The 72,089-nt window shown below is 36.4% G+C and overlaps 1 protein-coding gene across 2 annotated transcripts; it reads left to right on the top strand.

The window, feature by feature from the left end:
• The first annotated feature begins 21,720 nt into the window (after positions 1-21,720).
• Positions 21,721-51,081, top strand: rnf144ab (ring finger protein 144ab). 2 transcript variants are annotated; one of them, XM_056445359.1, is made up of 9 exons: positions 21,721-22,017; positions 25,325-25,469; positions 41,410-41,568; positions 41,970-42,074; positions 42,201-42,261; positions 44,038-44,248; positions 45,516-45,663; positions 47,418-47,507; positions 49,726-51,081. In XM_056445359.1, the coding sequence occupies exons 2-9, from the start codon at positions 25,422-25,424 to the stop codon at positions 49,855-49,857; spliced, it is 954 nt and encodes a 317-aa protein (XP_056301334.1). In that variant the 5' UTR covers positions 21,721-22,017; positions 25,325-25,421; the 3' UTR covers positions 49,858-51,081. The 2 variants fall into 2 exon arrangements, with proteins under 2 accessions (XP_056301334.1, XP_056301335.1); XM_056445360.1 differs by lacking the exon at positions 25,325-25,469 and having other exon boundaries at positions 21,722-22,017.
• The last annotated feature ends 21,008 nt before the right edge of the window (positions 51,082-72,089 follow it).

The following is a 72,089-nucleotide window of genomic DNA, read 5'->3' as shown; positions in this document are numbered from 1 at the left end:
ATTATTATCGGTGCTTAAAAAAAGTTGTGCGGCTTAAGATTTTGTGCAAACAAAATATGATTTCTCAGGATTCCTAAACATTATAATTAAAATAATGAATGATTACAATAAATGGCAAATTAAAAAGAAAAATCGATTATTTAAAACAGCATTTAAAAAAATGTACTGTGGTGAAAATAAGTGGTTTCTTCAAAAATTATTCTATATTTTAGTGAATATGTTTTATGAACGTGAAACACAGTTCCATATAAATGCTATTTTAAAACACATTCTAATATATTCACATGTCTGTGGTCATGTTCCCAGAAATCTTACCTATCTGAACCGTACTGTGTGCTGAACTTTATAACCCTGTTGTTTACATCAATTCCTCAAGTGTATCTACAGCAGAAGCACGTAAAGTAAAGCTTGCTGAAGGCATGAAAGTGTAGAACATGAATATTTAATCATGAAATGTCTAACGACATGGGTTCACATTACTGTACACATGTTTTTGCAACATATATAATTTAACAACAGGCCCTAAAATTAACACCAGTCAAGCACCAAATGCAAGTGAAACTCAGCATTGGTGAGTATGAAAAAGTTCAACTGATTTACTGGTATTTTTAAATTATTATAATTTGTTATTTATTCAATAATTTCTATCTACCATAAATATTATGTAATCTCATGGGCAGTACTGTGATCTTTTCACATTAGCATCTTGTAATAAATGTGTTTGCAGCCATTTCTGCACTGCAAGAGGTTCATGACCTGTGTTTTAAAAATGCAAAAATGTGCCAAACATCTTCCCCAATTTAGTTTATGGTTTTATGATATATGGATCAGTAAGAGTCTGTAATCGTTTATTTATTTTATGGTTTTAATGGCTCCTAAAACTATGGTGTGTGTTTTTTTTTTAATCGAACACTTTATTAGGTACACCTGTCCAACTGCTTGTTAACGCAAATGTCTAATTAGCCAATCGCATGGCAGCAACTCAATGCATTTAGGAATGTAGACATGGTCAAAGCCATCTGCTGCAGTTCAAACCGAACATCAGAATGGGGAAGTAAAGTGATTTAAGTAACTTTGAACGTGGTATAATTGTTGGTGCCAGACGGGCTGGTCTGAATATTTCAGAAACTGCTGATCTACTGGGATTTTCATGCACAACCATCTCTAGGGTTTACAGAGAATGGTCTGAAAAAATATCCAGTGAGTGGCAGTTCTGTGGGCGCAAATGCCTTGTTGATACCAAAGGTCAGAGGAGAATGGCCAGACTGGCTCGAGCTGACTGAAAGGCAACAGTAACTCAAATAACCACTCGTTACAACCGAGGTATGCAGAAGGCATCTCTAGATGCACAACACGTCGAACCTTGAGGTGGATGGGCTATAGCAGCAGAAGACCACACCAGGTGCCACTCCTGTCAGCTAAGAACAGGAAACTGAGGCTACAGTTCACACAGGCTCACCTAAATTGGACAATAGAAGATTGGAAAAACGTTGCCTGGTCTGATGAGTCTCGATTTCTGCTGCAACATTCAGATGGTAGAGTCAGAATTTGGCATCAACAACATGAAAACATGGATCCATCCTGCTTTGTATCATCAGTTCAGGCTGCTGGTGGTTGTGCAATGATGTGGGGGGATATTTTCTTGGTACACTTTGGGCCCATTAGTACCAATTGGGCATCATGTCAACACCACAGCCTACCTAAGTATTGTTGCTGACCATGTCCATCGCTTTATGACCACAGTGTACCCATTTTCTGATGGCTATTCCAGCAGGATAACGCACCATGTCATAAAGCACGAATCATCTTACACTGGTTTCTTGAACATGACAACAAGTTCACTGTACTCAAATGACCTCCACCAGACCTTAATCCAATAGTGCACCTTTGGGATGTGGTGAAACGGGAGATTCGCTTCATAGATGTACGGCCGACAAATCTGCAGCAACTGCGTGATGCTATCATGTTAATATGGATCAAAATCTCTGAGGAATATTTCCAGTACCTTGTTGAATCTGTGCTACGAAGGCTTAAGACAGTTCTGAAGGCAAAAGAGGGTCCAACCCGGTACTAGCAAGGTGTACCTAATAAAGTGGCCGGTGAGTGTATAGTCACCAGCCATAAATGTGACTATTAAAAGTTGATTTCATTCTCTGTTTGACATTTGTTTTTTCATATACAGTTCTAGTTATGTATCTAATGCACACATAAGGTCTCCTGTATCTAACGAATAGCTGCTGCGTAAATGATTCAGCATGGATGCGAGCTCAATGGAGTTTCATTCACGGGCCACAGGACTCATTTTTACTGAGCTCCACATCCGAGAATCCACGTGGTTTAACAGGGACCACAACTCCTCTTCAAGCACGCAACGTCTGTCTCGCCTGCTGTAGTAATCTTGTGCGACGTCGTGAAACCACTGGCCTGAATGACTGTTGTCACGAAGCGAGAGACTATGGATGTTTTCACTCTGTGTGTGTGTGTGTGTTAGCCTGCTCACCTGAGGGCGTACAGAAGGATTGTGTGGTTCAGTGCTTAATGCCGCTTACCACCGCCATGGGCTTGGACACTGGGATACACACTGACAGGGTCACGCAACGCCCGTGCCCTTGGTCACATCTCTCACATGCAGACCCCCAGTGGATAATGTAGGGTAACTGTCACATATTGTAACCAAAAGCTTGACTCGCTCCTTTCTGACATTATAGGTGCAGGGATTTGTATGAGTGTATGTCTGTGAGGTCAGTTGCGGTTAATGTTAGAATGGACCCGCTTTGGGGCTAAATCACTTTGAAACATTGCGATTATTGGAAGAAGTCTTGCTGAAGAATCTGCAGGTTTTCAGTCTCCTATTCTGCCCCTTGACCACAGCATAACAGTACTTTGGTGCTGGTACTATTTAGTGTTGGTACTAGTATTATTTAGTATGCTTAACTGTTTAAATGAATGAAATTGTCATCATACTGTTTATGTAATCTTATTTGCTTTAGCACACAATATTCCTTCAAAATATTTTCCTCAGAGATGCTGGTTCATATGATATAATAGCATCACATAGATATTGGAGTTTGGTCTGCTTTATGTCTATGATACAAGTCTCCCATTCTCCCACATCCCAGTGGTGGTCTGCTGGACTGAGATCTAATGATTTGAGTTTAGAAAACTCAGTCTCATGTTTAAGAAATCAGATTACTTGAGCATTGTTAAAAGGTGCATTATTCTGCAGGAAGTAGCCATTATAAGATGGCCACACTTTGGTTATAAAGGGATGGACATTGACAATACTCTGGTATAGGCTGTGCATTTAAATGATTCACTCAGGAAAATGAAAATTTTGTTATTATTTACCTTGTGTCTTTCAAACCCCTTAGACCTCTGTTCATCTTCGGAACACCAGATATCCAGAAAAGTTGTCAAAACAATTAGAGCTCCAAGAACACTTTATATCACAAAAAAAAAATTACTTTGATTACATTTGTCTTTTTCCACAAAAGGTCATTGTGTGTGTTTAGCAGTGTTGGGTGAGTTACTTTAAAAAAGTAATAGATTACAAATTGGAAAACTGTAATCTGATTACATTACTAATTACTTCATGTAAAAAGTAATCAGATTACTAATTACTTTACTTTGAAGTTAAAATATACATATAAAATATACCTATAAATATACAAAATAAACTGCAGCTCTTTCAGTAATTTATTTTTCACTGAAAAACATTACAATGGGTTGATCACAGCAGCTTAACATATTCAAAAGGCTTAAAGTGTTCACCCAAAACTAAAAGTTCTCTCATCATTCACTTGTTCCAAACCCGTTTGTCTTTTTTTTTTACAAAAAAAAAGAAAAACTGGGTACCTGTAAACACTGACATTCATAGTATGGAAAACACTGCAGTGTTTGGGTGTTCTGTGTATATCTGAGATAATTAGTCTACCTAAATGTATTTATTTCATACAAAGTATGAAGCGGATCGGTCAGTTCTTGTCACATGACTGTTTTCAACTGGGAGCTCCTGGGAAATGGGAGCGTGCGCAATATACACCCCCAATATGCACGCACGCAAAAGAACGTGAACAGCCCCATAAGTAGCTAAGCTCCTCTTCACATTCAGAAGATACCTTCACTCCCGCTCTGCACAAAAATCTTATTTAGCCTGTTTAGGTCGCCATGTTATTGAGAGCCGTGTCCTACTTGGTGACGAATATTGTCTTAAAAGGCTTTCTATTGAAGTGCTTGAAGACATTGCTGGTCAAGTTAAAAGCAGTCAAAAGTTCTTTAGAGACTGGACATAGATGGCATTTCACAGCAATATTTTCGTTTTTACGAAAGCAGCAATGTCTGTATTACCATTTGAAGAAGCAACCATTCTCGACATCAGCCATTTCAGCTCGTGTTCTCCAGCAATTTAAAAGCGCATGCTCATTAACTGACGTTGCAGCAGAAATAGTGATTTAAAGAAGCATTTTTTCCCCTCTAAAAACTATATTAGTAACGTATCGCAATTACACTGACTTTAGTGCACAAAGGTGTTCTATGAGATTTGTATGATCACAGTTGAAATACTGAAGTCATGTGGAATGTTTTGACTATGTTATTGTTTCCTTTTCTAGGCTTTGAATGTCTGATGATGTCCTTTTTCTGTCTATGGAAGGGCAGAGAGCTTCCCGATATCATCTAAAATACTGTAATTTGTGTTATGAAGGTGAACCAAGGTCTCATGGGATTGAAACAACATGAGGCTGTGTAATTAGTAACAGAATTTTCATTTTTGGGTAATGATGCAGAGTTGGTACTGAGGTGCCCAAAATGTGCCAAGAAAATCCCCACACCATTATACCACCAGCAGCATGAATTGCTGATTAAAGGCAAGATGGATTCCTTGCTTTTATTTTTACGCCATATTCTGATCCCTCTCTCTGAATATTGTTGCAGAAATCCACATTCATCAGTCCAGGCAAAGCTTTTCCAATCCACTTTTATTTTGCTTCAGTGAGGTCTTACAAATTGTAACCTCAGTTTTCTTCTGCTGCTTTAACTCATCTGCTTGTTCGATGTGTTGACCTCTGTTGTAAAGAGGGGTTATTTCAGTTACTGTTGACTTTCTATCAGCTCAATATAGTCTGGTCTCTTTTGACCTCTGGCATCAACAAGGCATTTTCACCCACAGAACTGCTGCTCCCTTGATATTTTCTCTCTTGTTTTGGACCGTTCTCTGCAAACCCTAGAGATGGTTGTGCATCCCAGTAGACCAGCAGTTTCTGAAATACTCAGACCAACCCATATGGCATCAACAACCCCAACACATTCAAAGTCACTTCAAACACCTTCGTTTCCCATTTCAAAGCTCGGTTTGAACTTTAGCAGATGGTCATGATGACCATGCCTACATGTTTAAGAGCATGCTGTCGAGTTACTGTCATGTGATTGGTTTATGTACTGTAAATGATTACTTAGGCTCAGGCTTGTATAGGAAATCCATTTTGTGCCAGGTTAGACATGAATTTGGTAGGGAGTAATTATGAGGATTAAAGTCAAAACAGTCAAAAGACAAAATTATTATTATAAACTATTTTGACTTGAAATTTTCCACATTTTATCTTGTAATTTCCATTGTCATACATCAGAGACAAGATCTAGATTTGTTTTCTCTCTCAGATTGTCAAGAGGTGTAAATCAAGCATAAATGCTGAAACTTTTGAACAGAAGTGTTCATTATTGTTACAAAGGATTTGACTTTTGCATTTAAATCGGTCTTGCAGCCTTCACAGCAGAAGCCTTTGGTTTAACCTTGAGTTTAATTTATGACTCGGAGCCCGAAGCCCTTTACACCGCCACAAATGCTCCTGATAGCGTACAGTATGCCATTTCTTTTTCTCTCCTTTTTTGTCTGTTCCACATTTGTATCATGTTGCTGAGTTGAATGGGCCAAGCCCTGGAGTGACTACTTTGTATAGAGAGAGACAGAGCGAGACAGAGGAGGGAGTTGAAGGTGAGCTCCACTCCCTTCACACACTCCTCAATCTCAGAAACAGGATCTCGCCCAGCCCTATCATGGCTTTGAAGAGATGACTGCTGTTGTAAATGGCAGCAGTGGCCAGGGGCTGTGCGTGAATAATTGAATAGAAGAAACTCCACAATGCCACATTTCCGTTTCTTAAGAGCTCAGTGGGGCTGTCTCAGTTACCGGTTATGTGCAGAGAAAATGGAGCTCCTTTGAGTCGATGCATTGGTTTTTCGTAGCACTGAGGGCTATGGCTGATGTGACAAAGACAGGGAGGCAGCCCCGAGATAAAGTTTGGCCAGCCATTATAGGTGTTTTTTTCCAAGCTTTTAGCCTAAGCCTCGGGCTAGAATGTGTGCAAGTCTTTGTGTGAGACTGATGACATGGATCTCGGAGAGGTGTTTCAGCATTCCTCACTCTCCTTCTCATTACCTGACTCATCCGCTTTCTGCTGCCTCTCACCATGAGCCAGACCGCAGACGCACACACACATACATACACGGCCTGATAACCTTCAAGATTTGTGACACTAGCAGGCACAAAGATATTATGACCAATAGAGAGGCTTTGCTATTTGTCTTTTCTTTCATTATTGTTATAGGAACTCCAGACGTTTGAGATTGAAAATCCTATTTATATCCTGAAATGAACAGAAGGCTCATTCCTGCCTCGGAGTATATATATTATTGAAAGGAAACTGTGAGTTTATCTTTTAAGTAATATTTGTTATTATTTTAAAAAAATGGTATTGTGTAGCAAAAAATTATTAAAACATTAAACAGATTAAAAGTAAACATCTTTATAATATTACAAAGAAATCTATTTTAAACAATTGTTCTGTTTCCTAACTTAGTGCCCCTAAGTTATGGAATGGCCTACCCATCAGTATCAGGTATGCCGTTTCTCTGGAATGTTTTAAGAAACTTCTCAAGACTCACCTTTTTACCATTGCTTTTAACTTAGATTGATTATTTTTGTTAATTTTATCATCCAATTGTATTGAATCATTCATATTTTATTGTTTTATTGTGGTCTTTTATACTGTTTTTATTGTTCTGCTTTGTTTGCCTTGTATGTCTGTTAGCGCTTTAGGTCTGAGAAAAGCGCACTATAAATAAAATGTATTATTATTTATTATTATTCATTATTATTGATCCTGTGGGTCAACCTGAACACCCACCAGTACCCTACTCACACCTGCAGCTTCTCCATGATGGCATCCATCGCTTAGACTGCAGCTCTGCACAAGAAGTGTGGCCAGAGGAGAAATGGTTATGGCCAAATGAGCCTAGTATCTCTCAAGGTTTTTTTATCCTTCACTTTCGTCATTTGGTGAAGTTTGTTTCTCACCACTGTTGTCACTGGCTTGCTTGGTTTGGAACTTGTGGGGCTGCGCATTGATGGATTTGCTCTTCAGTTTTTTAGGGTATATACAGTAATCTGAGAGTGAAATTCAATACCTTATAAGACCTCTTTTAAGACTCTTTCCGTACAATTTAAGAGCTCATTGCCACTTTAGGTTTCAACCGGTAACACTGGTGACATTTTAACTTACAGTATATTTACTAAATACTGATTATAAGAAACATTATTCATACAGTATAATGAATAAAAAGGATAATCCAGCAGGTAGCATCTATAGACAAATGCTACAGAATGCACATCACTCAGGGGAATGGGGAAAAAGTGTAACATCAAGATGACAAATGAAGCCCCACCTTCTAGTACAGGAGCCAATCATCGTATACAAACTGCTATCATTGGATGATGGCAGTTTCTGCAGATTTTGTGTGATTCAAACGTTTAGAATTGAAACTAAAGATTGTTGTCTAATTTTATTGGTGATTCCTAATATGACATTTAATCGTAAACATGGCAAGCAATTTTGGAGAATTTGATGTTTTCCCATTCAAACAGAGTGCCTGAGCATACTGCCCGAGAGGTGTTTCAAAGATGGCAGCGTAAAGGGGCATGACTTAAAGGGACTTTAGAATAGCAAGAATAACAGTGTTGCCTTAATTACTACAGTAAACTAAGCAAAGTGATGTTAAATCAAGCAGGATTTTATTGATTTCATAAACTACACAGCACCACAGAATACATATTAAAGGCAAACTTTATCATACAACTAGACATTGTGTAATCCAAAAATTAAGACTATTTAAAATAGCATTTAAGACTTTTTAATACTTTTTAAGGGCCTTAAATTTCTCTGAATTGGTTTATCAATTTTTAATACTTTTAAGACCCAGCAAACACCCTGTTTTTGGACTTTCAGCTGCAAATATTAAACCACACTGAACTGAACTAAACTGAATTTCAACTCTGAAAACTGGACTGACACACTTTCAATTTACTAGAATATCTGTGTTAAGCTGTTTTTTACACAATCTACATAATAAAAGTGCTATGGAAATAAACATGATTTGAAATGAAATGAATTCATTATCAACTTTCATTATTTTAGTAAGTCACTATTCATCGGTGACTATTGAAAAAAAAATAATTTAAACAAAAATATTAAGTTGCATTCAGTTATTCTTGAGTACTAATCAGCATATTAGCATATCATTAAAATTTTGGAATTTATAAGATTGTTACGTAACACTTAAGTAACGAATAATTTTTTGTTAATGTTTTGGCTATTCATTTACTACATAAAACACTGTTTTATGGGCATGAAATTAATAACTTGATAACTAAAAAAGGCTTCAGTGTTGTTATTGTTGCTAAAAAGATAACGATAAAAAGATAACTAAACAAGATAGCTTGGTGACAAAATTGGAAACTCCAATGCTGTGTTGGTCCGACACATTTGGAGGTATTGCCAGATAACCAAATGTGTCAGACCGACACAGCATTTTCGTTCCCTCTTTCTTGGAATGTGGATTACATTGGTAACTATTTCGTTCCTTCCCTCTGGGAATGGGGGTTACGTTCATAAGCATTTCGTTTTCAGTGAACAAAATTTTTCAAAAATACAAAGAAAAAAAAAACTTATTTCAGTTCTGTGCAAACGTTCTATAAATTAAAATAGAAAAAAAATCTAATAATTGACTGTATATCTAGTAATATATAACATTGACTGTATTTACAGGGCGATATGCTGGCTCAATGGTTAGCACTGTCACCTCACAGCAAGAAAGTCACCAGTTCGAGTCCCGACTGGGTCCGTTGGCATTTCTGTGTGGAGTTTGGATGTTCTCACCTTGTTGGTGTGAGTTTTTTTCTGGCTGCTCCGGTTTTCTCCACAGTCCAAAGACATGGGCTATAGGTGAATTGAATTAACTAATTTGGCCGTAGTGTATGTGTGTGAATGAGTGTGTATGGATGTTACCCTGTACTGGGTTGCAGCTGGAAGGGCATCCGCTACGTAAAATAGATAAGTTGGTGAATTGATAAGTATAGATGAGTTAGTGAGAATAGATGAGTTGGTGAATAAGATAAGTTGGTGGTTCATTAAGCTGTACTGACCCCTGATGAATAATGGGACTAAGCCTGAGGAAAATGAATGAATGAATGACTGTATTTGCATGCAGTCACTGTAAGCAAAAATCACTTCAATGCAATGTATCATAGTTTTACGGAGCATAGTCTTTTGAGTTTTACAAGTCATAGGTCTGTCAGAAATCTGCATGAAACTGACGGATGCATGCAATGAACTTGTCATATGCAGGAAGCTTGAAGTATTTTGACTGGCAGATCTTTCAAAATCCCAGTAACAGAGAAACAGTTGAGCGGTCCTGTGGTCTTTATATAATGCGGCAGAACAGAGACAAAAGCTCAGCTGTATCAACTCGAACAGCAGGATTAAGATCTATATGCCAGATCAGACTGTCGAAAAGGCAGAGTCTAAAACAGACATGAACCCAAAAATGATCAAAATCAGCCTTTGATGCAGTTTGTCTAAGCTTTGTGACTTCAAACTTGTTTTGAGTACCAAGACTAAAATTAAATATATGTTATTTTCGATTCCAAAGGAAAATGTAATTGCATTGATATCTTATCATCGACGAAACCTTATCTTTTAGTTGATGTGTATAGAGAGACTATCAGCAATTACATAAGTTCAGGGAAAGAGCTTTAGGAGACGAAAACTGTTTTGCACATTGATTAGTGCTGTTTTGATTTCTTTCACAAATGATTAAAGGCATTCATGTTCCTGCTACATAATGAATTAATCTGTCTATCCATTCCCTCACTCGCCACACACAGAAAAGCAAGGGAGGCCTAACATGACCTGTCCTAATCCACATCCCCATCTATTCGCAAAGTGGTCCGCAAGCCTGCGATGCGAAGCAAAGCGACAATGGGATCAGTCCGTATTTGCATTATGAGCACACAATGCATGACACAAGCTTGCCCAGAGAGATATTTCTGTTCAGAAAAGATCTGGCTTCAGAAAGATCTGTCTGCAGTGCTCAGCATCACTCCACTGACTCTGTCTCTTGCTTATTAAAAATCCACCCTGTCACTTTATAAACCCGGTTTCAGCTTCTCCTCAGCTGTACACAGAAATGCACACAGACAATAGCAAACACATAGAATGTTTATTTAATTAAAGGTGCCATATACTGCATTGGTTTAATAAGTTAAAATGTTCTCTGATATTTACATAGTATGTTAATGGCTTCAGTAAGTTTAAAAAAAATCATCAGAAAACGTTTCATAAGCTCATTTATTACTCCATAAAATACCCATTGAATCAAAAGGTCCATGATTGACCATATATGGTTTGCGTCGTGAATATTAATGAGCTCTGCTCTGACTTGCCACTCTTACAGCATAGCATGATGTACGCTGAACACGGACAAATATAAACCCAATCGGAGTAACGTTAACCTATTTAGCTCACCAGATCGGTCGTGGATAAAGTCTAAATTATCATTAAACTTGACAAAAGAGAGTGATAGAGATGTATGGCGTTGTATTTTGAAGCTACTGTATAGTCAAAGAAAACATAGCCAGGAATTAATATCAACCTCTTCATGAACAGATGACAGTTAAGCTGAGTGATTTGATATGATTCAGCAGTCTACATGTGTTGTTTGAAACATAGGCATCAAATTTCACAGTTAACATGAAAAATTAACAAAAGATCTAACTAAACATACCTTATGCCTCTTCAGAGTGGAGATGAATAAATGTATAATCTGAAAATCTTGCATTTTGAGGTCAGTTTGAACAGTTCGTCATTGCCCAGTAACACACAGTGAACCATAGATATAAACACTAGATATCACATACAGACTCTGAGCATGCGTCAATAGCACTGCCTCATTTGGACAGTGCTCCCAGGACAAATGTCATTCAACTGCACTAGTCAAGACTAAAATTTTCGTAATTCAAAATAAATTTGCATACTGACCACCGGGAACACTCCAGATCATAGATGTATGTGTATTTGTGTATATATCTCTGAATCTGGATGGCCAGTCCTACACTGTACCACATTCATTTCAAAGGAGCGCTACCCTGTACTTAAATGGCGGCTTTATTGATGCTTTCCTTTCAATAGACAACAATAGCGTAGGCGACATCTATTGTGAATATCTATGCAATAAACAAATTGGCACTTGTGGTTTCATAATAAAAGCCCCACATACGTGAAATGTACGCTTAAAAATAACTAAGGGAGGAAAATTATCATTGTTGTCTCACTCAAAAATGTTGCTGCTTATCAAACACAGCATGAGGCATGCATATTAATGATCTTTTATGATTTTTTATGAGCTTTTTTTATGACCTGAGAGCTTGATGACATGGCTGCTCATCAGGTCTGAATAAACAACTCAAATTAAGCATACATTTACGAATTTTAATTCATTTGGAATTTACGTAAAGACAAGTAAACAATGGTGCGTGAGGCTCACAGTGTGTCCATTTCTATATACTGATCTTTTATTATTCTACTATGCCTTGGTATACCAAGATTTTCATTATAGGGCACCTTTAAAGTGATGTTTTCACCATGCACACCATATCAGTCACTCCAGCCTGTTGAGGTAAAAATAAATAAATAAATAAATAAATACTGCATTGACTTTATGATATCATATAGAAACTGTAGGGAATACTTCAAGTGCTTCAGATTATTAACTATATAAACCATTACAGTAAAACTGAATTAGATATAATTCTCATCATCCTTTAATCTCATAACCACAGAGTTTTTTAATTATTAGTACACACGTTATATAATTGTTCTGCTTCCATTACTGGTATGTCATGATTAATTCTCTGCTTTACATCCCTTAATAAACTACAAAGTAGATGAGAGTTCATTTGTATTCTGTCAGAGGTGCTATTAATATGAGCATGAACACAACACATTATTCCTGGGAGTTTCCTTATTCTTATACTGTACACCCATGATAGATCTCTGCTGCTGGAAAATGTGCATACTTTTCACCGCATAATGAAAACTAATGAGGAGTAATGAATAGTAATCCTTAATAATAAAGAAGTAAAACATTTGTTTTTGATGAACAGATTTGGACCATACCCAAAAAACATGTTGACCCTCTTTACCTCATTCTAAACGTCAAAGTCTGTAAAGCTTTTCACAGAAGGCGCAGAGAACTATGTTTGAACATTTTAATATGCCTGTCAGGATGTCTGGAAATGTGAGTGCTCAAAAATAACCGAAGTAATGACAAAACAAGAGAATGACACCTACTCTGAAATCGCACATACTGCAACGGAGATGTGGAAATGATCTGTACAGGGATTTGGCAAGGCTTTGTGTTTGGATTCAGCTCCACTGTGGATGGCGAGCTGCCTGAACTGAAGTCTGAGACGTATTTATTTATTATTTATTTATTTATTGCTTGCACATGGATGATATTTCGTCTTCCTCTGCGAAGACTGACTTTTCTTTTCTATTCTGATAGAATTAAACACCTGAAGCAAACCTGATAACATTGCCTGTACACATCTTCTGTTTATTAGAGTTAAATTAACTAAAATACTTTAATATGATAACACTTTACAATAAGGTTTCTATAAACACATGCAAACACACTTAGAATGAGCTGTTTTTTATTTGATTGATCAGAAGATGTGATGAGAATGCAGGCCAGTAGCCAGTCTGGTGAAAGGGGTGGGGGTTTTTTTCTCCAAAAGTTGACCTTTTTGCAGTTATTCGCCTCATTTTCTATTTAATTATGAGATTTTTTAAGTACTATTTTGGCTGAATTAGCTTGTCGGATACAAATTTATTATGTCATATATCATTAGAAGAAAATAGAAATCTGTTAAAGTTTTAAATTAAAAGCTGGAGCATATTGTCATTTATTAGGCAAATAACAAACTGGACAGCACATTCAATTTCCTCAGTCAGAATTTGTCCATTTCAATAAAATATTATTAAAACATAATAATTAATTCATTTATTCACTCATTCATTTTCTTTTCGGCTTAGTCGCTTTATTGCCTTTATGTCTTTGGACTTGTGGGGGAAACCGGAGCACCCGGAGGAAACCCACGCCAAAAGAGGGAGAACATGCAAACTCCACACAGAAACGCTAACTGACCCAGCCGGGGCTCGAACCAGTGACCTTCTTGCTGTGAGGAGATTGTGCTACTGACTGCGCCACCGTGCTGCCGAAAAACATAATAATAACAATATTAATAATACTAATGTAGAGCTTCACAATTTTCTAGCCTGTCTTGTAAAAAAAAGTGCATTTGAAAATTCATGGATAACAAAAATAGACAAAATATTATGCAATTCAATTTTAATATGGGCCACTTTTGGTTCTTCAAGTTTATTGGTCATTTTGGTTTCAAGAAAAAGGTCCATGATTTAGAATAAATGTTACTTGTAAAATGTTTTCTCTATTTAAAAACAATACAGTAGCGAAAGAAGACTTCACTTGCTTCAGGTTGTATGTTTTCTAGCAGCTGGATGTTGGACTTTTTGTGTGAAATATTTGTTAGCATTGGACAAAACTGATTAGCTGAAGTCACAGCAAAGCGACACCCAATAGAGAATTCCACTTGGTCTTAAAGCCTTTTTGATGGGTTATTTTTACTATTTATGATGACATAGCAGTCAAAAAAAGACAAATGAGCTCATTTATGGGACAAATTCTGGACCTTTGTCAGTGTAGGGTGGGTTTTCCGAACCGCTCGAACCCCCCGCAGGCTACCGGCATGGAATGTCATGTGGTGTCATGAAAATCGTTGTAAGATGATTGGAGAAACTGCAAATTTTGAACGCTTTCATTTTCTAAAAGTGAGTTTTATTTTATGTGGCATGGTGGCTCAGTGGTTTGCACTGTCACCTCACAGCAAGAAGGTTACTGGTTTGAGTATCGTCTGAGCCAGTTGGCATTTCTGTGTGGAGTTTGAATCTTCTCCTGTTCACGTGGGTTTCCTCTCGGTGCTCCGTTTTCCCCCAGTCTAAAGACAATTAGTAAATTGGGTAATTGGATAAATAAAATTCTCCATAGTGTATGAGTGTGTGTGTGCGTGAATGCGAGAGCGCGAACACAAAAGCAACAGATCACTCCAAAATATCCTCTCATCATTTCTACAAACACAATTTTCCAAAACATTCTCACAAGATATCTCAGTGTGTTGTTTTTCATTTTTTAATATGCTTTCCATCTGTTTCAAAAACTATAGCGATATTCAAAATCTAATATTTTATTCTCTGTAGAAAAAAATTCAGGATTTTTTTTAGTTTAAAACTTTATTACTCCCCTTGGGGCAATTCATTCTGACATGGTGGTGCTTCACATATAACAAGAATGACACACTTAACACAGTGGGTAGCACGTTCGCCTCAGAGCCTCGGCTGGGTAAGTTGATGTTTCTGTGTGGAGTTTGCACATTTTCCCCGTATTTGTGTGGGTTTCCTCCGGGTGCTCCGGTTTCTCCCACAAGTCTAAAGATATGTTGTACAGGTGAATTGGGTAGACAAAATTGTCCATAGTGTATGTGTGTGAATGGGGGTGAGCCAAAAAGAGAATGAATGAATTAATAATAATAATAAATAATAATCTATCGATTAACTACATTTATTATGGAACTGAATTGCTCCAGGCACAAAAATGAATTTATAACGATTTGTGGAACATCTTTTTGTCTTTAAACATTGTCCAAGGGGCATCCACTCAAACTTTTGTTTAAGGGGTGTGTGTTGTCTCCTAGTCAGTTATGTGCCATCCTCAACACCTGCTATTTGTAATAGGATGCAAGACTTCACAGGAGAGCACCTAAAATCTTTGCGCACAAATTAACAATGTCTTGAAGACGATTCTTGATTTTTTAGACACTGAAGATGACCAGCAAACAAAGGAAAAGGACAAAAGTACTGGAAAACGTCTTAAGAATAACTTTCTCTACATTAAAAGAGTTGAGTTTTCTGCAATTAAAAATTGCGTCTTTGATTAGCCTTATTAATACAGGAATACAGGCTTGGAACAAACAAGATGGTGAGTAAATTTCATTTAGGGTGCACAAATACTGTGCCTCAATAGCACATTTGCTTTCAAATCCTAAGCCACTCCCCTTCTAGTCTTGGCCATATACGGACAGGTCCAGATTTGGATGTTTAAAAGGACCTCTGGACATTCGGGAGCCGATGTAGGGCTCTTATACAATCCCTCCGGTCTGCAGGGAGAACAAGGCATTAGCTTTACAGCTGCTAATGGAATCACTTCCACCTGAAGTGATGGACACAGTCCGGTTGGTTTCCGCTGGGAAAAGCACTGCAGCTGGGTTGAGGAAAGAAGCGTTACGGCTTGAAACAAATCCACACACACCGGTCTTCTCATTCCCTCCCCTGGAGTCTGTCACTGGTCCTGTTCGTCTAGTAAATAACAAGGCTGCTCCTGGTTATGTCATTAATTATTCCAGGAAATAAAGACTTGAGGCTCTGGGTATGAAAACCACAGCCAGCTGAGTGAAGTCATCCAACTGCCAGAGCTCGGAAGACGCTCGTATTATGACAACAATGATGAGGTAATGGCACCTAGCTTAATCAAGGTGCACTGGGACAGGAATAAGAAAGGTGATGGGAGGGGGAAACGATTGAGGGATCATCTGGACATTGTCTGACTGACTACAATGCCCCCACTGTCACCCTTGACCTCGGGGGTTCATTAGTTCGGACCAGGTGGAGAAAAAAGGGAGGGGGAGATGTATGGTTATGGAGCAGGACGCTGGGATTGAATGGCCTGCGGTGGTCTGGTGTCAGGCTAGGTGATGGATAACAGATCCAAGCTGCCGGTTTCTGCCCCACTGCAGTCCTATAATCAGGACTTTCCAGATGAAAAGAGACTTCTCGTGTTGAATTGGGCCTAGCGATTCACCCTCGGGTCCTCTGCCTCTTTGCATCAGCTGAAAAGTTTCACAAATACTGTATGTGTGATCAAGAATCAGTTCCCGTCTCCTCTAAAGACCGTAACATTAACAGGTCACATGGCTCTTTCCAGTAATTCAATTAGTGTCAGAGGGGTTCATTGGACTGCGCAGAGACACACAACCCCAGGGGTTAAAGTAGGTGCAGAGAAGACAGCTAGATGGATCAGTGCCTCCGGTTAGCTCAAGCATGAAGATTTAATCAAGATTTTTAAAAAGATGTATTGCCTGCATGTAATGAAATTGTAATGGGCATGGCGGGCCTAACAAAACAAAGAGGTCAGCAGGTATGTGACATGGATGTTCTGCCTCTCTGGCCCTTATCTAACCCTCTTCCATCTTCTTTTGGGAAAATGATTGCACAGTCTAAAGGACGGAGGATATTTCTTGTTCTAGGATGCAGTTAAGTGCTTATGGAAGAGATGAGTTTTCAGCTGTCCTCTGAAAATCATCTGGAATTCAGATGGGGTTGGGAGGATCATTCCACCGGCCAGGAACAGGGTTCTGGACAGTGATTTTATCTATCTTTGTGATGGGACCACAAGGTAAAGCTTATTTACTGACTGCAGTCTTCTGGAGGGTATATAGACTCATTTGAGGTTGGAGGTTGCAAATCCTGTGGTTGTAAGCAAGCATCAATGCTCTCAGTACTTGATGCAAGCTGCAACTGGTAGCCAGTGTAGACAGTCAAGTCATGTCACGTTTATTTGTAAAGCACTTTCTGTAATCGATTGCTTAAATCAAATCAGATTTACAGAATTAAACATGAAAAACTGTCAGAATTCATTTAGAATTACAACAATAGTCTGTACCAGTTTTCTACTACAAATCAGCTCTCAAATATTATTGTTTTTACTTACTAATGTCTGAAAATTGCACATTTTAATGATGTACATGTGAGGAAGAGGTTTTATTGGTAGATAAACCACACTGGTTATTAGAAAGCTAGTCAACAGTAAGTAAATATAAAATACATCTTGAGCTACAACAAGAAATATTGATTGAATTGTCAACAATGAGCTTCCATTGCAACAATCATAATATTAAAGATGTAGAGAGGTTTTTAACCACTATTTATAACTGAAATAAAAGGATGACACCAGCTGGGTTTGATAAAAGAATGAGTTCAAAGTGTAAAATAATGATTTTTACACTACGCTTAACCACAGATTATTTTATAAAAGATTATTTTATAAACATTGATTTTAACCATGGGTAAAGACATGATTCTCAGCTGTAATTTGAAAGCAGGGTAAACACTGCATTATAAACAGGGTTATGAAATCCTGATTATGAAACTGAGCAGTGAGCCCAGCAAGCGTTTTTTTTTTTTTTTTTTTTTTTAAAGATGTCTAATAGATGTCTAAACATAAACATAAATTTAGGCTGTCAGTGAAAATAATAAGAATAGGCCAAAACTAGACTAGTCATCAAATAAACTGAAGTGAATGACGACACATATGAAGTCTGTCTAATCTGTATTTGATGATTAGTCTAGTTTTGGGCTATTCTGAGATGTCTGTTTTAAATTAAAATTAAAATTTAGCCTTGAAATTAAAATTAAAATTTAGCCTTGAAAACCCAAATTTAGTCTTGTTTGTCTATTAAACACAAATTTGTTTGCTGGTAAGTTTACATTACATCACAAAACTCATGTTGAGATTCTTTCTTCTGTGGAACACAAAAGAACATATTTTGCAAAATGTTGGAAACCGGAAATCATTTACTTACATATAGTTGTTTTTCCTACCATGGATCTAGATGGTTAGAGTTTTCAACATTCTTCAGTATACCTCATTTTGTGTTCAATAGAAGAAAAAAAACTTATAAGGTTCGGAACAACTTAAGGGTGAGTAAATGGTGATAACTTTTTAATTTATCATATCTTTTCTAATTAATAAATTAATAATTATTTTGTGTGTGAACAATCCTTTCTATGCAAAATTGACAATTGCAGTAACTGGATTTCAACTGCTAAATATTGCTAAACAACCCTAATCCTGGACTGCCTCAGATCCCAGTGATAAGCTTTCAAGGCAAGCTTTGCTATTTTAGGGAGTGGATTTCTGAAATACAGAGCCTGTGCTTTTAACAGTTTGATCACATGCAGTTTAACATTTCTCTTAGAAGATACCACCCAAATGCAGAAATGAAAAGGCTGACATATAAAAGTGTCCTTCTGTAGCAGAAAGATTAAAAAGAGGAAGATAATTTATCTCAAACCCGTACTGGAGCCAAAGTGGAATTATGCAGCTAAGTAGCATGTGTTCTCTCAACATAAAACATGGCAGCTTTCAGTGCTGCATCCCTTTGTACTGAAGCAAACCCACTTATTTGCAACACATAAACACAGAAACCCACCGCAGGAAGCAGGTCAATATGTGACTGTTTTCCTTAGTCAGACAGATTGCAGTATGTGAATGAGCAGCACAAAACTATCACCTTCAACAAGGCACACCATCCATTTGGCATTCTGAACTGCAATTATTCTCTTCCTGGTGCAAGGAAGTTGCCATAGTGACTTGGCCCTGGGCTACATAGAGTGCAAAGGTAAACACCAAACCACAAGGCAATATCTAACCTGCTGTGCTCCTCAGCATTTTTCACCAAGAAAGCTGCATGCCTGATAATTCTCTCTCCTAACAGCCCATTTCCTCCACTGCTGTCTGCTAAAATGTCCACTGCTGTCTTGTCAATATTACTGGGAATTTACCCCGTAAATGTACCAACAAAATTACCCTATATACTGACCACCTTCATTACCACTGAATCTGAATTAATTACATTATTTTACATGTTGTTTGGCTGATCTGATCTGAACAACATCTGATCTTGTCTGTGTGATAGAAACAAAGCCATACTTTCCGATCAAGAATCTGTCACTGCATTATTAGCATATTCATTTGATAAGATTACAGGTGTTGTGTACTGTATTCAGCTTTGAACGCTTCAAATTAAGCATGAGCATCATTTCCAAACAAAGATTTGTGTGTTGATTATTATGCAGATTTCCAAACCAACCAATAGGCTTATATTTAACATGTTGCAACATGTCCTGGCATGTTCGGTGGGGTAGACAAGTGCACTTTTTTCATGGCAGAATGAACTAAATATTTTGTAACGTTGCCACATGCGAGTTTGAAAGTGTCACACTGACACCTAGTGGCTATCAGTGGCGCTGACAATACAATTACAAGAATGGTGGCTGTTCATACTAGGGGGCCGCAAGGGAGTGCTAGGTATCCATGGGCATTTTTGGATAAAAGCAGTGTGTTTATTTGTTAATAATTAAATAAATAAAAATAACCCTACAAAATAATTACATTTATATAATGCGAAATAAGATTTTTGAAAATTTTAAGATAATAAATAAACATTAAACAAAATAAACAAACAAATAAAACTGGATAAAAAATAATCTCAAAATGATAATCCAATATTATTAAATGAGATTCAAATAAATAAATTACCAAAACTTTGATTGAAAGAAACAACACAGTTTTATTAAATAAAACAAATTAAGGTAGTTAGATTAAAATCATTCAAATGTTATTACAAGTATTCATAATATATATAAACAATATATTAATAATGATATAACAAGATATTAATAATCAACACAGATCTATAATAAGTACAACATAAAATAATGTAACTTAATAGAAACAATATATTTACCAAACAATATTTACCAAATACCATTAAAATGTTTTACAGAATAAAAAAAAATCATAAATGGCATATATATATATATATATATATATATATATATATATATATATATATATATATATATATATATATATATATATATATATATATATTCTTTTTTTTTTTTTTAGTAGGTCTAACTGTATATAGTCTTTTACATTTTTGAATTAGGGGCCTGGGCATCTAAAAGCTTAAAAATATCTATATTTGTTGATCATTTCAGGTTTAATCTGTATGCAATAAGCTTCAATGCCTCTAAATAGTACAAACATGCTTTAAATGTGTAAACATGTTAAATAATTTTTTAATATCACCTTCATATATATACGGTTGCAATCAGAATTATTAAACCCCCTTTGATTTTTTTTTTCTTTTTTAAATATTTCCCAAATTATGTTTAACAGAGCAAGGAAATGTTCACAGTATGTCTGATCATATTTTTTCTTCTAGAGAAAGTCTTATTTGTTTTTTTTTCCGACTAGAATAAAAGGTCAATTTTAAGGTTAATATTATTAGCCCCTTTAAGCTATATTTTTTTTCAATAGTCGACAGAACAAACCATCATTATAGAATAACTTGCCTAATTACCCTAACCTGCCTAGTTAACCAAATTAACCAATTTAAGCCTTTAAATGTAACTTTAAGCTGTATAGAAGTGTCTTGAAAAATATCTAGTCAAGTATTATTTACTGTCATCATGACAAAGATAAAATAAATCAGTTATTAGAAATTAATTATTAAAACTATTATGTTTAGAAATGTGTTAAAATCTCTCTGTTAAATAGAAATTTGGGGGGGGGGAATAAACAAGGCGGCTAATAATTCAGGGAGTTTAATAATTCTGATTGCAACTATACTTTTACCTTTCCCTCTCATCCCCTATTTTTCACTTTTTATTTATCATCTTACATTTACATAGTACATCTTGTATTATCTCTTGCTCTACCTCAGAACTGTTTACTTCACCTCACCCTACCCCCCTCTCATCCCCTATTTTGCACTATTGTTTATTATCTACAGTTATTTCTACTGTAACTTGTTGTTTTGTTTGATTTGTATTGAAAGAATATATATTTGCATGTTTGCACTGACTAGTGAGATGCACTTAATCTCATTGCACATGTATATAATGTACATTGTGTATGTGTACAGTGACAATAAAAGGCATTCTATTCTATTTTATTCTAACGGTGACAATAACAACAACAAAAAAAGAGATCAATTATGTCCAAAGTCCGTTTTCTTTGCCAGCACCATACGATGAATGAACAAAGCATTAATTCATCCATTTACTCACTTAGTTTACAAATTAATTTTATTGTACATACCAATTAATTCACTTTTGTTATAATAATTAACTTCTGATTTATTCTAATGCAATTAACATTATTTCAATTGTAGTGTATCTTTTTATTAACTATAACTTCACATTTTCCAGTACTATAAATTTTTTGGTATGGTAATGCACAGGTCAAATTAGGACATCTATTCTATGTGCTTCCTTTCAGACTCCTTGAACGCCAGCTGATGGCGCTGTACACTGGTCTGCCCATGGGTCGAAGTGTATTTGCCATGTACTCACAGCAGTGTTGGCATGTGGTCAGCAGGGGGCGCCGGTGAGCACTGAATCTGACCTCCCAGTAATAATAACAGAACATCGGTCGCGTCTTAGCAGCAACCGCGCGCGTATCCAAGCGCAGTCAAATGGCGCCTCTCCAAGCAGTCCGAGCGACCAGTCCGACCAGCTGATGTTAATTAGAGCATAAACCGCTTCTGTAACATATTCACCTCTTTATGTGATGTGATTCTGTGCGCTATGATTTCACGATTGATCTGCTGCAAATGCGGACGTACAGGAGGACATTGCGCTCAGTTGTGCATGGAGCTGATGTTATTCCAGTAACGGATTGACTGATACATACATTCATCCTGAGGTAAGAGATTATTAGAGCGTCATATTTTAGTGACGTTTCTTGTTTAAACCAATCCGACGTGGCAGCAGTGATTTGTTTTGGTTAACGTTACGGATATGCTTGTATTAGTAAATGTACCAGACGTTGTCATTTTGTTACACGCAATATGCTGTAGATATGTTATTATGGGTACACGTTTGGGTAATTTCTACATGTACATCTACAAGAGAAGCTGAATTTATTCACATACTCCAAGGAAACTCCCAAATACGTTATTATACGTGTCATTTTATGATGCTGACTACACAACAACAGGTTTCCCTATAGGGCTTTCCCACCAGTGCCTGTAATGTAAGTTACTGTAAAAAGAACACGTTAGATGTTAAAACTATTGTAAACGGATGGGTTATTTAGCTTAAAAAGTGCTTTTAGTGAACCAACATGTTGTTTACTGACTCCAAGGACACTCTGAAAACAGACGAAATCATGCGCCCTTTCCCAGGATATGGCTCAGTCAAAACATGAACTTTCTTGGTGTTTGTGGGAGTTCTTAATAGTTTGTTGTATAATGCCTGATGGTCTATGGTTAATTCCTGTGGAGAATATGCTTTCTAAATTGTTTGTTCTGAATGTTTGACGAATTGTTTGATAAATGTATGGCCGTCCGTCCATCCATCCATCTGTTTTTCTGTTAAATCTGTAGTTGGGTCCTTTAATAATAGAATTTGTTAGTAAAATATTCATGTGTATTTGCTATTTTAGCATTTGCATGCATTTATTTGATTAATATTTTAATTACATTTTTATTTGTAATTTTTTTTCTTTCATTTTCATTTTAGTACAATATTTCTATTTATCCATTTGTATCATATTCATTCTGATGACAAAGGCTATATTGCAGTAATCTCAGAAAAAGTTTGGTCCTAAGGGCATTTTGGCTCCTCGTTAAAACGTCAATGGTCTTTTGGGGAGTTTTTGAAAATGTTACTGTTATTGTCAAGTTCAAAAGCATGATTTTGTGAAAACATATATCATGCATATGCATATCATGCATTCAGTCTATTCCAGGGTGTCCACAGGGTCTTAAAAAGTCTTAAAACGTCTTAAATTCACTGAAATAATGTGTTGTAGGTCTTAAATCACTTTTAACAGCTCTTATTTTCTTAATCTAAAGTTTAATAATATAAATCTCAGCTTAATTTTCCTACATCCATGTAAAGCAACCCAGTTGGATTAATCACTAACATTCCATCTAAATTAAAGTTTTTACAGAAGTTTATTTATTAACTCTGTTTACCAATATGGTTTAATTATCTTAACATTTGTTTTAATTGTTATTTAAATGTTTTAACTGGTGTAGGTCTGTAAGTCTGAAATTTCTTTCATAAAGGGTCTAAAAGTCTTTGACTTAATGAAACCTGTAGAAACCCTGTATTCACATTCGCAAGTTCTCAACAACTAAAATCATAATTAGTGAACTTTTGCTGTGCTTTTAGTGTTTTTTTTTAAGTGGCATGCACCAACTGCTAGCCTGACATGCATAATACAATGCTTTTAGTTGTTTTAGCAGATCTATGTAAATGCAAAGCTTGATGACAGTGTTGTCATGTACAGTATGTACAAACCTTTGCTAAAACTAAAAGAAAGGAATGCGTTAGTGTCTATTAGGCATGAGCCAATATAAGATTCTGACAGTATAATAATCTTATTTAAAAAATATCACGGTTTCACGATATTATGATTACTGCTCTAAGATAAATTCTTTTTAAATGTCTGGGTAAAAAACAAAAAAAAAAATTCCCATTTGAACACAATATATTTTAATTTGGGAAACATTTTAAATATTTTGTAACGGTGAACAACTGTCAGGCTAAATAATTCAAAATAATCATTGATTTCTGCTGTCTTCATTAATTTCAAAAACACAGATTTCTTTGGATATCTTTTCTGATGAAGATACTGTTGTCCTAAAAAACTTAAAAACTTTAAAAATCTTGCATATACAGTAGGAATGGAATAACAGAATAACAGAAAATGTTGACCTTGATAGATATATATTTATATATTTATATTTATTTACTTATATATATATATATTTATTTATTTATTTATTTATTTATATATATATATATATATATATATATATATATATATATATATATATATATATATATATATATATATATATATATATATAAATATTTATTTATTTATATAAATAAATAAATAAATATTTATTTATTTATTTATTTTTATTTTTCTCCAATCCGCGGTATACCTTGAAAACGGTTATCGTCCCATGCTTAGTGTCTAGTTAACAAGAAAATAATCCTGCTTCTAATCATAAGAGTATTTCAAATATAGACCATATAGACTCCTGCAAAGCCTCTCAGCTTAGTATGATTCGACTAGCAGCCACAGCTCTGGCATTTGATCTGTGGCCAATCTGAGGTGACCCAGATCATGCTTGATTAAAGCATTTAACTCTAGAGCCAGTGTAGCCTGACCTTTTGATTGTGAGCCAGTTAGGAGTTACATCTCGGCAGCAAAAGATGGATAAAGTTGAAACTCTTAATTAATGTAAATGTTGTAACATAAATAACAGACTAAAAAAATTAACGGCTCTTTCACATGATTTATAAAACTGACCATTTAGAAAACCATTACTGAAATGGAAAAAAATGACGATTTCTATGAAGATTGATGCTTTTAAAGGAACAGTCCACCTTTTACATGTCCCCTACAGCTGAACAGTTTTAAAATCGTTGAATACATAACACCCAATGCAATTACAGAAGAGTCTGGCTTTAAATATCAAAATTATCAAAACTCTTTGGTAATTTTTGAGCGAGATGCTAATGGCCTAATCTGATTCAACTATATATGCTAAGCTGAGCTAACAGTGAACCTTGCAGTCCCGGAGATTGGCTGAATGTATTCAAAGATGGTAAAAGTCAAGGGCACTTGTAAAATGAGGCTATTTTCCAAAAGGACGAGGGTTCTTTTAACCTAAAGACATGCAGATAAAAAGAGAGGAAGTTGACTTAAGCAAGTGTGACATTTAAAGAAATGCGCTAAGAATGAAAAGGGGCATCAGTGTCCTCTGTAGTACAGCTGGTCAGTGCTGAATGTCCCTTTCATGAAATGCACAGGGACTTCCCATGTCCGGAACAAACTGTGCCTGCCAGCTTTTAGTCTTCCTGCTCTATATGCGCGCAGGCACATTAAATATTACGTCAAGGTTTTGTTGATGTCTCGGCACAGATAGGTGAATTGTTACTGAAGCCAGAATAAATTAGCCTACTAACTAGCCTTTATGAATTTTCAGAGACGTGATCAGGGCGCTTTTTAGCATCTTCAGTCTGCTGACAAGACACTGAGGAGTGACTCACTGCATCCTGATCAACACATTGTGAGGTGTATTGATGTGTAGTGGAGCATATTATCAACCTTCATTTCAGGCCCAGATTGATGTAAGCATCACTTCAAGTCTAGTTTCTCATACTTTATGCATGAAAACTGAATGTATGATTAATTTAATCCACAGACTGGCTTCTTGTCAACATATATCAAGTCAGCTTTTTAACATCTTAGTACATTTTCAGTGGATTACTGAATCACGAAAATCATAAAATGTTGGGAAAATATGGGAAAGCTTTGTCATGTTTAAGTTTTGACAAAAACTGTGAGTTTGCAGTTAGTATATGTTATTTTATGATTTTCTGCAACCTAAGATGTGTTTGTATCCATCGTATTGTAGTTAAAAGTAGAACTTGCTTAGTATTTCATGCAGAAATGCAGATTATTACTGTAGTATTTTATTTTTCATAGTATAATCTAGATGTTGTTGTTGTTGTCCTACAAATCATTCACCAGAATGTGTTAGAGTGATTTCCCAAATATTTTCCTTAATGCATTGTGATTCAAGTGTGTCAGAAATATAATGTTCATCATAACCAGTTTTAGCTTCCAGTCTATCCAAAGCAATCGTAAACACAAAACACAACAGCATGAGTGTTATCACATGAGTTTGAGCCTTTAGTCAGATTCTAACAATGCAGAACTAATTTGGCAAATGCTATTTGAGCAAAGCATTTCACAGTGGTAAATTTTTATATTTTGTATAAAATACATGGAAACAGCAAAATGGTTCACTGAAGCCTAGCCTACTTTCCTTCTTATTATTTTGGCTGGTATTGTGCTAATATTCCAAATTTTGTTGTAGACGTTTGCATAAGTAATGCCTAGACTTCAATCAAGGTGCTTAGACAGGTTTGGAGCCATTTTTCTCAGACAGAATAAATCCCTTTTGAGATTGTGAGCCTTTTAATCTTGTAGTTCTAGTATGTGCACAGATATGCCACACACTAATGCAAGGGTGCCCTAACTTGGTCATGGAGGGCAGATATCCTGCAAAGTTTAGTTCCAACCCTAATCAAGCACACCTGGGCTAGCTAAGTAAGCTCTTACTAGGCTTTCTAGAAACATCTGTGCAGGTAAGTTGGCGCTATAATCTGCAGGACACCGGCCTGTGCCAGTTTGGGCACCCCTGCTGTAAAGGAATAAGAAAACATCACAAAGCATCACATGCCTTCTTTAAGATATTCATTTAATCTAATTTGACTTCATGACTATAAAATGGATGGGAGAATCGTTACTTTTTAAATACTATTAAGGCTATTGTGATTCTGTCCAGAAAAAGCAGAGTGCCTGGAGGCGTGCCATGGGTGGATCTACTAAGTCAACAGTATCACTGTCACAGCTCAATCACTGCGCAGCTTTAGAGAAAGATGAGCGAAACCAGATTTCAGTGTTTTCAATAAAATAACATTTGTTTTGGACTGCAGACATTTTAATATACACATTTGGTAGCAAAAGAAATCATTTGTGGTTTGAAAAACACCCACTGATGTCTATGGAAAACGGCAGTTACAATCACTTTACACATGATCTCTTGTGTGTTATTTACAACAGATACACACTGTTTAGCTAACTAGAATGTTTATTTAATCTTTCTCCAAGTTAAACAGCCACTTACTTTCATGTATTTTAAGCAAGGTTGATGAATTGACCTGTTGTAATTCCAGCAGCTCTTATCTCTCTACTGCAGTGCATGCAGACATGTTGCAATGGAAATATAAAAGTGATGCGTGATACGGTGACGTTAAAAACTTGCAGTGGGGTCAACTAAAGTATTTAAAGCTTGTTGTGAAAGGGTTAAATTAACATTCGCTGAATAAGGTCTACTTCTTTTACTAGCAAAAGCAAACTTATTTGGAGCCATTCTCCGGCAAGTCCTGTGCCATGCTGCAGTGACTTCCTTATCCTGAGTAAAGCATGTTATTGATGCCCGTGCTCTCACTGAAGTGAGCATGGGGATTCTCTACAAAAGAAGTGACCATATGATGTTTAATAAATATGAAAGACAAGCCATGTTATTTGGTATTGTAATTGCCAAGAGGGTCATTTTGAGAATGTGGAAAACTGAATCTGTACCTAAATTTGGTACTGTATATGGGGTAGAGATGTCGTAAACCTGCTTGCTTTGGGCATACACACATGAAATTCACTATTCATAATCTATAATGTTTTTAATAATGTGCCCAAATTATTATTTGACAATAAAACTATTGTCAGGATAATGCATTTTTCTGGTATATCTATATCTATCTATATTTTGTTGTAGTTTTATAAAATCCAAAAAGCACATAAATAAATGTTTAAAAAAAAAATGGCCAAATAAAGTGGATACTAAATTATTTTCTACATTTAATATAAAAAAAACAGAAAATAATTTATATTGTTTCCAAAAGTGCAAGTTATTTAGGAAATGTGTGCTTTTAATTTCAGTTCATTAGTCATAATCGAGTTAAAATGTTCAATTAATTTAGATTTTAGGCCAAATCGCGCAACCCTGTCTGAAAGTGCAATTTTTGACAAAGAAATACTCAAGCAAGTAAATCGTTTCTAGCACATGGTCTATGATCTGCATGCGAACACTCTTTAACACCATAAATATCTCTGCAAGAACACATTTCAAGATACTCTTTATTAATGAATCAGCTTCACAAACCCTAGATTGGAGATCCATGGCCTGCCTTACATGCAGTATGGTTTGGAAGTTCAGGTAAAGTTTCTACACAATTGGTCGGGATATTATATCTTAGGTTTACTATAAAGTCACATTTCACTGATAGGCACACATCTGCTAAGCTTTAATATTAACTTTAGTATTTCAATGTTAAAAGAACAATGGATGGCACTGGATCTGAACTAAACAGATCAGTAGAAGGAATCCCAACAAAGTAGGTTAATCTCTGAGCTAATGGCTTCACAGGCCAATGACTTCAAAAGCAAGATTACAAATTCACCAAAAAAGTAAAAAAGCAGCCTACTTTCAAAACCTTTGGACGCATATCAAGCATTGATTTCCAAAACTTTGCAGACACTTCCGAGAACAAAGTAAACCGAGAAAAACTCTCCTACATATTTCTCTGTGTTACTCCAACAGTTGTTTATAGTTTCCTCAGAAATTTGTTGAATGGTGTGATGGGTGTTCATTTTAAACTGCTATAAATCCCTTTGATCCCAGCCATTCAAGTAATCTGTTAAATCCTCTTTAGATCATGTTGTCTACATTGAAATGGAAACATGCCCTCTAGAGATTCATCTCTTCAGCTTTCCCAGTGCTTTCTGCTGCACAGTGTGACGTGTCGGTACTAAACACTCAAATCCTTGTTTGTGAGATTAGACTTCTATCTCGCATGATCTCATTACCCAAATCTTGTCATTTAAATGATTCAATTACACTGTGGCATAAACCAAAATATTAACCAAGTGAGACAATTGTTGGTGTCTGCAGTTTTATTGTATATTTAATGTCCTTTTTATTAGGTAAAGCATTAACTAGGAATCTTAATCTTTGAAGGAAAAATACTACTTCTCATACTGATTTTATTGCAGATAAATGTAAAACTATTAAATAGATTATTTTTGTTTTGGTCATTTATTTGTTCTTCAGGATTGTATTGTTCCACCAGGTTTCAGAGCATAGATCTGTGCTGCGTAGTCATACATATGCTGGCATGCGTATGGCAAAAACAGGAAGTGTTGTTGTTTCCTTGGGCAGAGCTCACATCCTTTGCTTGGCAGGAACACACTCAGCTCCCTCTGACCTGCACACACTGCAGCACTCTTGAGATTATTTCAGACCACACTGTTCTAAATCCGGATGCATGCGCTTGTTTAGTGATTTTTGCAGAATTTTCCGTTATTGCTGTTCATTCCTGTTTGCTCCGAAGGACTCTTTAGTATTAGGTTTTCCCACATGGTCATGTTGTTTTGTGGGGGGAAAAGTAAAGCACAGTTTTTTGTTGTAGCATAAATTAAAGGGATAGTTTCTCAAAAATAATATAATGTATCATTATATTGTAATGCCATAAGGTGGCAACTGCGTTTGTGATTAAATCTTACAGTATATTTAAGAGATTTGTTCAAAACCATTAAATTACCCAGTGATGAAAGAAGCCTTTGAGTGGGTCATTAAATCATTCATTTATTTAAAATTAATAAATAAAGCTTCATTTAGATTAAGAAAAAAATTATTTACATCCAGACGGTTGCTATTTCTAAACTTTTTTTGAAACTTTAAAGAGATTTAAAACTTTAAAAATCTTATCTGGGGGGCTTAGTGGTTAGCACTGTCGCATCACAGCAAGAAGGTCGCTTGTTTGAGTTCCAAATGGGCCAGTTGGCACTTCTGTGTGGAGTTTGCAAGTTCTCCCCATGTTCGCGTGGGTTTCCTCCAGGTGCACCGATTTCCCTCACAATCCAAAGACTTGTATTACGTGTGAATTGGATGGACTAAATTGGCCGTAGTGTATGAATGTGTGTAAATGGGTGTGTATGGGTGTTTCCCAGTGCTGGGTTGCGGCTGGAAGGGCATCCGCTACGTAAAACAGATGCTGGAATAATTGGCGGATCATTCCACTGTGGTAACCTCTGAAATAGAGACTAAACCAAAGGAAAATAAATGAAGGAGACCTTATCCATTTTAGTAACCATACTTATTCCTTTTAGGACCACAATTAGGACAAAAGCTATTACAGAAAAATATTTCCTAACTATGTTGTCTTATCTTAACTACAGAAACTGTCCAGATCTCGAAGCACTGTTTATTAACTGTAAGCCTTTTTTACTCCCCGCGCGAGTTCTGCTCGTTCATCCTCGTCAGTGTTTACATTCCTCCGCTCGCGCACGCGAGCATGGCGATACAGAAACTAGCTGATCAGATCACGGTGTTAGAGCAACAACACCCGGACTCTGTTTTAATCATTCTCGGGGACTTTAACAAAGCAAAACTGTCCCGTGAACTGCCAAAATATAAACAGCATGTTACATGTCCCACAAGAGACAGAAATATTCTGGATCACTGCTATACTACAATAAAGGATGCATACCGCTCCGTCCAACGAGCAGTCCAAAGATGGACTAACGAAACAGAGCGGGATCTACAAGCCTGTTTCGACCTCACTGACTGGAGTGTTTTTGAAGCTGCTGCAAACGATCTGGATGAGCTCACAGAGACTGTAACATCTTATATCAGTTTCTGTGAAGACGTGTGCATTCCTACCAGGACTCAACTCACATACAACTATGACAAACCATGGTTCACTGTAAAACTCAGACAGCTACGTCAGGCCAAGGAGGTTGCTTACAGAAATGGGGATAGGGCCTTGTATAAACAGGCCAAATACACACTGGAAAAGGAGATCAGAGTCGCAAAAAGGAACTATTCTGAGAAACTAAGGAGTCAGTTCTCTTCCAGCAACTCAGCATCTGTGTGGAAAAGTCTGAAAAACATCACAAACTACAAGACACCATCTCCCAGCACTGTAGACAATGAACGACTTGCAAACGACCTGAATGAGTTTTACTGCCGGTTTGAAAAACCCCCACACCCACTCTGAACTGCTCTTCACGCCACCATTAACACCACCACCCCCCGCCTCCCTCATACCTGCCCTACAGTTCAGTGAAGAGGAGGTGTGCCAGGTCTTCCGGAAACAGAAGAGGAAAAAAGCACCAGGCCCAGATTTTATAACACCAGCCTGTTTAAAATCCTGTGCTGACCAACTGGCCCCCATCTTCACCCTGATCTTCAACAGATCACTGGAGCTGTGTGAAGTGCCCTCCTGCCTCAAACGCTCCACCATCATCCCCATCCCAAAGAAACCCAAACTTACAGGACTAAATGACTACAGACCGGTGGCGCTAACATCTGTGGTCATGAAGTCCTTTGAAAAACTGATGCTGGCCCCCCTGAAGGACATCACTGAACCCTCACTGGACTCTCTTCAGTTTGCCTACAGAGCAAACAGGTCTGTGGATGATGCAGTAAATATGGGACTGCATTATGTTCTGCAACACCTAGACAGACCAGGGACCTATGTGAGGATCTTGTTTGTTGACTTCAGCTCGGCGTTTAACACCATCATCTCAAAACTTCTCCTGCCCAAATTAACTCAGCTCTCTGTGCCCACCTCTGTCTGTCAGTGGATCAACAGCTTCCTAACCATAGACTGTAAAATATATGGACGTAGCATCCGTGACGTCACCCATAGGTTTCTGAAGAGTGCAAAAGAAGCCACTAGTAGGCGCGGCCAACCGTCGCCATTTTGTTCGCGCGTCATCGCACCCACGGCGGGATACCAAACAAGGGCAAAGAGGCGGAGAGTGGGTGGAGCTACAGACACCTGCTGGCACTTTGCTAAGACCTGGCACACAGACTTTACTTTGGGAGAAACGCTTTACTTTATTACCTGCGACTCGTTTGTGTTCTAACCACATGTGCTTGGCTGTACACTATATCAGTAAAGTGATTAGACTTTCAAAAACACTGTTGTAATACATTGAGCCACTAAACATTGCTCTTATGACGTTTTTCTACAGGAGGTAAACGCAAATTACTTCCAAACACTTCAGATGTGTGTGTGTGTTAGTAAATGCAAGACTATTGATAAAATCCAGCACAACACTGTATGACAACGCTTCAGATGACTGTTCTAGAGCCTACAGCTAATCAATCTGTCACATTCTGGAGTGCTTTACGGGTCTAAAGAAAAATATTAATGATAAATGATCTTAAATAAAACAAATACATTTATAGAGATGGTATACAAGTATATAACTTTACTCACATGGGAATCGGAGGCCACGTGAATGGTTTGTGAGCACAATTAAATGCACACAGCATCCCATATCATCTGATAATTGTAAGAAATAAGTCCAAAAGGCAGCTGACTGTAAAGCCACATAAAACAACACAAAAATACGATGAATGTGCCGAGATCAGTGGCTAATCTGCCGGATTCAGCTGAGGTGAAGTGACAGCGACCAGCGAGACCTAGCTGTCACTCAAGTGGCCACGCCCTTAATTATGCAAACTTAAAATAACCTAATATAAAGGAAACGGATGAGTTATAAAAAAATTCACCCCCCTCACAGTTGTCATGGAGGGTAATAATAGCTATATGAACCAAAATCGTTCTTTGTACCAGGCTATAAACACCTTTTTTTTCTGCTGTAAAGTTGGCCATTCTAACAGTGGGCTCAATTGCACTTTGCTCTATTATGGAGCCAGGACTAGCGGAATTTTGATGAATTGCAGTTTCAGTTACATCCGTATTGGCCTCCCGAGGGAGAGCGGGAGGTTGCCGCTTGTTCCTAACGGACAGGCAGCAGCTGGTGAAGCTGGGAAAATTCGCATCTAGCATCCGCACAATCAGCACTGGCGCCCCCCAGGGGTGTGTCCTCTCCCCACTGCTCTTCTCCCTGTACACGAATGACTGCACATCAAAAGACTCCTCTGTGAAGCTCTTGAAGTTTGCAGACGACACCACACTTATCGGCCTCATTCAGGAAGGTGACGAGTCTGCTTACAGACAGGAAGTTAAGGAGTTGGCTGTCTGGTGCAGTCACAACAACCTGGAGCTCAACACGCTCAAAACAGTGGAGATGATAGTGGACTTCAGGAGAAACCCCCCTGCTCTCCCCCCACTGAGCATCATGGACAGCATTGTGGCAGCAGTGGAGTCATTCAAGTTCCTGGGCACCACCATCTCTCAGGACCTGAAGTGGGACACTCACATTGACTCCATTGTCAAAAAAGCTCAACAGAGGCTGTACTTTCTTCGTCAGCTGAGGAAGTTTAACCTCCCAAAGGAGCTGCTGAAACAGTTCTACACCTCCATCATTGAATCAGTCATCTGCACATCAATAACTGTCTGGTTTAGCTCAGCTACTAAATACGATCTCCAAAGACTACGTCGAATAGTTCGGACTGCTGAGCGAATCACTGGTACAACCCTTCCTACTCCCCAAGAACTGTACTTATCCAGAGCGAGCAGAAGGGCTGCCAAAATCACTCTGGACCCCTCACACCCAGCACACTGCCTCTTTGAACTTTTACCTTCTGGTCGACGCTACAGAGCACTGCGCACCAGAACAGCCCGACACAGGAACAGTTTCTTCCCTCAGGCAATCCATCTCATGAACACTTGATGATAATAATTGTGGAACCAACATCACTACTTGCCATACACTTTTATACACATGTACACTTATTTAACAACACACTTTACATGCCAATTTGCACATAACAGCTGCACATATAACATTGTATATAGTAATAAACATGTACATACACTTGTCAATCTGTATATTTGCACTCACTACTTCTATTTTTAAAAAATATATATTTATTATCTGTTTTTTGTCCTGTCTCTGTAATCCTGTTGCACTGTAGAGACTCTGTCACAAAAACAAATTCCTCGTATGTGTAAACATACCTGGCAATAAAGCTCTTTCTGATTCTGATCATGCTTTTTTACATAGTTTGGTCCAAGAACAATATCAGAATACATTTTTTTTTGCTTGGTCTCAATTTTTTTATTCATATTAGGGCTGCGCAATATATCATTTCAGCATCAATATCGCAATGTGATCATTCGCAATAGTCACAATGCAAGTATATACAATGAATAAAAATGCTGTTTATTTAATTTGCATATTTTTCTTTATTAAATTTATTAATGCTTGTAGATTGTTTATTACTACCAAATACTGTGCTCAGTAATATAAATATTATCCTTATTATACAATACTTCTTATGCTCAAGTGCTATACATATAAACTTGAATTATATTTTATGCACTCCCCTATAGAATCTTCCTAATCAATTTTAAATTCTTTACAGACATTTAACTAACTCATCTAGTGAAATTGTGTTCATATTCCAATATATATCGCATAATTAAAAAATATAGCAATATGCAATTTTTCCAGTATCGTGCAGCCCTAATTCATACAATTCAATGAGTTGGTTTTCAGCTACTTAACACTGGAGCTGTACTTTTAAGATCAGGCTCAGGACAGTACTGCGAGTTCAGTAATTGAGAACATTAGCAGCATATTTATGTCCAGGTTTTATGAAAGCCCTTATTTATTGAGTTAACATGAATCAGTCCATTTTCTCATTCCAAAATTATGTCTGACAAGCACATTCATGCTTGTTTTAGTGTCCCCCCCCCCCCCCCTCATAATGTAATCCAATTAAACAATTAGGTTGTTCAGGGATTTCAGTATTATGGCTGACACAAATCTGAAGGCCTGCCAGAGGCAATGGTGCATTCTGAACACTTGCAGGCTTATTTAACCTGCTGAGAAAAATAGTTTGATGCAGAAGCAGATAGCAAGACAATAACACAGAGGTGCTATTTTTGAGTCAGTATACTTGTGCTTTTGAAGTGCTCATACTTGAATTTATACTTATTATCTTCATTTATAAGTGAGAATATCTACCGAATGATTCACGTGAAGGTCTTGACTAAGCCAAGCCATTTCTACTACAATCACAAGAGACAGTTGGAGCAACAGTAGAGAGCAGCTTAAATTGGATTTAACCTAGATAGATTAAAAATAGATCTTATGTAATTTGTTATGTAATTTTATTCATACGTGCCCAGATGAAAGCTATCTTGTCATTTCTGGTCCCCCAGGTTCTATATGTTTTTTATTGAATAAAATTGATTTCATGAGAAAATGTGCATTAGAGGTAGCTCAGGCTGTTAACCTCCATTATCGGATAAAGAAGTTCATTTACAGTGTCAGGCTAATGGAAACTCTCTGTCTGCAATTTTGACTCTATGAGAGGGTCATTGTGCCAAACTTCTGTGTGAGAACTAAAGTATATATAGGGTATTTCCCTTCCTGTCCTGTTATTTGTCTGCATGAAAGAACAATGAAGGTTTATAGGCCTGGGATTTCCCCTTCAATTTAGGAAAACTCTGTGTGTGGTAGACATCTTTGTTTTTGATCATTTGTTCCTTTTCAAAAGGTTTGCCCCTAAATGATGCTTTTAAATCTCCTATATTTAATGGTAGAAGTAGAATGCTTTTTTCCATTTATTCGGTTGAGGTATTAAAGTGTGTATTTTTTGTATCAGTGGCAAAAATGGGGGCACCACGGTGGCGCAGTGGGTAGTGTATATGTGTGAATGAGTGTGTATGGATGTTTCCCAGTGACGAGTTGCAGCTTGAAGGGCATCTGCTGCGTAAAACATATGCTGAATAAGTTGGCGGTTCATTCTGCTGTGGTGACCCCAGATTTATAAAGGGACTAAGCTGAAAAGAAAACGAATGAATAAGTTGCAAAAATGACCTTTTAAACTAGCTGCATAAACACGTCTTGCCATTTGGTCATATATCTATTTCATTACTGTTACTTAATCAGAAGTGGTTCAAATGGGCTATGAGATGTTTTTCTTAAAATTCCCTCATGATTCAAACAGTTTTTGTTTTTTTTACAGCAGATTTTTTTAACAGCAAGTGGCACTGTATGCTGTACAAACAGCTGATGCTTTGCTTGCATCCATTTCTTTACAAATACCACTTAAACCGACCTAAAATAACGTTTAACAGTTAAAAAAGGTTTAAGCAAATTATAAGTGTTCATAGTGAGCTGTCTTTACATTAATCTCATCAACTTGCATGACTCACAAGTGCTCTTTATCATGAGTGTTTGAGGGTATGGTTAGACTAGAGTACTATCTGCTGTTAAAAGCTTAAGTTAGAATGAGTTCAAGAGAGAATAGCGATACGTTTTTAAAAAATTGCTTTAGCTGGCTGGTTTATGTAATGGATTCATAAATTACATTAAAACCATCAGTAGGTGGCAACAAGTGACAGCTGAATAAACCATACATGCCATTCATGTATGATATTTTTTTCTTTCTTAACTTGTTTTAAAGGGTCATTCTAACTGTATTTTAATAGGCTTCATCACACTGATTGCTTTTGGAAAGTAAAGGCCATGATATTTCAGACAACTGACAGTATTTTTTTTATCCATTTGTGGTGTTTCATAAAAATTGAAGAATGTCAAAATCTAAGCTTAAAATCCTCTTTATTTTTATAGCGCTTTATCCAATGTAGGTTGACAAAGCTACTTTACAAGCATGAACTTCAATGAATTTCAGCATTGTGGAACATATTCAATATATCAGGCAGCAGACAAGAGGTATAATGTTGGTCTTTTTCTAGTTACAGGTAGTATAAAAAAGATTCAGTTCAAACAAACCTCATTGACTACGTTTACATGGTCATTAGTAAAAAAAATGATTAAAGTGTTTACATCAGTTGCTTTTTGAATGTTCCTGTGCAGGGTCCCGTTTTACATGTTATAGCAACTAGATCGATTAACTTCATTGCGATATCCACGTTTCCTCCGGAGTTTCTTGTAATTTTGGGTGATTAATTTGTAATTTATCGATTTTCATTGGAGTTTGGCACTTTCATTTAGGAATATTTTATTCATGCCCCCCATGACAAACGAGATATTGGGTAAGAGTATTAACTGCTGCAAGAGTGTTGTTTTAATGGAATTTGAAACCGCATGCTGTATAAGGGGAAAAACCCTCTGCATTTCGTGATGCAGGTGTGTGTGGTCCTTTACCGCAGGTGCAGAGAATATTGCTAAACAGCCATGTCTATGTATACACTATCCTGTCACAAAATGCTGCGAAAGTCCTACACGACAGTAATAGTTTGGTTGCGGTGTTTACATCTCTGTACTGCACTTCAATAATGCGACTAAATCGGCATAATCCACATGTCTTAATTCAATTTCTGTTTAGTTTGATTATGACCTTAGTCTGATTTAATTAATCAAAAATCACTGTTTACGTGGTAGACTCTTAAATAGAGTAATGTCTTAATCTTATTAAAATCGGATTATTGGTGTCTATGTAAACGTACTTGTTGAAAAATGATCCACTGAAAGGCAGCTCTACTGACCCCAAAGAAGCAAGCTGAAGGCGACATTGGCAAGGGACCAAAATGCTACCAAGTGAATAAAAACCTTGTGGAACCCAGGCTTAGATTTCCTCTAGACAAATGCATAAGCAAAGCTGCAATTTAGGAAGCAGTAATAAATAAATGTGGCCTTAATACCTTATAGTTTTATGAAAGCCTTCAAACACCGTCTTTGGGATGTTACAAATCCAAGCACAAGCAAAATGTTTCTGGCTGCAGTTCACTTACTGGCCATCTGTGTCACTAATGACCAAGTTTTCTGAATTCCACATAGCTCCTTTAAATAAATACTGTTCTTTTGATCTAAATGCTAATACCAGTTTTTTTGTCAATAATTTCAACCAGTAGTTGAATACCAATAGCAGTTAAGTGTTCTTTGACTTGTAACCAAGATCTCAAGACCAAGATTTTTATTTTTCTAACAGTCTGCCTTAAAAACTGAAGGATCTCGCCGTGTACATGTGATTTTACATATGATGGAGAGTTCCTGCATTTGGTTATGGCTGTGTGGGTGTGCTGACTGAGATGAGAGGCCCAAACTGAGAGAGACACAGCCTGCTAAGAGCCCTTTGCTGTTTATGCTGTCAAGTATTCCCATCACGAACACAATGAGATCCTGCAAGCACAAGCACAAGAAGCTCCATCTGTCTCCACCTACGACTGTGGGGAAGTCGACTAAATACGCCATCTGAAGGCTCCTCAATTTATTTTTTTCACCTCTTGATGGTTTGTGTTGTGGTGTAATGGATCCTGTTACTTTTTTGTAACTTTGGGTGGCAAAAGTTTTGCTTTACCATGTTGTGAAAGTGTGTTTGGAAGTTGACACATACAGTATGAAGTGGGTGTTTCACGGAGGTTTGTTTGTTTTCGGCAGGCTGCTGTGTTTCACATACTCTCTGAGGGAGTTTGTTGTGTTGGGCTCTCCAGTAGAGACAGTCATTAGTTTACTTCGAGTTGCCTGGCAGCAGTACTGAGGCTATATTGACATACTTTTACTGATTGGACAAGCCCTCAACAAACAGCAGAAGCTCTCAGAAGGAAAACTCCATAGCAGACCAAATATTTTATAGCTAATGATAGCCAAGTCCAAATTTTTGGATTCATACTCGTAGTTAAAGGTGAAGTGTCTGTTTTTTTAAGGGGTGGTCCAGAGTGGATTTTTAAGGCTTGGTTGTGTTCATAAGATGCAAAGCAATGTGTGCTCATGCTTCATTTGTAGAAAATCATGTTATTTTTTTAAAATATATCTTACTTTGATAATATACTGCTACTTAGCTAACTTGAAAATGACTGTCGTATTTCCTAGTTCCTCTTAAAGGCCTGCCTTCAAGAGGCTCTGATTGGTCAGCTAACATAATGTGCTGTGATTCGCGGATCGGCTTCACGTTACCAGGAAAAGCGTCATGCCCCTACAAGCATGTGCTTTTGTGCTGTGTAGTCAGTCGAGCAGCTGTTAGCCGTATCAGTTTGTGCCTAAATCAGAAAATGAGCACAAAGCTGAACCTCACGCCTGCTCTCTAAAATAAAATCTGAATGAAAAGTGTCTTTCACATATATTCAGAATCGGCATGTTTAAATATGTAACGTTCACATATCTTTTCTGAGTTTGTTATTTGAGATGTACAACACATCTAGATATAGAACAATTGTGGGTGTTTACAGTGATTTGATGGGTAAATATGAATTTGTAGCTAAATTGTTAAAAGTGCCAAACAGCATTTTTCATTGTTTACATTCTTTTTTTATGTCATTGCTTTAACATACCATTAAACCTAGAAACACTGCATGTAATAGATCAATTTTACCAAATAAAAATACTTACAGGTTGTGGCTCACATTCCACAGCTTCATCTATTATGGTTGAAACCTTTTATTATGTATTCAATCAAATTATGATATTATGTATGTTTGGACCCGATTATTATGTAGTCTATTATTTTGTAGTCCCTAAACTTCTTTTCTTTTGTTGTTTGTTCACACATCTACATTACACATCAAATAAAGTTTAAAATATGACATCGTAGTGGGCCATCCCTTTAAGTAAAGTTGAGGTTAAAATGTAGGTTTTTATTTATTTATCAGAATTGTGTGTTTAGTTCTGTTATTCTAGCATCTAGGACAAAATTAATATTTAAAAACAAAGTAGCAAATATTGCCAAAGTGCCCATTTTTTTCATAATCATACTGTACAATATAGTGTGGTTTATGTTAAATGAAACAAAAAAAATAAGTATTTAAAATAAAGCTGAAATTAATTAAATTGTAGCCATTAGCTAATAAACTAAAATACTATAATTAATCTGTAGAAAATAAAGGTAGATACAATTGTTAAAAATGACCAGGGAAGGAAAAAATGAGGGCTAATTTTAGGGTTGGGCAATTAATCGAAAAGTAATCGAAATCGACATTGTTTATACTTCTGCGTCAAGATTGTCTATACTTCTGCGTCAAGAACACACGTATGGTCCAGCGCAGCCTTTCTGCGGTCTATACCCCTCACCGTGGCTGACGCTGACACTGATGCGCACCTCTCAAAACATTTGCGTAGCGCAAGCTCTGTGATTGGTCAGCTTGATAGTGGTGACGAGCGTGGGCAGCACAGAGAGCAGCGAGCCCATTGAAGCGAGTGTTTATAAGTGTGTCCAGTCCCAGTCCCGTGGAGGAACTACAGTTGGAAACTGCTGTTTTGTTTACCCTGTTATTAAAGTTGATGCACGTCCACCGGTTCCCACCTCAGAATGAGCGGGTTTGAGCTACTTGTACATCAATGTAGCGTTTAGAAAAAACAAAACACCAGCAAAGAAATTCCACATAGAGACACATAACCTACTGCCAGCTAGCGTATCGGAAGTGTTTCGGAAGTCACGGTGATCACTCGACGCAGAAGTATGAACCAGTTAATGCTGTTTTATACTTCTGCATTCACTTTGAAGCCACATCTGATCTCTAGTCAAGTAGGACGAGTCATTCGAAAATTAATCGAGTCAACACGATTAATCAAAAAAAGATCTCGATTCGACCCTACACACGATCCTAATTCAGGTTTTCTACGATTCAGCCAAGTATATTTTAAAGGTCAGGAGAGAAGAGTAAAGGCGGATGCACGAGTCTTCACAGGAACATGAACACCTTCAAATGGCATTAAAAGTGTCACATACTGTATAATATATACTGTATATAATTCACCCAGAAATGTCATTTCTTTCTTCATGTAATGATATTTGCGGCCGCAAGCTACTGAGTACTTTAGTGAACAGAGCCTGCATATGCTGTGAATAACAAGTAATAAAGTTGAAAATAACGTTCAGTTTGTTGCACAGAGCGATCGTTTGAGAATCGCGCTGAAAGAATGATTTGCATGTGTGTGTGTTTTATCACAGCGACGGCAGACATGAGCCACACTAGGAAGTGAAAATGAAACTGGACGCACATCATTAAAATGATTATAACGCATTTTACAGTTATGATTACGACAAGCATTTTATTATTTTTTTTCTTTCATAGCTAACACACTGTGCATGAAAACAAATGTTTTACAGTTTCAGTATAGCTACTCTAGCTTATATAATGTTGAATATATTGCAAAAAGAAATTTGATAATGACAAATGTCTGATTTTACCAGTGAAACAAATGGTCTAATAATGCTGACAATGACAAATGACAAGCACATGTCTCAAACATAATTCAATTTTATAATTATGAATAGTTGTATTCTGATGTCACCATTTTACTGTGAATGAACAAACAGGACATATTGAAAGTCTGTTCAAGTCCACCATAATGACTGTACAAAATGTAGCATTTTAAGCAACAGTAGACCTACACACAGGCCTAATATTATTATTAAATCCAATTTAAAATCTAAATGTTTTATCATTTCTATTAATTAAAATGAACTAGAGTGTTTTGAATTATTGAAAGTTATACTAGAACTGATGATTAAATTCAAATATTGTACTTAATTATTTATAAGAAGTGATATGGTGTGGTGTTTCTTTGTTTTTGCCTGTTTATCAGACGTGCATTCTGTCTGTATTTTAGCGTCCCAGATCTACAGTACATACCATGAGCAGCTCTCGCTACGAACCCAGCTGGGACGTGGACCTGGCGCCTCTCCTGTCCTGTAAACTGTGCCTGGGAGAGTTTCCGCTGGAACAGATGACCACCATCTCCCAGTGCCAGTGCATATTTTGCAGTCTGGTAAGGATTGTGTCTTCAGTGGCCATTCCTGTGTGTTTTCCAACTATGCGTATACCATATCTTATGAAAGTCTCTTCACATGTGTACTGTACAGCACAGCTGTAATGCTAATGAACCATACATGCAGAAGCTAGTACTCATATGCTTCTGTTTTTTGGTTTGTGATCGATCTTTCATTCTGATTTTCGATAGATGAATTCAAGTAAATGTAATACAGATTATAAAGTCTTGATTTGAGCCAAATTGGCCGGTTTTACAAGCAGCTCTTGAATGCTGTGATGGTCTGAGTTTGGCTTGACTACAATGAGCAGAGCGTTTGTGGGTGGAAGCATAACCACAGGCAGCAGTTGTCTCATTATTTTTTGAAAGACAAAAAAGAAATCAGAATCTGTCTCTTACAGTGTTTGAAGCAATATGTTGAACTGCTCATTAAAGAGGGCCTCGAAACGGCTATTAGCTGTCCAGACTCTGCCTGCCCAAAACAAGGACATTTGCTGGAGAATGAGGTGAGCACACTTCAAATTAGTAAGACTAGAAATAATTGTGGTGTTTTCAGAGTTGAAAGGGTTTCGATTATCTCTCTTGCTCTGTTGTTTGCTATTGTCTTGCTCATTTTTTTTTCTCTGCTGTAGATTGAGTGTATGGTGGCTGCTGAGGTCATGCAACATTATAAGCGACTCCAGTTTGAGCGAGGTAAGTTTTCTCATATGCACAGTTTTTCGCTCACATTTTTATCATCCCTTTGACGCTTAAACTTAAAAGGCTTTTCTTTTTTAAAATGCTTTTTCTCCTGAGCCTTTTTAAAAAAAATGTTGCAAATAAAATTAACAGCATTTAGCTTTTTAAAGGGCACCTATGATGAAAGTAATCTTTTGTAAGCTGTTTGGACAGAACTGTGTGTATAGTGTGTACACAGTCATATTGGGGCTGATATAAAGACAACAAGTCTCTTTTTTTAAATTTCCTGACGTTAAAATAGGATCCAAATCCCTCCCATTTTGAGGCCCACTGCTACGTGACGTAGGAGTGCGGTTTTCCTTACCCACCGAATTGATTGACAGCCGCATATTAACATGTCTCCATAGTAGCATAAGCATATCCACAAGACAGGTCTTGCGCAAAGCAACTGCGATTGAAAGATCTGTTCAGCTCTCTGTGATCATCTGCACCTCAAGAATGAGTTTTACAAGTTTAAAATATTTCTAAAACAGTGCATGTTTGTAATAAAGACAGTATAATCGCTATCTAATTCATCACCCCAGCCATATAGAATCAGTGCGACTATAAAATAAGACGCTTCATTTCTAGTTTGTGGACGTTAAATCAGGTTTATTTTGTACATTAACATACCGTATATCCATACAGCAGTGTATGTTAAAATGTATTCTGTCATATTTGCCATGCAAGAACAGTGCAAAGTTAAGTGCCTGTGCGTTCATACGAACTTTGTAATGAGATTGTGTGTGACTCATCGTTTCAGAAAGGCTTTACTTAACTCCACAACAAATACATCAAATAACCACAAGTTGTTACTGTAGTATTACTCATTTTTGTCTGTCACTGTGCTGTTTTTCTGACATGAGACGCAGCAGCAAGAACCAGCTCATTTGCATTAAAGTCTAAGGCAACAAAAACAGTTACAGTTTACTGAAAACCCCCATGTTCAAAAAGGTAGAATAAATAATCTGATGGGTATTTTAAGCTGAAACTACACAGGCACGTTCTGGAGACATACGGTTTTTTTATCTTAAATCTGGGAAAAGAAGTAAAATAAGTTCTCTATAAATCTCAAAACATAAAATTTTGGTAATAGGTAAATCTATTTCTGTAGTTTAACTGCTAAATCTTTCAACTACAGCCTTAATGATTAAATTCATAAACTCCAAGCATTTATAATGTGCCGTGTTCGCAGCATGTTTTCAATAAATGTTGTTTGGCGACAACATGCAAATTAAGAGTGCCATATTTGTTGTAAAATGAATCATGCTTTATTATAAATTTCACTGTATTAAATTTGCATTAGTGAGAGAAAAAAAACAAATACTGTAAGTCACATTTCATCATTTCACCCAGAACTTATGTAAAATAGGTTACCTGAAGCCCTAAATAAATCATTAAAAAAAAATTCAAACATTAAAAAATGTATTTTAGTTCCCCTGACTCAAAAACAAATCCTTTACAGTCTAACCGTATTATGAACAGAGATTTATTTAGACTGAAACAAACTAGCAGTGTTTAGAAAATTCACTTTACAATGTCTCTCTTATTTGGCACAGATATAAATGTGTTCATTGAGGTTAATTGTCTTATATAAGCTACTTTATAACTAAGCAACATTACTTGTATTCCCGAAAATAAAATGTTTGTTCATTCTTTAACCCGTTTTACCTCCATATAAAGTTTAATTTTATCTGCAGATCAGACCAAACAGGTCATCATTTCAACCATGTTGTTTGTTATTCTTTGCAGAGGTGCTTCTGGATCCATGTCGGACCTGGTGCCCGTCATCCTCATGCCAAGCAGTGTGCCAGCTGAATGAAGCAGAGGTGCAGCTGCCGCAGCCGGTGCAGTGCCCTGAGTGCAGTCTGCGCTTCTGCTCTGCCTGCAGGGCTGACTGTCACACTGGCCAGGCCTGTCAGGAGACTCTGCCAATTACCACTTTCCTGCCTGGGGAAAACGGGTACTGCCACTAATGTATTTTTATACAGCAGCAAATCATACAGTATTAACTTTTTCTGTGGGTGTACTCCATTATGCATAAATATTATTAACTACTTATTTTTTTAAATACTATAGAAATATTAAATTATTTATTCAAAATAAATATTCATAATAATATATAAATAATTTTAAAATTATTTGTTCAAATTTCTCTCCCCTTCTTAAATACAGATATTATCAACAGAGAGAATACAGTTTTAATACAATGTAGAAATGTACTCTAACAATACTATATTCTACATATAAATACTATATTCTACAGCTAAACAATACTACATTTCACAGCTGATACTTTTTAATGGTTCTGCTTTTTAATGGTTTGAGTTTTGAATGAAATGCAAATGAAAACTTTCTTCTCTGCATTTTAACAAGTTGTATCAGGGTAAACAGAAAAAACATTACTCAAATTAACATTATTAACAAATTCTGAACAGTAGGGTTTTTTTTTTTCATTAAGATATCTAAAACTTCATTTTTGGCTCAGATTCATACACTACAAGCAAAATCATCTCTGTGTATTTATATTATCTGTGTTGAAGTTTTAGTGAGATTTTAAACCTGATACCAAATACTGATGCAGATTATTGTCAGTCAATACTGACCGGCTGATGCACTTCTGCAAAGTATTCATCTTACAAAGTTACTTTTCTGACATTTCTGTTTGGGGTCAATTTAATTGTAATCAGAATATATAGTAGATAACAATAAACAATTTTTTGAGGTGAGGACAAATTAAATCAAAAGTGGCAGGAAGGACATTATTAATATTTTGATAGTGCTGATCTGCTTTATTGAACTACTTTATTAATGAATACGAAACGTTTATAAAAGTATATATTTTAAGTAGTACTTTTATATTAAATATTAAGCTGCATGACTATTTTCAACATTGGTTTTAAAAAATAAATGTTCTTGAGCACCAAATCAAAATTGGATGGGAGCTTTGCCATAATAAATTGCATTTGGAAATTTAATTAATTATATTTTAATGAAGTACAGTTATCTTAAATTATATTGCTGTTTTTGTCATGTTTTTAATCAAATAAATGCAGCACTGAATAGCATAAGAATCTTTTTTAAAAACATCTTGCTGACCTCAGACTTCAGTGTGTATAGGCAAGTGTATTAGCAAGATTTTATTCAGGAAAACAAAATCATTAAATATGAAACTGACACTTTGTTAACAGAGAAATCCAAATGACCTGTTCATGTCTCTGCTTCAACAGCTCCAACCTCAAGAGTCAGGAGGACGAGGCTCCGATCAAACGCTGTCCGAAATGTAAAGTGTACATTGAGAGGGATGAAGGCTGTGCTCAGATGATGTGCAAGAACTGCAAGCATGCCTTCTGCTGGTACTGCCTGGAGTCACTGGATGTTAGTATTGAGCACAAATTATGTATTAACTCTTATAACACATCATAGCCCATCCATGAAATATTCAAAATGTAGTTTTTAGTGAGGTAAAGAGGTGCAAAATACCTAATTCATAATTCATTTATCTATTTTTTAAATGTATAGCAAGTTATTTTTAATGTTTCAGTAATTTATTTATTTTTTTATTTATTTATTTATTTATTTTGGTGTCAGATTTATTTTAAATTTTTTGTTGAATTAACTGTTGAATTATCTTTATCATGTTACAAAATCTCAGTTGTAAGAGCAACAAATAGTAACTTGACTTCTAGTTGACCATTTTGAATAGTGGCTGAACTGTTGAACTGTATCTCAATTATCACAAATACTGCAGAAGACCTATTGGAACACACAATAGGTCTTCTGCAGACCTACATGGACCCAAGATTCTCACAGATATCAGTCAGGTTTGGTGAAGAAAAGGATAGCGCTCTTTCTCATACTTTAGCCTCCACAACAAAGTTCCTGAAAACAAAAAAGGTCAAGGTGCTCCAGGATTGGCCAGCCCATTCACCAGATATGAACATGATCGAGCATGTCTGGGGTAAGATGAAGCAGGAGGCATTAAAGATGAATCCAAAGAATCTTGATGAACTCTGGGAGTCCTGCAAGGATGCTTTCTTTGCCATTTCAGATGACTTTATTAATAAGTTATTTGAGTCATTGCAGAGATGTTTGGATGCAGTCGTCCAAGCTTATGGAGTCATATACAATATTAAATATTTTTCCACTGCACCATGACTTTATATTCTATACTGTACATGATTTCTGTTAAGTGACAAAACTTTTGTCTAAGCAAAGTCAGACCTTACTGTCCTAATTAAATAATTAATAATCAAGGCATGATCATATTTTATTTTGGTAAAATAAGCGTAATCTAGAGGCTTTTGCCTTTCATATAAGCCACTTCTGATACCAAATAATCAACTAGAAGTCAAGTTATTATTTGTTGTTCCTAAAACCTAGATAAGCGACAAGACTATATGTACACCTATTGACAAATCATTGCGGTATAAAACATTACGCACAATCAGTAACATAACTTTTTTTATCTTAAAGCTTGTGCAAATAAAATGTTCTTTCGGAGTATTATTTGTAGTTTGATGTATTTTTGTTAGAATTAAATATCTAGGTTTCATAAAAGGGGAAGATTTTAAATATATTTAAGTTATAAAGTCAAAATAATTTTATTAAATGGCAGTTTTTTTCAATGGTGTTTGCACAAAGAGTTTTTATATATTAAGAAATATACACTGTCCAAAACAATAAAGGGAACACCTAAACAACACAATGTAGCTACTACTGTTCACCTTATTTTTTGCAGCAGTACAGTATATTTAATTCTGCACCGTGTCTTTGTTTGGGTGGTTCATGTATTCATTTGAAGTTTAAATAAATGTCTTGGTTTTTAATGAGCAAAAGGATATATAACAGTAATACCAAGGCAGAAACAATACATTTAAATTATATATTTTTTCTCAAACACTCATGATACGTTTCTGATAAGATGGAGTGAAACAGACCTGAAATGTGAAAATAGTCTACAGATGTTGAATGCATTATAAGTTAACTATATTTTTTGTAAAACAGGACAAATGCAATCATGACTTTTATTGTTTTACTCTCATATTATATTGGTCTAAAAAACACAACTGCATTTGAGAAACATTTAAGGGCTGCTATTTCATGTGCCTCATATTCATCTTCTTTCTCAGGATGACTTCTTACTGATCCACTATGATAAAGGACCATGTCGAAACAAATTGGGTCATTCCAGAGCCTCCGTCATCTGGCATCGGACACAGGTATGTGTCACATGATCATATGCCTTTTAACTGTAGATCTGAAGTGCTAAAGACAGCATGACCCACTCAGTTCCCCTGAAATAACCCTTCTTTATAAAAGCATCAGAGTAGGGTGTATCTTATTGTAGTAGAAAGTAGAAAAGTGGCTTTGTTGCATTTGCTAATGGTTTGCTTTACTGTGTAGGATATTACAGACACTTAATTGCATTGTGAATAGATGTATATGAAGAGACCAAGATCTGAACGGATGTAAATGGATGTACAAGAAGTCATTTAAGAATTCTGTTTCTCTTAGTTATGGGTTAGAGGCAAATGAGCAATTTTGTTTTATTCTGTAAACTACGTTTTGAGCATTTAAAGCATTTTTATTTTTTGTATTTTCTTATTTATTCATTTTTAGACAACACAACACCAATGCTTAATCCTTAAATGAGCTAAGAAAGAAAATTGGTGGAATAGCCATAACTTCTAATCACGACAAATGACATAATATTTCTTTGAAATGTTATCAGGAATTTTAAAAGATTGTCAGGGTTCCCACACTTCTTGGAAGTACTTGAAATTTAGACAGATGGATTCAAGACCTGGAAAGTACTTAAAAACAAACAAAGGTCCTTGAAAGTGCTTGAATTAAATTTGAAATTAAATTTGTTTATGGTGTTATTTTGTATTTAGCACTGTCGCCTCACAGCAAGAAGGTCGCTGGTTCGAGCCCCGGCTGGGCCAGTTGACATTTCTTTGTGGAGTTTGCATGTTTTCCCTGTGTTGGCGGGAGTTTCCTCCGGGTGCTCCAGTTTCCCCCACAGTCCAAAGACATGAGGCTGGGGTGAATTGAATAAACTAAATTGGCCGTAGTGTATGTTTGTGAATGTGTGTATGGGTGTTTCCCAGTACTTGGTTGCAGCTGGAAGGGCATCCGCTATGTAAAACATATGCTGGATAAGTTGGTGGTTCATTCAGCTGTGGCAACCCCTGATGAATAAAGGGACTAAGCTGAAGGAGAATGAATGAATGGTGTTATTTCAACAATTGTACTGTATTGCTGTCAAAAAAAAAAAGAGAAATCCTTAATTTACAAATATTAAATTTAAATCCTCTACAAGAACTCTGGCAAATAACACACTTTTTATCAAAAAAAATTAAATAATACTATTAGTATTGAATTCAACAAATTTTTATTACATTTTTTTTGAACATGACTTTTTAAAAGCAACATTTTAGTTTCTTTTGTTTTTTAATTGCATATTCAAAACGTCATTACTCACATTTTTAAGTAAGGTGTAAAGTTTTTAAATGTAAGAGAAATGTTAAGTACAGTATGGAGTTTCATGGTGCTGCACATGTTGGAGGTGTAAAGGTTTATAACTGTGCTTGATTTAAAATGTAAAACTGCATTGAAAGTCACTGAAGAGTGGGAGCCCTGGATAGTGGCAATGTGTGTGTAAAGATTTAAAAATGACAGTTAATTCCTATTTTGTGGCTGCTTTGTGATCCTTCAGAGGAGGATATTTAAGTATGTCATCAAATAAGTTCTCCTCTAAATATGCCTTACTAGATTTTTGGTAACTTTTTATTTTGATGGTCCATTTGAGTATTACTAGACTGTCTATACTGCTCCTTCAACAGACATTTAACTGTCTATAAGAAACTTTGCAAGTATGTGTCAACTTACACTAACCCTAACCCTATCCGAACAGAATACTTATATTGCAACTAATTCTCATTAGATTATAACTTAAATTGAACAAACAGACCATCAAAATAAAGTGTGACCAGATTTTTCTTTTCTCAATAAATTTCTGTAAATCTGTTGTCTGTAAATCATGTTATTTTTCCCGTATTGAAAATAATGCAATTAAACAGGACAAATTCATCAGGGTTTACGACACAATTTATTTCTTTTTTTATCTCAGTATTATTTCTCTTAAAAGCACTATATTTTCTTGTGGATTTCTCATTTCATTTAGAAAGTTATTCTATTTTATTTTTTCAATAAAAAAACTAAATCAGTATCAGTTGAGTCTGCAGGATAAACCATGTTACAATCACTGAGCTATTACTGCCCCCTTGTGTCAGAATTTTATCTCGTTTGAGCATCACAGACCATTATCTGCACAGGTTTATAATCAGCGTTAGTTGGTTTAGAGTATTAGTGCACATTATTTTCCTTGTTTATTTTGTTTTTCTTTTATTAATCATTGTGATCTCTGTGGGTCAGGTTGTGGGGATTTTTGCTGGCTTCGGTCTGCTGTTGTTAGTGGCCTCCCCTTTCCTCTTGCTGGCCACTCCGTTCGTGCTCTGCTGCAAATGCAAGTGTAAACGAGGAGACGACGACCCCCTTCCTACCTAGAGCTCCATCCCAGCTTCAGGAGGTGACGCTCAGCTTGTCTGAAAGAGGATCAGCTGTGATCCCGTCTCACCTGCTTCTCCTGAGCACACTTTATACAGGGGCACTGGTGAAAAACGAGGCTCATCTGTTCAGGAGACTGCACTTCTGAAAGTATTGACTGGCATTGAAAGGTGTTTCGGAGGAGCTGTTTGGATGAGCCACTGGAGTTAAATAGACAAACAAACACTTCAGTTACTGTACAACTGTCTTTTTGTTACAAACTGTCTTTTATCTTTTCCGTTCTTTAGTGTTTCTTCACTTCATGTGTTCTTAAGGTTAAGCTATTTTCAATGTTGTTTATCCTGGGTTAAAACAAAAGACTTTCTATTGACTACAGTACATGTATGAGAGGAATACATTTGTTTGCAGTGCTTTTACACTTTTCTTGTAGCATAGTCACATGACCTCAATATTTCAGCCATTTCCTTCATTTAATTGCATATGCATGCTGGAGGCTGAGGATGTTTGTCTTTCTGCACCTCAGTCTGCCACTAGCTTCTATATGCTTCCTATATGCTCTTACTTAGGACCGTTCTTCCATTTAAATCTACTCAAATACCAGACGTAGCAGACATGTCACCTGATGCCTTCTCAAAGCTTGTAGGCTTCGGTGTTGCTGAAAGAATTCTTTTTATCATGGTAAACAATCAAATCAGTTTAACACTAAGCTATCACAAATGTATCATTAATGTATGCTAATATTGTATGCACAACGTGAAAGGTGTCATCTAAAGAATAATTTTGTTAATGTAACGTATATGTTGGCTTTTGTTTGTATTTCCAACCAATGAGGGTCTTATTCGCAACCTGTTGAAGATCACGATCCAACCTGCATTACCATGTGCCTGCCAATTTAGGTCAGAGTAATCAGGCCAGCGAGGCTTAACTTCTTACTTTTCAGGTCACTCATGGAGTTGTATTTATTTAATTAATTTATTTTGGGGGAGGAGTAATACTTTAGGGAAAAATTTGCCAAATGTGACGATTAAGCCCATGCGTCTAGCACATTAATAACTGGTTGATGACTAGGGAACACCTAGTTTTGGTTCTTGTTTCTTCAGTTAAATATGCCTTTCGTTTTCATTCGTGTTTTGTAACTTTTTTTAAGTGTTGAAACTTTTTGTAGCTAACTGTATATGATCTGTATTCACGTTTTTCACGTTTAAATATATTATTATGTTGTAATGTGCTTGGTTGGCATTTTTTCTGCATAACAGTAAGCTTCACAGTTTACAAAAGGGAAAACGTTTATTTAGGCTGGAAGATATACAGATGTGAAATTTTTGGTTGCCATAGTTTGAAAATGTATGTTTATATAATATACAGTGCTCCACGTATACGAGTACGCCCCTCATAAATGTATCTTTTAAATTCATGTTTTTAATAGGAAGCTATACAATATTATATTTGTGCATATACATTAGATTAGTCAGTACTGAAGCCAAATCTGGAGCTTATCTAACAAAATGACCTACGTTAACTGTCCAAAAACTAGTACATCTAAATGTATGTTATAAAAAAATATTAAATACAAATTTAAAAAAAGAGGAAATATCAAGTGGAGAAAAAAAATTTAAATTTTGTAATTTATTTTTGCAATATTTTGCTTTCATTAAATTGTATTATCTTTCTATTTCTAAAGATGGTGGTGACTAAAATATTATTTAAATAAATATATCTGTTTAATAAATCTGTTTTGTTTAAATGCACCAAAATGCATTGCCTATATTCACTGAGAAATGGATGAAAATATTCATTTATAAAATGGGGTGTACTCAATTATGCTGAGCACTGTACCACTCCAGTAAATGTTCTCTTCTGGGAAAATTTTATTTATAAGTTGTGAAAATGTAATTATGTTGCCACTCGAGAGTAGCATTCAAAATAATTAGTCTGAAGCAAAATGGCAATGTATCTTTTTACCATTTAAAAAAGAACACGATTTATATCCTGCTGAAAAAACAGCGTATGCTGGTAAGGTATACTGTTTTGATGCTGGTCTTGCTGGTTTTAGTGCTGGTCTGAGTGCTGGTCCTGACCAGCATAGAGACCAGAAAAACCACCATCAAAACAGTATACCTTACCAGCATACGCTGTTTTTTTTTTTTTCAGCAGGGTAGGCTGCACCAAAAAAAAAGCTAATTCAGTTGATTCTGTGGCCCTCTTATGAAAACACTTGTTTGTTGTGTGTACAGTGCTGTATAATCCAATGAGAAAATACTGTTAGAATATCTGGTGGAACTAGCTTTTCTTGGTTGTTTACATTTTTTTCCCCATCCTCTGTGATCAAATGGCCGGTTGCTGAATTAGACACAGCTGCAGTCGGAAGTTAATGGGAATTATTAATATTGTTTATTAAATTTCCCATTTGTATTTTATTAACATCTACCCCAACCCCCAACTGTCACAGCAATGTAAAAAAATATCTGGATCTAGAGATTTCTCTATAGCTGATAACCGAGAATTATTTATATTATTTTTTAAATTTCCCATTATTTGTATTTTATTAACCCAATAAATTGTCATTTTTTTAACGTCTACGCCTACCCCAACCGTCACAGTACTGTAAAAATATTAATTATTGTAATACAGTGTTAAAAAATGATGCTATTTTGATATGCTGGTTAGCTAGCTATGGCCTACAACTGTTGCCGCAAAAAAGAAATCCTCATGATTATGTAGAAGGCCACTATTTAGCACCTTAAAAACTTTAAAGCATTGTTTTAATATGTGTTAAGGGATGACAGAATTGATGAATATCTAAAATGCTGATTCTCATCAGTATTGAATGACTAAGGGGCTCTTTAAAAGTTATTCTGTTGTATCTTGTATATCTTGATGGTTTTGCTCATGCTGTTTCACACTTAATTTGCAAATTGCAGCGTTGATGATTAGTGTTCTCGGTGGTTTACATCAGTTTCTGAACAAAATTGCAGTTTCCTGTAAATTCTGGATAGGCCTACTACAGGTAAGAACACAGTTTATTTTCTTCACAAAAATTTACGCGTTTTGCGTCATATGACATTATTAAAATGCAGAAATACTGTTTGTTCAACAAGTTAGTGTTGCAATGCACTGTGCACGATGATTTGCTGCTGTTGTTTTTTTCAATGTTTATAACACCCCGTTTTAATTACACTTCAATTCAATTATCTACACTTTAAATATTTATCCTTTCAATTACATAAAGTAAGAATTAATTATACAAAAAGCCCAACCAATATATTCTACGTTTTCATCGGTTTTCCAGAACACTTATTTATATATTTTCACCAACAGAAGGAGCCGCTACTTTAACCATAAAGAACTGACGAAGGAGAGCAGAGCTGCATGTTATCACCAGTTACGAAGAGATTTTGATGCTTACTAATTATTGGTAAGGGAGCCACAAAGTAACTTAATGTAAAGTCAAGAATTACTCGTACTTGCTAAAAACACAAGTCTAAAATATTAATTTATTAGTCTAATTATGGGTAGCAGTTATACAAATACGCAAACATAGTAAAATATTAATACAATTGAGGCATGGTAACAAATAATAACATCGTTCTGTTTATTATGTATCATTATGTATTTTTTCTTTATATTAGTAGTTTTGTAAAATCTGAATTTTGTAGTGGGCAGCACGGTGCCGCAGTGGGTAGCACAATCGCCTCACAGCAAGAAGATCGCTAGTTTGAACCTTGGCTGGGTCAATTGGCATTTCTGTGTGGAGTTTGCATGTTTTCCCTGTGTTTGCAGGGGTTTCCTCCGGGTACTCTGGTTTCCCCCACAGTCCAAAGACATGCAGAATAGCTGAATTAAGCTAAAGGGCACATAGTTTACCTCTTTTTTATGATTTAATATTAATATTATGGTTCTTCTGAGTGTGCCAGTTTAGGTTCAGTTCAAAACACAATTCAGATTTTTTTATTATAATGTGTTAAAAAGTGTCATGTTGGGGGCGTGTCCACAGTTCGCTGATTTATGGGTGTGTTGCTTCACATGTAAATTAGCCAACGTAACAAGGGGGCGGGGCCATGAGCTCACCCGCTCTGCGTTTGCAACAGAGTCTGACAGGCAGACGGAGAAGGAGAGAGAGGATCACCATTCAGTCGTACATGTACGACTCTGACACAGACCAAGCAAAGAGTCCAAAATCATATGTGTCTTTTTTACAGCCAACTGTGTGCTAGTTTCAAGTGCCGAGCTTGAACACAGAAACTAATAACCACGCACACTGAATTAACTTTGACTGAGGCACCGGATGCGCCGCTCGAAGCCGCGACACGGCACACCAGACACTCTCTGTGGCGCACCAGAAGCATGAAGTGTCCCGAATCGTCGCGCCACGCATTTTTGAATTCTAAACATAGGTTTCTGCAGCGGTCCGCGGCGCCCGCATGCTAGTTAAGATCACAGGGAGGTAAGGTAGACTCAATGAGAAGTACACATGTTTGCAAACCTACCTAAAGATACAACCAATAATTCCGATTAGAGCGATAATGTGGAGAATATTGCTCATGTGTTTAGCCCAAGGAGCCTTGCATCTAAAAATAGAGCTAGGGTGTTCCTTTAGTGATATTGCTTCGACTCACGCTGAAAATGGCGGACGTGAATCAACAAACTGAGAATTAACAAACTGAGGATATGATGATGCGCCTGTCAATCAATATTGGTGGGCGGGGGACCGCTCTCCTACGTAAAGTTGCGGTCAATCTGAAAACCGCTCCAATTGGTCCACCGTTTTTTATGTTGTTAAATTGAAAAAAAAAAAAGCACTTGGTGTGCTTATATCACCCCAATATGACGGTCTATACACCATACATGCACATATGTCTGTCCAAACAGCTTGAAAAGTAGATTTTTTTTACCATAGGTGCCCTTTAAGCTAAGCTGTCCATAGTGTATGTGTGTGAAAGAGTGTGTATGGATGTTTCCCAGTGCTGGATTGCAGCTGGAAGGGCATCTGCTGTTTAAAACATATGCAGGATAAGTTGGCGGTTCATTTCGCTGTGGCGACCCCTGATTAATAAAGGGACTAAGCCAAAATATTTAAAAAAAAAGAATTTTGTACTAATATGACTGCTTTGTTTTGTTAGCTAAATGCATTGATTACCACTTAATGATTTTTGCTCAACTATATAAAAAGCAGTATGGTTAAATGTATAACTTTAAGGGTAATAAAACAATAGTAGGCATATGGAAAACCCACAGAAACTTACCATATGGCTGAAACGATAGGGCTGCACAATATATCGTTTGAGCATTGATCTCGCAACGTGTCAGCAGTAGTCACATCGCAGGATATGCAATGTTGAGTTATGAATATAGATGACCAGAATCCACAGACCAAAACACATGAGATTTGTGGAGACTCTGCAGAATTTAACCTTTATAGAAAAAGTCTAAAATGTCCATGTGTTTTTAAGGTCTATGTAAACATTTTAAGGGTTTAAAGCATTTTAAGAGAACATAAAGAGCATAAAAAAGATTTTAAAAATACATTTTATTGAGTTATTTATTTGATGAAGACTATGAAATGCTCATTTACATTTGATTACTAAATTGTTGTCCCGGAATACTGTTAGACACTCCCCAGAAAACCATAAATCACTGTTTATTTTAACTTTAACATTTGCTCCATTTTGTTTATTTATGACTGTAGTTTCTTTATTATATGTATATATTAAATTACATATTTATATTTCACTCCCATACAAATCATCCCAATCAATCTAAAGTAATGACTTCCGAATAGAGCCAAGTCATGTGGTGAAATTGTATTTTTATCACTATATATACATTGCAGGGGGTGAAAAATATTGGCAAAAATTATCAAAAATCTTTCTCAGCTGATATAAAACATTTTATATTAAGGTATATAAAGTTCACCTATATCCGGTTAAAACTGTGGTGGGGATGCCACTATTGTAATCAGATGATTATTAGAACTTTTTTAGTAGTTAGTCCTTGATGTAGCCTAAATGGGTCTTCGCACTTCTGAATCTCTGTAAAGTCTCTCAAGTAGTTCCACAGTTTTCCTCCCATCTTAAATACTCCATCACACACGTTGACGTCCATCTTTTGGAGAGTGTGAGAGGTTTCACTGGGGTTCTGCAGCAGCATCTGGTGGGAAGCCGAAAGGCTGTGGCTGACCGGGCAGAGGGGCTCTCACGGGGCCAGTGGGCATCTGCCTCGACCCGCCACACTTCACCCTCCAGCATCATATATTCATGCGCTGCTCCCCCCGCACCATCTGTGTCCACGCTCACCAGCGGTTCACACATGAGCTCTGGTGACACGCAGGACGGGCAAGAGCAGGGGTAGGGCATGGCCACGCAAGAGCAGACTGCAGAGCCCTGTGCTGTGCCAACATGTATGAAAGAGAGAGACAGCAGCACAGCTGTCTTCTTGTCACTATGCTCACTTCCATGTTAAATTAGAGTTGTGAGCATGTGTTCGCTATGCTAGCTTTTAAGTCCTTTTTGTGCTGTTGTTTAGTTGCACTACATGTATTCAGCCACAAGATGGTATGACTGACTGACTTTTTCAAAGCAGGTACATCCTGTAAAGTCAGCGGTCTAATTTCACATTCAAGTTCTGCTTTATGATTGTGCAAAAGCAGCATGTCAGTCATGGATTTTGACCCACTGCTTTTACCATCTTTGACCAGAACTCACTTTCCTCCGTCTTGTGCCCCATCCGAGCAGCTTAGACCCAGTGGCTCGCTGGCAGGTGTTGGTCCTCCTGTCGGCCGCAGCTAAGGGAACTTCACTGGGCCTTTGTGCCCGCTTCAGCCTGGCTCTGCCGTCCCGCTGGCAGATGGCATCAAGCTGCGGGCGCCTCTCCCAACTATAATTACCAGCTTCAGCTACAGATGGAGACAAGCAGGCGCGATGGTCCCTGTATCCTCTGTGGCCTTCACCAACCTCCGCAGTCTGCCCTGAAAAGCCTAAACAGGCCTGCTGCTAGGACAAACCACCACACACTTCACCAACTGCTGAAGTGTCTGTGAGCTTCCTGCAGACTAAATACTGTGTAGCTGCTCCATCGGTAGTGTAATATCAGATATGCGCTATTAGCTTAGTATTACTGTTATCATCATTAACTCCAATCAGTGCAGGCTGTGAACAGCAGCATTTTAGCAGCTGCTGAACTCATTTAAACTGTTGAAGATATTTATTCGTTATGGGGTGGTACTAGATCCTATATTTACTGCGTTTCAGTCACTCTTTGTTTTTGTGTTAAGTTGTGTAGAAGAATAGGAAAGTTATTTTCTCATCAGTCATTGTTGGTGTTGTTAGTTAAAAACACTTTTATTCGTTAAAATAAGACAACATTTCAGATATTTTATTAAGTAATAAAACTTGTTAAATATTATGCTCAGCAGAAATCCAATAATACTTAATAATAAATACAAAAAATACATTAAGCAAGTTTACTAAAACAATTGAAGAGAGAGTTAACCCAAATTTGTTGTACATTTACTCCAAGGCCATCCAAGAGGTGAGTTTTATGTATTTATTTAATCATTTATTTTATTTTATTCAGTTTTTAATTAAAGACATGTTCATATATTCTGCATAATGATGTATCACTGCAAAAAGTGCTTTTTTACTTAGAGAAACAATATATATGAAGAGTTGGGAGTCTGTGAAACAACAGTCTCATAGACTGAGGTTGATATGGACACTGTGTAAGTGAACTGTCAGCTCACGTGAGTTTTGTCTTTGCATGTGTTATTTGTATTAGGAACTCACGCTCCAAAAACTTTGCTGACATTGTTAATTAATGATAATAAATCACTGGGTGTGCAAATATCTTCTGATCTATTATGGGATGCCCATGTTAAGTAGATGATTTTGTTGATGCAGCACAGAATAGTGTCTTTGCGAAGCCAAACAAGCAGGTCTTCTTTGTGATGTTCTAATGCAAGTATACTTGACCTTTATACGGCCAGTCCAGTCTGGGGCGGACTACCCAAAGGTCTCTCTGAGGAGTTAGAGAGGATTAAAAAGTGATGCTGTCGGATAATAGTTATTCTGACTTTAACTTTTCCAACACTGAACAAAAGGCGTGAGGAAGCCACCAAACGTACTGTCACTAAAATACTCAATGACAGTTTTATCCCCACTGCATTGTTTTCTGCGTAAGGCTCTAGTGGCATCCTACAGTACCTTCTTCAGCGACACAAGACATTTGCTATACCCAGGAGTAAAACTAAACATCATGAATTCTCCTTCATTCATCATGCTCTAAAATTGTTGTATAGATAACTTATAATTTATAGTGTTTGATGTTTTTTAATGATTGTTTTTACTTTGTTTGTTTATCATGTTATATACAGTAGTAGTATTTTTATTAATCAAATATTGATATGAGTGTGTGTTTGTGCTGCAATACCCTGTCCTGTCACATTTTTAATAAACTTAACTAAATAATAATGTTAGAAAATCAAGGTTTCAGCTAAAAGTTTCTTTTACTGTTTTACTGAAGGAAAAAAGACCTACATCTTGAAGATGGCATGTTTTGGTGAACTGTCAATTCAAAACTTAAACAAAGCATAAAAACATAGGTTAAAAAGTAAAAAAATAATACAAAAGTTTATATATAGTATACAAATACCACTAAAATATCACCAGATATGTAAAGTTTACATTTCTCTTCTCTTCAGACTCTCTGTCTGCACCAGAGAAAGGTTACCTTCCTAAAATGTCAGAGCTCCTGTCCTGTTCCTCCAAGTTAAGAACTCCCCCACTCTGTCTACTTTCAGTCTCTGCTGAAGGTCACATGGACTCCTAGTGGATAGACAGTCTGAGATCTGTCCTTGTTGCCCAGCTGACCTTCACTTATCACATTGCAAAAACTGCCCAGTTCTGCTACTGCATGCTGTAACTAACATAGCATAAGGATTTTCCAGTTTTTCAGAAACCTTATGCCATCTGACGCATTGTTGAGGCTTTTGTTATCTCCTTGCTATTCACCTATTACCTTCTGGATATTCATCCAATCCCTTAAATGGATTCGAAATTTAGGCTGCACCGAAGCTCTCATATTACTAATGGAATCTGACCTTTTTAGTGTATAGAAAAATAAGTATGCTGCATGCCGCTAAATTGTGTTGATGCCACATATTGTTTCATGTATTAAAGTTTTTTTTTCAACTGCTAACAAGCGTTGTGCAGTACTAAAACCACATTTTCACAGTGTGCATTAGCAATGTGACTCTAGACTGAACAGTTCAGCTCATTGCCTAAACTCACTAAGACCAACACACCAGTTCATATACTGTGCAAAATAAGCTTGTTTAACAAACTGCTGACAACAATTCATATTCAGAGAACATACATGTCAATCATAACACACAGACCTAAAAATACTAATAGCAGACAGCATTACAGAAATTAACTACTTTAATTTTTGAAGTTTGAATACATTTTCATCTTTATCCGCGTGTAATTTTACATTTACATTTTCACTTGAATGTGCTAAAGAATATGTGATGAGAATAAAAACAAATGCTTCAATTTGTTGCAAATAGTACTTTATAGTACATGTGAAAATCACATTTTCAAATTTTTTGAAACATTTATAAACTGCAAGTTAGAAAGGCAAGTATTGGATCGTATACAACAAAATAATTTCCAACATGTATTGTTATCCACTTCAAAATGATGGTACATGTGAAAATTTAGACATTGTGTTGTATTTACCTAAATTACCCACTCCTTGTCTGCTACAAACTCCCACTGTCAGTATCATTATCTCTTTATCACTATCTATCACTCTTCTTTCCTTGTTGTATTTGATATTTCCTAACAAAATCTGTTAAAACTATCCATTTTTACCAAAAATCCAAAATAAAAATCCAGTAGGCTTTTATAGTAGGCTTTGAGCTGAAATTACAATTCGATTGTAATGTGTCGTTTTGTGACCTATCAAAGATTTTTACGTTTCTTCAGGAATTTAAATTCACATTTATTTCACAACAAGAGGCCTCTGAAAATTGTAGCACATTTGGATAGTCACTGACATTACTGTAAGTGGTAGCATGTTGACTTCCAAAATGGTAGACATGTTGGCGTGTTTGGATTTGTCAAAAAGTGGAATTTACGTAATTTTATTTATATACTAAGACAATGATGTTTGCATCCACACCAACACACAGTACATTATTTTGTTATACTGTCTGGTACTTTTGAAATGGCCACCTGATTATTATTCTGTTGTGGGCTTCTTGAAAACCCAGATAGACTTTGTTGTTACTCAAAGTTGTTAGCGGTCACCTACCCATGAATTTGTTTATTTTGTCAAAAAAGGGGAAGTTGGAGTGTCTTCATTTCTATTGTTATCAATTTCCACTGTTTACACCTGCTTCGAATTTGTTTATCAGTACAATTTGGAATTTTACATAAATAGCAGGTATACAACAAACATTTCTCGTTTTTATTCAAATTGAGTGGTATATTCCCTTAATGAGTTATAGGTGTGTTTTGAGAATAAACCAATCAGAGTCTCATCTCCCATGCCCTTTAAGAGTCAGTTGCGTTGAAACTGAGCGCTTCACTAGCAATAAAACAGTTAAACAGCATCTACAGCGCGAGAATGAGAGAAGAGCCTCCTCATTATTTACATTTACTCTCGTGGATAGGGAAACATGTTGTACGCACAGATATCTACTAGCCTATACATAATTAATTTAGTTTATTAAACACAAAAATTTGTTTCAAAATTATTTCTAAATTCAGTTCTAATTACCAGCAAACAAATAAATAAACAATAATAACGAAGTGTGAGTTATTTCCAAATACACATGCTATGCCCCATCTGGTCTAAAACCTGACAGGTGGACAAATCTAAGCTTGTTTAAATAAAACAAATATAAATATTCATATAATAAATAATACTGCTAATAATAAACAAAAGCAAATTGTTATGAATGATCTGAAAAAGTGTAGAATTAACTTTCAGTAAATTTTGAGTTAACTACACTCATTTCATTTGATAAAGTTGACTGTAGGGTTTTAGATTTAACATTTAAAGCATTTATAATCTGAATGGTATGAATCAAACTGTGCCAAACTATTTTCAATGGTTTTGGTTTTCATTAACTCTAATTTTTCTTCCAATTTAGGATGCATATGTGAATTGGACTCTTGCTTTTTCTTGGATCTCACCATGTGCTTCCTGTTGTGGCCAGAATCGGATTCAAGATCTTGTTTTTGGCCTACAGTGAAGCCAAATAAGTGGCATCTACAAGCCATCTACCAACCATACACCCCATCTGAGCTACAATGATCCAGTAATTCTGGTAAGAGGAGCATTTTCTTCCTTCCACATGAAAAACTATTACTTAACATGCTTTTTACCAAATCTGGAGGAACTATGCCCTTTCTGATTATTTCTGGCTGTGGCTGAATACTTTTATTTTGAAGCTTGTTTTTTTTTTTCAATCTTTCTGATGGTCTTGGTCTATGCAAATAACTGCACGATTACCTGGTAGTCATGTTAGCGAAAGCTCTGCATCTGCCTGTATGTGAAAGTGTTTTAAAGTGTGCCTAGACTAGCGGGAGTTGGGTTAGTTCTCATGCCCAGCTGGCTCTTCTCTGAATCAGACATGGCTCTGCAGTAACAGATGGGTTCTCTGGGGAGACTTAGAGAGAAACACGCCTCACATATCAGACACTCTGTGCTCTAGATCCACACGACTCTCAAGATCGCCCCTCAGTCCTTGTGGGAAACCACTATTCAACTGTTCTTTATTAACTCATTTAATATATTAAATATGACATTACTAACTGGATAGTTGCGTCAGCACTTTGGGGACTAAGTGATTGTTTTTTGGGCGGCTGTATCTGATTGTGCATCCAAACACCATCCTTGAGCAGTGCTTATTATGCCAACGTAATTACTAACGATTATGTTTTTAGCAAAGAGTAAAAAAAATCTTGATTCATTTCATCAACTATAATGACATGCAAACATGAGAATTGTTTTAGCAAAGGGATAAAAATCTTTATTTTGTCAATTATAATGACATGCTATCATATATGCTATCATATATTGAAACATGAAAAAAACATGATTTAAAAAAATGTGTTTAAAAAAGTTGTTTTTTTTATTATTGAATTAAAGTTGATGGATAATTGGGGTACTTTTAAGTTTAATCAGACATAAATGATAACATAATCACAACTTTGATCTGCACAAATTTGCCGTTTAGATGTTGGAAAATGTATTTCAAGTTGAAATATGGCAGAATCATTATAATATAGATGAACAATATCACTGCACTGGTAGGAGGCATGTGTTGGCACGAGGCCGCAGCTGAGTGCCTTAGTGTCCCACTAGTGACGATATACAGCCACATCGTGCTGCTACTCGTGTGATATTGCATTTATACAACAGTTTGACGGCATAATCGTGTCTATAAAAAAGTAAATCAAACAAGGAGAGTCTAAAAAGCCTTTTGTATGAGGAACTACTTTCTTCCGTCATTTATTCACATCTGCAGCTGACGTCAGAATGGCAGAAACCGTTGCTACTTCACACACGTCACTTTAGAGCTAGTGTTTGAATGATTCCCTAGCGTAATGTCTATCGTGAGCACAAAACAGGTGATTTTGCTCACATTTTAAGATTATAAGGCTGAACGGCATGAAATGCCATCAGGCTACAGACATTTCCCAGTATTTCTCTGTTGCAGTCCGGAGATCACAATAATTAACCCCAAAAAATCAAAGTAACGCAAACACTATTAGATTACTGTTGTGTTTGCAATAAGGAAAAACACTAAACACATGCGGGCATTTCTTCTTTCGTTCTGTTTGCTGAACTAGTCTGCAGAAACAAAAATAGGTGACACATTGTTTAAATTAAAATGATCGTGCCCAACTGAGCCTGGTTTCTCTCAAGGTTTTTTTTCTTCACTTCTGCCATTAGTGAAGTTTTTTTTTTTCCTCTCCACTGTCGCCACTGGCTTGCATGGTTCAGGATCTATAGAGCTGCGCATCGTTGGATTTGCTCTTCAATATTTGGACTCTCAGTAGTCATTATTAAACCACACTGAACTGAGCTCAACTGAACTGAACTTAAACACTACAAATTGAACTACACTGTTCCTATTTACTGTGACCTTTTATGTGAAGCTGCTTTGACACAATCTACATTGTATAAGCGCTATACAAATAAAGGTGAATTGAATTGAATTGAATTAGAAACAAACAGATGGCCTACCAAAAACTCTGGGTTATAAAAGAGTGGCTGACACAAAATACATACATTTCTGATATGTGAGTCCCATCCCACACTCAATACACTATTATTATGTGGTATAAATATAGCATTGCAACATACAGTAGAGAGAGATCGACTCAGAATGTCACTTACCAGTTTTATAAGGATTTGATCAGCTGCAGTTAGAAGTTTTTCTCCTCGAAGGGCTTATTATTCAGTCTCTGTCACCATCTTGTGGATGGACAACATCAACCGTCTTTGCTCTGCTCAATGACAGGCTAATGGCCGCCGAAATTATAAATATTTAAAATAGGCACTGTCCTTATAAATGAACTGCATAGTTGCAATCTAAACAACTACATTCTCACCTTAAAAGTACATTATGTTGTCCAACAGCTGCAATATTTGTCAAACTGTAGTGAGTTTATTGATCTGCTGTCACTCTATGTGGGCGAAGTAATACACAAAATTGAAGAAGCTGTACGAGTTTTGATATTGCAGAATATCGCACGGCTATCAGCCAATCAGATTCGAGAACCAGACAGAACTGTTGTATAAGCAATGTTACATTTATTATTATTATAGAGTGATTGGTAACGGAAATCCAGAATGTAGTGAATCATAATAAATAATTGTGCAAGTTAATTTAGCATTTTATAGGAAGAATGTACTGAATAGGTTGTAGTTTTATCTTGTCTTTAAGGCTTTGCTTTATGAAAAACAAACATTCATTTTGAGACCAAGTATGCCATATAAAACATAATTTCATATTCATTTGAGTTTTGTAAAGGGCTTAATTATTGCTCGCATTTAGAAAATAGATATGCCCAGATCATACGATATGTGGAATTCATCACTTAAGACTCCTGAGAAAGGAGTCTTTTGCTGTTTATGTAAGAATTTCTTTAATGCAAAACATATTTTAGTAGAATGTTCCTATTTAAATTATATTAAATTATTTATGTGTTCCAAAAACATATTAATGGACTTTTTTTAAGTGTGACATGCTGTACCAAACATCCGACTCAAGTTTTCCCAGGACTTTGCTTGTCAGAATGTGAGCCGTGTGAACTTGCTCTTTCCATAACAACGCACTAAAACACAGAATAAACTACTAAAGCATAAAGAATTCACAAAAATGCTTTACTGTAATACGTTTTAGGACCACATTTTCACAAGGCCAATTTCATGTTTTTGTGAAATGTTGCTAAATTAAAATCATGTATTTGAATATTTATACTTAATTATTTGACAATTGTCATATAATGTTTGCACTTTTTAAATGGTGTATAAAACGTTCACAGTAAAACATAATACAATTATTAAATATGAAAAACACTGACTAAATAAATAAAAACATACCGAACAAACCAAAAAAATTTTGAAAAGTCATTTCACCACTGGCCCCTGAGGGACTGTCCCCATCCATCCTGCCTGTCACACTTGCCTCTCGGTGAGGCTATAGTGTTGGGACGGCCATGGCTAATGGGGGCTGCAGCAGGTCAGGTCAGTTTGGAGAAGGGAAACGGGGGGAAGAGAGGTAGAGGTGACCTTCTTACTGTACCGTTTTAGCCTGTCCGGGCCGGTGTGTTAGAAGGGATGTGTCCGTAGGGAAAGTCAGACAGATGCTGTTTCTCTCACTCTCTCTTTTCCACCCTGTGGGTGAGACAGAGAGCAGTCTGGCCCATGCAGCTGCCACCCGCACCATCAGGAGCCTCTTCTGCCTGCTTCTCCTCCATGACCTACACAAAAAAAACTTCACTTTTGTTGCAACTGCACCAGGAACATGTAACCAGAAGCTCAAGGATGTACAGTCAAACCCCAAATTATTCAGAGACCAGATATAATTTTGTTAAAAAATAAAGTACTATGATCTAATACAAAGATTCATCATACAGTGGACTAAAAACCAACAGGATCTGAAGAGGATACCAAAGAGAAGTCAGAATGATATTGACATTTATGTTTGAATGAAGCTGTTTGACAGCAGATAAAAGACTAAAGGCTGTCACTGAGACTGAGGGTGACCCACCAAAGTATTATAGTTGTAAAAATATTGTCATACTATTACCTAACAGTTATTTTTGGTCAAACGTTTTTATTTAATATTATTTTTTAATTGTTTTTGGTTGATTACAATCCATTACATACTGTACCTTTCTGTCAGTACTCTGACTTTATCAAGATGAATTGGTTCTGACACAGCTTAACTATGACGACCTAAGGTCTAGTCCTGTATAATTAGCTACCGTATAATAATTATTTTAGCTAAATAAATAGTAACGTGAGGAATTTTGAAGGTGTCTGAATATTTATTTTGGTTTGACTGTATGTTTTGTGTTGAGTCTGTATTGGCATCTGTGTGAGTGTCATTGATGAGTGATTGAGTGAATGTATGGGTGAAGGGGGCTGGGAGAGAGAGAGCCAAAAGGGAGGGGAGGCTTCATACCAGCTGCTAAACATGACATTTCCTGGCTGGGCCTTCGGTCCCCAGCAGGGGCGACATCTGTGTGCCTGCCTTTCATCCCCCTCTGCTCCTCAGGCAAGATGGCTGAACTACCTGCAACAGGGCACAGGCCCCAGAGACAGCCAGCACTCTCTACTGCAGCCAGCCAGAGCCTCTCCCAGCTGGGCTCCTGTTGCCTGCGGCCTGAAGCCCAGTGCACCCAGCTGCAGAGTCTACCCGTCCCTTGGCCCTGTTTGATCCTCCGCCTGCAGTCCCTCTGTACACACACCAGTCACCTCCAGCCCTCCGAGGACAGATCATGCTGGCTTCACACCTCTGAGCTCTTCTTGCTGGAATTGGAGATTTTTTTATTTTTATTTTTTGGTCTCAAGAGAGATGTTCTGTATTTGTGCGTGACATGCTAAATAAGAGTAATGGCACTATTTTCTCTATTTTTTTTCTATGAGCATTGACATAATACAAAATGCTGTATCCCTACTGTACATAGCCAAGCAAGTGGGGTCAAATGCTTTTATCAAAATAATGAAGGGGAAATATTTTAATGCAGTGTAATAAGATCTGTTTAATTTCTAAGACCCTTGTTCTCTGCATTATTATTAAATTATTCGGCAGCTAGCTCTCTGCAACTCTCACATGGTCACCCACTTATGCTAAGCAGGGCTGCGCATGATCATTACCTGGATGGGAGAACACATGGGAAAGCTGGGTTGCTGCCGGAAGTGGTGTTAGTGAGGCCAGCAGGGGGCACTCCACCTGCGATCTGTGTGGGTCCTAACACCCCCGTATAGTAAAGGGGACTCTATACTGTTCAGCAAGCACTGTCTTTCAGATGAGACGTTAAACTAAGGTCCTGACTCTCTGTGGTCATGAAAAATGCCAGAATGCCCTTCGAAAAAGAGTAGGGGTTTAACCCCGGCTTCCTGGCCAAATTTGCCAACTGGCCTCTGTCCATCATGTCCCCATATCATAATTGGCTTCATCATTCTGTCTCCTCTCTACCAATCAGCTGGTGTGTGGTGTGCGGTCTGGCACAATATGGCTGCCATCGCGTCAGCCAGGGGGATGCTATACAATGGTGGTGGATGAGGAGATTCCCCACAATGTCTAAAGCGCTTTTAGTATCTAGAAAAGCACTATATAAATATAAGCAATTATTATTATTATTATTATTATTATTATTATTATTATTATTGTTATTATTATTTTCCAACAAGTGGTCAGCCACCTGGGTATATTGACCACTTCAAGGCCCTTCTCTCCATATCATTTTAACTAGAGCACTCATTGATTACTACCGAAATAGTATGGCCTACTAGTGGGCCATCAGTATGGTCTATGAGTGAGCAGGAAAGCAAGCAATTGAAAAGTATGTAGAAGGCAACCCCAATTTTGATTGTAATACATGTTTTTGGCACAGTGCAGCAACGTATGAAAACCAAAGCTTTCCAAAATGATCAGTAGATGGAAATTAAGGCCTTTTTTGACTTGTTTGAGTACATTTTTGACCCAAAGGAGTCAGATTATGTGATGATGAGTTTTATATGCCAATGTTTAAAAAATTAGGTAATGTAAGATTTTTAATTGCTTTAAAAGCAATCTCTTGCTTGCAGGGTCTGCATTTATTTGATCTAAAAGTACACTGAAAAGAGAAATATTTTGAAATAGTATTGCAGTTAAAAACAATTGCTTATGTAAAAAAACTGCTTTCAGCAACACTGCGTTTTCATTGATGAAATTAACAGTTGGATGTGCCAAAACTTTCTTCAGTAAAACAAAGAGAAAACTGAAGTCATTGCATTTGAGAACAGAGATGAGGTTCTCAAGGTGAATGCGTACCTTGGCTCTAAGGGTCAAACAACAAAAAATAAGGTCAAGAATTTTGGTGTAATTCTGGAGTAAGATCGGAGTTTCAGTAGTCATGTCAAAGTAGTAACTATATCAGCATACTATCATCTCAAAAACATTGCAAGAATTAGTTGCTTTGTTTCCAGTGAGGACTTCCCACTTGTTTATGCTTTTATCACCAGCAGGGTGGATTGCTTCTGACCGGCCTTCCCAATAAGACTATCAGACAGTTGCACCTCATCCTAAATGCTGCCAGGATTCTGACCACAACCTGAAAATCAGAGCACATCACACCTGTCCTCAGGTCTTTACACTGGCTCCCAGTTACATTCAGAATAGATTTTAAAGTATTATTAGTTGTCTGTAAATCACTAAATGGCCTAGGACCTCAATACATTACAGATATGCTCACTGAATACAAACCTAACAGATCATTCAGATCTTTGGGATCATACAAACTAGAAATTCCAAGAGTTCAGTCAAAACAGGGTGAATCGGCCTTTAACTACTACGCCCCTCACTGCTGGAATCAGCATCTAAAAAATGATCAGATGTGCTCCAACATTAGGCACATTCAAATCAAGACTGAAAACACATCTGTTTAGCTGAGCCTTTACTGAATGAGCACTGTGCTATATCCGACAGATCGCACTATCATGTTTTTCTTTTCTTTTTCATTCTTTCATAACATCTTTTAACACATTTTAATCAGTTTTTATCTGTTTTTAATCACTTTTATTACTTATTTTTATTTTCTTATACTTGTCTCATTTAGTTAAGTAAAGCACTTTGAATTGGCTTGCCTATTTGTTTTAATGCTAAAAACATTTTTTTTTAGCTGACTAACATTTGACTAATGGAACAATCTTAAATTATAGCTAAAACTAGTTTAAAATATGCATAGCTTGTATTTCAACCAAACGATGGAAATTCTGTCATAATAACCCGTGTTATTCCACAATTCATCACTTTCTTCTGTCGACCACAAAACTAGAATTTTTTTTAAAACGTTACTGTAAAAAGAAGGGTGTTCACACTGGTATTCTGCGTTCTCTTGGTTTGTTTTATCCTGGCCAGGGATTCCTCTGTGTCACACAAGTGAAGATCTGCAGCACTATGGAGGAATAAATACAGATATGCTTAAGCTTTCTTCTCTTAATGTGGTTGCATCTTGTGATATCATGGATTGTTTTTGAACACATCTTTTAAAAAAACATGGATTGTGTTTGATTCATCTTTTAAAATGTTTTCATTGCTTGTTGCGTTCAGATTTTACTCAAACCACACATCTGGATGTGGACCAAGATCCAGCATTTAAAAGTTTTTTTTATTATTATTGCCATACACAAAGGTTCAGATGGCAGAAGATGGCATACTGTATCTACTTTTGTTTCCAACAGAAAAAAAAAGTTAGATTTGTTAGGATCGTCGTGAGGATGAATAATTTACAACAACAATTTTAAATGAACTATCATAATTCAACACAGACGTTATTGTTTACAGGAAAATGCAGCATATCTTGCCGTTTCCAAAGTTCCTGTAACTGTGCTTTCAAACCCAACTGGTGTTGGTTTCATGAGAAGATTTAATGACTTTGGAGAGAATGGTGAGGCCCAGTTATAAATGGGAAAAGATTTTTCACCTCAGTTCATTGATGCTCCAGTTTCTCACGGAAAATATTGTCCATGCAGATTTTCCCTCACAAATCCCTAAACTCAAGTTTAGATTGCAAAACTCCGGGAGCCACAGACTTATCAAAGCCACATGTTGAGTCGAGGACTCTGGTTCGCCACAGTGAACGCCTGGACACTGCGGTTTTGGACAGTTCTCGTTTCTCATATATATTCTGTAAGGTTTCTAAGAGTCTAATGTGTTTCGGGAAGGATGACAACCATAATTGTTATTATACTCTACGTCATTTTGTAAGCTGTATATACAGAGAATGTAAATGTAAAAGTTAAAAGAATGCTGTTGCCTTGCTACTAATTGAGTCGTAGCAATTCAGTCGCCGTAATGGTTGTGAGCATATTTAACACGGTGAGCATTTTAAAACTCTAAAGACACCAGCGCTCCCTCATGACTTTTAAATGATTCCCAAATCGATTTAAAACCATCAAGTAAAGAACTCTGAATCCACGATAACACATTTGTTTCAAGTCATTTGCATTTCTTCCCATTATCCGGTCCTATTCTGTCACCATTTTCAGAGTAATATTCAAGCGCATCTGCTTTGAGTTCTTCAGCAACAGCCAAGATCCTCCTCTCTTCCACTTTGTTGGCTGAATAAGTTATCAGCAAATTCCTTAATGGAGGTGTTTGGATGTCATTTCCCTTGGGTTAATGATTTCCTTTTCCGTACTGGGTCATTTATTCATTTTCTTAAGAGAATATGGTCCCGCCCTTCACTAAGAGACAATCACTTCTCTGTAAAAGTGATGGCAAGTTTGGCAAGGAATGGATTTCCTCATGTCATCTCTCAAGGAAAAAGTGTGCTTGGCTCAGAATAACAAAATATAACACTGTCACAACGTAAGGCAAACCCACAGCCTGTGAAGAGCAGGCTTCTAGCCAAGCACTTTTATGAGAGTGGAGGACATATTTATGCAGTACTTACACTAATGGAAGCACATTTAAGAGGTGGAGGCAGGGAGGGACATTTAGGCAGTTTGTTTTCTCCTTAAAGTTGCTTCACAGAAAAGTTTTAAGAGAGAAATCATATTTAGTTGCTCTAAAGTCTTACTCGAGGGATAATTCCACTTGTCATACAGCAACAGTCATGTAAATTCATGTTGTAAAACAAATGCTGTGTGACAAATTGCCAATGATTCTTGCAGGTAAATTCAACATGGCCTACGACAAATAAAAATAAGAACTTGAAAAATTCAGGTAGCAACAATGAATTGACATAAATTAGTTGGGCGAATTCAGTGCAATCAGGAGTAAAGGGTGTGAACAGTCGAGTTTTATAACTAAACGTACACCAGTACATTTTTAGCACCCATATTTTTGGCAGTTCTCTGCTTTGTGCATGGAATCGTACTGGACTGCTTGTTGTTTGTCTGCTCTCCACATATGTGTCTATTGCACTCTGGGTTTTCAATTTTGGCTTTGGTAACTTAAAGAGATGCAGAATGATTGCTGAAGATTTAGATCCAGTAAGTGTAATCGTTTTGTGGTCTGAACGCTTCAGTCTTTACTGAGGCTAAAACACCTCCCATCAGTTAGTTAAGATTTGATTGATGGATGGAATCTGTTAAGCATTTTTTGGTAAATGCTTTAAGACTTTGCATCTTTGATATTTACTTAAGTGTTTGTGGCTGTTTTACAGGTGAATACATATATGTACTTCAGTTGCACATTCAGTATTTGAGTCTCTACACTGTAAAAAAAATCCTGGTTGCCTTAAAATTTAAAACTGAATCAAATTAACCTTATTAGTCCATTCAACTTATATTATGTTAAACTGACTTAAAACAGTTTGCGTAACTTGAAAAATGAAGTTAGAACATGATTAACTTAGATTAATAAGTTACAATGACCTAGAAACATGTTATCATGACTAATTGATCTTATAATTTTTTCCAGTGTACCATGAGAAGCTAAAATTAAAATTTCAAGAAAATGTGATTTTTAATCCAAAACAGACAACTTAATGTAGCTTAATTTATTGTATATATGAATATTATATATATATATATATATATATATATATATATATATATATATATATATATATATATATATATATATATATATATATATATATATATATATATATATATACACTGTAGTTAAAGTCAGAATTATTAGTCCCCCTTTGAATTTTTTTTCTTTATTAAATATTTCCCAAATAATGTTTAACAGAGCAATGAAAATTTTCACAGTATGTCTGATAATATTTTTTCTTTGAGAAAGTCTTATTTGTTTTATTTCGGCTAGAATAAAAGAAGTTTTTAATTTTTAAAAACTATTTTAAGGTCAATATTATTAGCCCCCCCTAAGCTATATTTTTTGTTTCGACTGACTGCAGAACAAACCATCGTTATACAATAACTTGCCTAATTACCCTGCACAGTCAAACTAATTAAGCTAGTTAAGCCTTTAAATGTCACTTTAAGCTGTATAGAAGTGTCTTGAAGAATATCTAGTAAAATATTGTGTACTGTCATAATGGCAAAGATAAAATAAATCAGTTATTAGAAATTAAAATCGTTATTAAAACTATTATGTTTAGAAATGTGTTGAAAAAATCTTCTCTCCGTTAAACAGAAATTAGGGAAAAATAATAAACTGGGGGCTAATAATAATTATATATATATATATATATATATATATATATATATATATATATATATATATATATATATATATATATATATATATATATATATATATATATATATATATATATATATATATATATATATATATATATATATATATATATTATATAGTATTCATCTGTTGGACTATTTTGATGTGGTCAAACTAAAGTTTAAACCAAACATCAGAATGGGGAAGAAAGGAGATTTTGAATGTGGCATGCTTGATGGTGTTCTGAGTATTCCACAAACCTCTGATATACTGGAATTTTCAAACACCTTTAAGGTTTACAGAAAATTGTTGAAAAAGAGAAATTATCCCGTGAAGGGAAGTTCTATGG

This window comes from Danio aesculapii, chromosome 20 (genome assembly GCF_903798145.1).
Source record: "Danio aesculapii chromosome 20, fDanAes4.1, whole genome shotgun sequence".
Classification (NCBI taxonomy): domain Eukaryota; kingdom Metazoa; phylum Chordata; class Actinopteri; order Cypriniformes; family Danionidae; genus Danio; species Danio aesculapii.
Note: the sequence above shows the minus strand (reverse complement) of the source record. Positions and strands in the feature narration are given on the sequence as shown.

Excerpts from the sequence above, each read along its gene's own strand:
- rnf144ab (XM_056445359.1), top strand. The coding sequence starts at position 25,422 with ATGTGTAGTGGAGCATATTATCAACCTTCATTTCAGGCCCAGATTGAT. Across the intron at positions 42,262-44,037 it reads GCGACTCCAGTTTGAGCGAG|AGGTGCTTCTGGATCCATGT; the intron begins GTAAGTTTTCTC and ends TATTCTTTGCAG. Across the intron at positions 47,508-49,725 it reads TCATCTGGCATCGGACACAG|GTTGTGGGGATTTTTGCTGG; the intron begins GTATGTGTCACA and ends TCTGTGGGTCAG.